Source organism: Urtica dioica, chromosome 3 (assembly GCF_054948205.1).
Source record: "Urtica dioica subsp. dioica isolate 48M chromosome 3, U.dioica_male_clone48M_v1_H2, whole genome shotgun sequence".
Taxonomy (NCBI): Eukaryota; Viridiplantae; Streptophyta; class Magnoliopsida; order Rosales; family Urticaceae; genus Urtica; species Urtica dioica.
In genome coordinates this window covers 45,738,149-45,807,860 of record NC_142758.1, presented here as the reverse complement: position 1 = coordinate 45,807,860, position 69,712 = coordinate 45,738,149, and the positions used below count along the sequence as shown (strand labels likewise).

At 36.5% G+C, this 69,712-nt stretch overlaps 8 protein-coding genes and 1 non-coding gene across 12 annotated transcripts; 4 read left to right on the top strand and 5 right to left on the bottom strand.

The window, feature by feature from the left end:
• Positions 1–9,181: 9,181 nt before the first annotated feature.
• On the top strand, positions 9,182–12,417 carry LOC149403123 (protein PTST homolog 2, chloroplastic-like). 2 transcript variants are annotated; one of them, XM_089610042.1, is made up of 8 exons: positions 9,182–9,875; positions 9,994–10,156; positions 10,642–10,813; positions 10,909–11,105; positions 11,275–11,390; positions 11,557–11,704; positions 11,963–12,031; positions 12,117–12,417. In XM_089610042.1, the coding sequence occupies exons 1-8, from the start codon at positions 9,307–9,309 to the stop codon at positions 12,210–12,212; spliced, it is 1,530 nt and encodes a 509-aa protein (XP_089466168.1). In that variant the 5' UTR covers positions 9,182–9,306; the 3' UTR covers positions 12,213–12,417. The 2 variants fall into 2 exon arrangements, with proteins under 2 accessions (XP_089466168.1, XP_089466167.1); XM_089610041.1 differs by having other exon boundaries at positions 9,185–9,875; positions 11,245–11,390; positions 12,117–12,415.
• Positions 12,418–12,798: 381 nt separating this feature from the next.
• Positions 12,799–13,907, bottom strand: LOC149403122 (outer envelope pore protein 24B, chloroplastic-like). The gene is made up of 3 exons (XM_089609749.1): positions 13,604–13,907; positions 13,167–13,529; positions 12,799–13,056 (listed from the first exon to the last, which is right to left on the bottom strand). Exons 1-3 carry the CDS (start codon positions 13,817–13,819, stop codon positions 12,976–12,978), a joined length of 660 nt encoding a protein of 219 aa, XP_089465875.1. The 5' UTR covers positions 13,820–13,907; the 3' UTR covers positions 12,799–12,975.
• A 2,535-nt stretch (positions 13,908–16,442) lies between these two features.
• Positions 16,443–18,944, bottom strand: LOC149403121 (Regulator of chromosome condensation (RCC1) family protein). Of its 2 annotated transcripts, XM_089609935.1 has the most exons (9): positions 18,653–18,944; positions 18,428–18,583; positions 18,189–18,347; positions 17,768–17,935; positions 17,527–17,661; positions 17,365–17,451; positions 17,051–17,146; positions 16,875–16,960; positions 16,443–16,757 (listed from the first exon to the last, which is right to left on the bottom strand). In XM_089609935.1, the coding sequence occupies exons 1-9, from the start codon at positions 18,825–18,827 to the stop codon at positions 16,749–16,751; spliced, it is 1,071 nt and encodes a 356-aa protein (XP_089466061.1). In that variant the 5' UTR covers positions 18,828–18,944; the 3' UTR covers positions 16,443–16,748. The 2 variants fall into 2 exon arrangements, with proteins under 2 accessions (XP_089466061.1, XP_089466060.1); XM_089609934.1 differs by having other exon boundaries at positions 16,443–16,960.
• Positions 18,945–26,743: 7,799 nt separating this feature from the next.
• On the top strand, positions 26,744–27,957 carry LOC149403120 (uncharacterized). Its single transcript, XM_089608637.1, has 2 exons — positions 26,744–27,289; positions 27,451–27,957. The coding sequence occupies exons 1-2, from the start codon at positions 26,744–26,746 to the stop codon at positions 27,955–27,957; spliced, it is 1,053 nt and encodes a 350-aa protein (XP_089464763.1).
• A 1,300-nt stretch (positions 27,958–29,257) lies between these two features.
• LOC149403119 (uncharacterized) lies at positions 29,258–30,105 on the top strand. The gene is made up of 3 exons (XM_089608635.1): positions 29,258–29,427; positions 29,481–29,618; positions 29,682–30,105. Exons 1-3 carry the CDS (start codon positions 29,258–29,260, stop codon positions 30,103–30,105), a joined length of 732 nt encoding a protein of 243 aa, XP_089464761.1.
• Positions 30,106–30,375: 270 nt separating this feature from the next.
• On the bottom strand, positions 30,376–31,309 carry LOC149403118 (homeobox leucine zipper protein). 2 transcript variants are annotated; one of them, XM_089609936.1, is made up of 2 exons: positions 30,917–31,309; positions 30,376–30,828 (listed from the first exon to the last, which is right to left on the bottom strand). In XM_089609936.1, exons 1-2 carry the CDS (start codon positions 31,250–31,252, stop codon positions 30,643–30,645), a joined length of 522 nt encoding a protein of 173 aa, XP_089466062.1. In that variant the 5' UTR covers positions 31,253–31,309; the 3' UTR covers positions 30,376–30,642. The 2 variants fall into 2 exon arrangements, with proteins under 2 accessions (XP_089466062.1, XP_089466063.1); XM_089609937.1 differs by having other exon boundaries at positions 30,376–30,822.
• A 6,395-nt stretch (positions 31,310–37,704) lies between these two features.
• LOC149403117 (small multi-drug export protein) lies at positions 37,705–39,879 on the top strand. The gene is made up of 2 exons (XM_089609648.1): positions 37,705–38,338; positions 39,307–39,879. The coding sequence occupies exons 1-2, from the start codon at positions 37,812–37,814 to the stop codon at positions 39,719–39,721; spliced, it is 942 nt and encodes a 313-aa protein (XP_089465774.1). The 5' UTR covers positions 37,705–37,811; the 3' UTR covers positions 39,722–39,879.
• A 278-nt stretch (positions 39,880–40,157) lies between these two features.
• TRNAA-AGC (transfer RNA alanine (anticodon AGC)) lies at positions 40,158–40,230 on the bottom strand. Its single transcript has one exon. It is a non-coding gene; the product is annotated as a tRNA-Ala (tRNA).
• A 554-nt stretch (positions 40,231–40,784) lies between these two features.
• On the bottom strand, positions 40,785–47,747 carry LOC149403115 (Major facilitator superfamily protein). The gene is made up of 6 exons (XM_089609631.1): positions 47,585–47,747; positions 47,237–47,348; positions 46,790–47,007; positions 42,818–43,231; positions 41,788–42,403; positions 40,785–41,338 (listed from the first exon to the last, which is right to left on the bottom strand). Exons 1-6 carry the CDS (start codon positions 47,585–47,587, stop codon positions 40,971–40,973), a joined length of 1,731 nt encoding a protein of 576 aa, XP_089465757.1. The 5' UTR covers positions 47,588–47,747; the 3' UTR covers positions 40,785–40,970.
• Positions 47,748–69,712: the final 21,965 nt, after the last annotated feature.

The window sequence follows — 69,712 nt, the reverse complement described above, 5'->3', positions numbered from 1 at the left end:
ATTTATACTTCAGTGTTGATGTTCTTTGTGGAGCGCAAGAGAGAATCATAAACACAACTCTCGATTCGGGTTATTATGAAAAATTGCAGCGACAAAGTAGACGTAGCTCTCATCTTGAGAGTGTACCACTATAAAACTGTGTGTTATTATGTTAATTTAATTTTTTTATTAGGCTTGGCTAGAGGTTTAAAACCTAATAAAATATACAAAAGAAACAAACAAAATCACAATTTAGGAATCAGCCTTAGTCAAACAAAAGTTGTCAAAACTTGAAAAAGGCATGGAAAAAGTGCACCACCAAAAGAGCACCTCGCTTGCACACTTTGATGAGGCCAGGTACAGAGAAGGCCTCCCTAGGAACATGCACACTTCAACTACCGGAGCCACCTTTTCTAGCAATACATGATCCTCTGGTCAAGCTCAAAACTCAACCTCATATACTTGACTCATCCGTTGGCATTGGTGCCCACAAGAAGAGTAGTAGTCATAACGTATATGCATTTGATGTAATAAAGTCTCACGAAGACTCTTCCTTGTAACTGTTGAATAATTAATAAAGAGTTGAAACTTTTATTCATTCTTTGTTTGAAGCTTTATGATAAACCTTAGTCTTTAGTCCACAAACCTAACAAAAAATGAAGAGTCAAATATAGATTTGCATGAACAAATTCTTCATAGTTTGCTTAAAACAATATATTCACAATCTAAGGATCAAAGGGCTATTGATCTCAGTATGATTATTAGGAGAACCTATGATGTCTGGTTATAAGATATAGAGAGTTGGAGACTCTATAGTTCTTCCTAGGTACCTTCTGAAGCTACTGAATTGACCAGTGCACTTTTAGAGACAATGTAAGAACAAATCATTTAACCTCTTATGTCTCAAAGTCACAATGTAAGACCTATTGATGAAGTACTAAGTTATGAAGATGTCATGAACAACTTTGTGAAGATCTCATAGATATGGAATTCATGAACAAGATTGCTGAAATGCGATGTATATCACCTCATGCTTTGTTCCTTGGAATGTGAATAAATGAACTGGACAATGTCCAAATTGAGTCATGACTCTTTTGGATTAATCAATGTGACTTGTTAGCTCCTCGTCAATACATTGTTTCTAACTTATTCACAAGTGACAAATGAGTTGAGGAAATAACAACTAGAAGGGTAAAATGGTAATTTTACAAATCTCATCTAGTTGATGATGTTCATGAAAAGTAAACATAGATAATATTCAATGGATCCACTCATCACAATTAAGTAGAATTTTGAGTAGAAAATATATTCATTTGAACCAAGAGATTTTCAGTGTCAAGTCTTTAGTGGAGTCAGTTGACATTAAGCTAGAACTTGGAAAAAGTTTGTGAACATTTGTGTCAAAGCATGCTAGCTCAAGCTTTGTTCATTTGGATCCATGAGGTCGCTACCACAAGTCATTAGAGTATGATTTGTTAAACTAGTAGCTAAGTCAAAACAAGTTCAAGTGTTGAACTAGACGAATTTTACGAAAATTTTATAAAGGGTAATTTTGTCCATAAGGATAATAAGATGGTATAAATGTCAAAATAAGATTTTGGACATTGTCATATGATGACAATGTAAATTGATCCACACGGCCAACAATAGTATTTGGGCTTTGAGGATTGAATTTCATTTTATGGAATTTTATGTGAAATTCTACATGGGCTTTTCTTGTATTGTCATGAACAAATAAAGAAACATCTAGAAGCATGTTCTAGAAGCAAATTTCGTGCACACCATCAAGAGAAAGAGAGAATTTATTTTGTGCATTGATGTATGAAGATATTTGCCAAAAGGAAAAAGATGAAACAAATTTATAGCATGAAGCTATAAGGTTGGACGGCCAAGACTAAGAAAAAAGGGAAACTAGTTTCCAACCTTGGTATTATGATAGGAATGTGAGATTAAGATTGTGCTCATGAATATGTGATATTCAATAGAAAAGAGAAAACTACATCTTCAAGACAATCCCTCCTCCTATAAATACCACACCTCATTCACAATGTTGAATACACAAGTTTTTGAGATTGAGAGTTTCTCTCTCTATAACTTGGCTGCCCATCCCTCTCCCTCTCTCTCTCTTCTTGCTCTTTTGTTCTGGCACCTAGGTCCTCATTAGACCTAGCTTTTGTATTAGCTATTTGGCTCTAAGACTAGTTCGTGAGTCATTGTGTTTAATAGTGCTCACACACTAAATCATTTCTAAACTCGAAGACTCTAGTGGTAGAAACTATCGTGGTTACTCAGATTCAAGAAGACGAAGAAGACAAGCTAAGTGGGGAGACGAGCGATTCAACCTTTCCAAAAGCTTATCAACGCTCAAGCTTCTAACGAGGTTGGTACCGAGTGAAAACTCATTATAGTTTTTAAATTTTAAATTATATGCTCATGCACTTTGTCTAAATAGTAAAATCGTTTTACATGTTTTTAAAGAGTACTAGACGAGCCCACTGTCAACCACGATTGCGAGTATCACCAGCATCCTCCTCTGCCTCTTTTCAACCACTATTGTCGTCGCCTCTCCTCTAGATAACTCAACTCTCTTATCCTCTCCAAGACCGGAGATGGTCTACATAAAATTAGTTTTTGCTAGTCTCTTACGAGCAAACTTGGTCTACATTTTAGAACTACTTTAAAAATGTGCTTTCGTTTAATTTCTTTATTTGCATAATCAGTTATAGTATATACTAAATACTATTAAAACACATTACTAGCTCTTTGATAGTTTTTCCAATGACTTAAATCAACAAATAAAGCTATTTAAGAATGTATAGATTAAATTGGATTCAATAAAAATATATGTTTTTATTTACTTATGTATTTTTTTAAATGGATTTACATATGTAGTTATGTTATAATTTGGTAGGATACTTATAACTCTTTTTTTTTTTTTTTGGTTAAGAGTTTTTTTAGCAGAAAAAGAATTTGGTGCAACGATTGGGAGAATCAAAATTCAATTTTATAGAATTAGTAGTGATTGTCTGATTGAAGTTGAACCATTCTCTATTTCAGATGGGACCCACGGAATCTTGCCAATCATCCCCCGAACCACGGTCACGTGCGCCTCAAATCACCTGGAAGCTTTCCCGTTACGGAACGGCTTGTCGTTTACAACGAAAAAAGATAAAAGAAGTAGAGCACAATCAATAACGCTTATCCGATTTGTTAAATAATATTTTTGTCTGCTATGGACTGGCCGTCTTCAACGTGAGAAGACCAACGACAAAACAAATCTTATCCAAGCATCCAAACACTTCCCTCAGCTTGAAGCCTTGAAGCCTTGAACCAGTAACCCAATACTTAAATGACAACAATACCCCTTCTTCCTCTCCGGATTAACTATTATTGATCATAGCCCATAAGCTGAAATGTTCTTTCAAATTGACATGTAACTATTACATGTCTGGTTGGAATAGTAATTATGTTAGGGGACAAGTCTTCTTACCACTGTCTTGAAATTATATCATATGATTCATGTTAGAAGTTATTAATTGTAATTTAATTGATGAAAACGAAGTAATATTTTCAAATTATATATATATATATATATATATATATATATATATATATAATAAGAACAAGTTTACCCGCCCAAATATATCTGAGTCCTAATTTATGTATATATATATATATATATATATATATATATATTATATCTTCAAAATATGCGAGTTCTATTTAATTTTCCAATGAAAAATGACACAAATATACCACGTGTTTTATTAAAATATTGAGTTTAATTTTGATTTTCAAAAATATCGAGTTTATATAATCTGTTTAACTAAAATTATGAAATTATACATTGAAATAGATAACAGCGTCATGAATCTTCTGGTTATTGACTTTTCATTGATGTTAGACTATAATATTTATATGTATATACCATTTATCTTTATTCATTCGCGCCATATATGTAATTTATTTAAAAACGAAAAAAACAAACAACAATCCCTGAATTGTGGAGAACACATAAAGAGACAATGGGTAAAAAACGACAGTTGATAGTTATCAAAACTATATATTCGAACAGAGAATTCAGAATTCAGAGTTGCAATTCGAATATGAAATGAAGTCATCTCTTAAGAATTTGGAAGCTAGGTTACTAGTTTGGACTTGATTAGGTTTTTCTTATATAAGAGTTAATTTCAATAAGAGAGAAATTTGTAACACTGCTATCCATTTCATGGTATAATTTCATCGTTTTAGTTGAACATATGGTATAAACTCGACATTTTTGAAAATTAAAAGTTAAAACTCGATATTTTTTAAAATAAAAAGTTAAACTCGACATTTCACTAAAACACATGTACAAAAGTTGACAAAAAACTAGTTAAACCGATAACCAAACCGTAACCGAAATTCGGTGCCACATCAGCAAACCGAAAATTCGGTTCGGTTAACTGTATCCGGTTTGAGAATTCGGTTCAGTTATCGGTTCTGGATATTTGGTAAATTCGGTTATCGGTTAATAACCGATTTTTTTAAATATTATTTAATTTTAAATAATAGTTAAAAACTTTTAGTTTAGTGGTCAGGCTGTGATATATAAATTATAACCTAAATATTTTCCTAACATACTTCATTTCACGAGAAGGGAAGGGAAGTGGGAAAATATTTACCTAAAATTTTTGTCTTCTCCGATTTCCCTCCATCGCTTCATGATTTCTTCACTGAGATTGGCTCTGATTTCATCTTATCTGATTCTCACCGCCCAAGCCGTCAAGCTCGCCCATCTCTCCTGATTTTCTCTTGACCTAATTTTTCTCGCCCAGCCCAGGTACCTCTATCTCTCTTCAATTCAACGCCATTCACTCATCAATGTAATTAGAGATTTGTTAGTGTTACCCAATCCTCCTCTAATTTCGCCTCTCACTCTCGTTTTCTTTATTCATACCCAAAAGTTTCAGCTTTAATTTGTTTTGGTTTATTCGTACAATCCCTATCAAATAAATTACAGCTTGGATAGATTCTATGCTCGCACACCAACATATTAAACAATACAGATTCTCATGTTCAAAATTACTATAAAATTCAACAAATTACCTAGTAACACATGAATGAGTGTATATACTACATCCCAAGAGTTGCATTCCTCTGCTAGATGTCCAAACAAAAGATATTCAAATAAATCATAATGCATTACGAAATCCCCCAAAAGGACACACAGACGATCAAATCAGTTCATAGTTCATACCATCCGAAACCCATGTAAGCGATGCTTGTGCAGAAGCCAACTTTTCAAGAAATTCGGGGCACTCAGCACATAGATCGATTGGAGCTACCGCACAGAGAGAGATGGAGAAAGAGAGTCAGATGGGTTTGGATTTACGTTTTTTTGGGTTTTTAGTTCAATTCAATAGACACGACATGAATGAAGAAACTTATAATTGATAGGTTGGAAATGAAAAAGTTAAGTGATTTGAAAGAAGCTATGACATGTCGTGTTTTAATTGGTTAAAAATATAATGAACAGTCTATGAATAATGATTTTGTGATTGAGATTTATTTTATATATATATATATATATATATATATATATATATATATATATATATATATGATTTGAAGTTTGAACTCTGTAGAACTTTGAAAAGCTCTCATGTTTTTTGGTAGAACATTTTTTTAATAAAGCTTATCTTTATGTCATCCATGTGCTTTCTGGTTTAGTACATAAGCTATCCCAATACCAATGTTATCTTATTTCCACCGTATTTTCTTGTCTACCAACAGTTAAAACCTGTTGCTCGCTAGACTTTGAGGGAGGAGTAGGAACGCAAGGATATCTTATACATAAACATATATATAAGCTCTCATCTATAATATGATGGCCGATAATGATAATTGTTTATTTTTTTAATCGATGACGGATAATGATGAAACAAGAATAACCGGGGAAGAAGCGGAGAGTGAGGCAAGTACTTTTGCTAATAGACATAAAAGAAAAAATGCCTCGCAAATTTTGGATCATTTCACCAAGGTCGATGAGAGTCAATCGAAGTGTAACCATTGTGGAAAGGTGTTTGCTTGCAATTCAAAGAGAAATATGACATCTTCAGCTCGAAGCCACATGTACTCGTGTTCCCAAAACCCACACTTTCAGAGAGAAAAAGGGCAAAGAACTTTGGCTTTGCTCAAGAAAAGTGGTGAAGAAGATAATGAGTTAAAGGTTGTGTCATGGTCAAAGGAGGGATTCAAACGTGCGTTAGCCATCTATATACTATTAGATGAGCTTCCATTTAGACATGTCGAAGGTGAAGGTTTTCAACAATATTCGACGTATTTGAATCCAAAGTTTCAAGCTCCGTCAAGGGTCACTGTTGCGCGAGATATTTACAAGCTTTTTTTTTGAGGAAATAGTGAAGTTGAATGAGGAGTTGCGTCAACAACGAATTGCCATAACAACGGACACATGGACGTCAATTCAAAACATGAACTATATGTGCGTAACGGCTCACTGGATCAGCAAAGAATGGGTGTTGAAGAAGAGGATCATTTCGTTTTCTCAAATCTCTAGCCACAAAGGAGAATCCATCGCTAATGTATTGCTCGCTTGCTTCAACGATTGGGGGTTATCAAAGATACTCTCAATTACGATGGATAATGCTTCCTCGAATGACATAGCCATAGATAAGTTAAAGAAGAAGGTTAAAGATAGGCCGAAGTTCCTACTTTTAAATGGGGAGTGGTTGCACATAAGATGTGCGTGTCACATACTCAACTTGGTGGTCACAGATGGCTTGAAAGAGTTGGCACCTTCTATTGCCTCTATCCGAGCTGCCGTTTTATACGTAAGATATTCTCCGAAAAAGTTAGCCAAGTTCAAAGAAGTGGCGGAAAACGAACAAATCATATCATCGGCTCTTCTATCTTTAGATGTCCCTACACGATGGAACTCGACTTATTTGATGAGGCTGCTGTGAAGTATCAAAAAGCATTCAATGCTTTGGAGGACGATCTTCATTATCAGAATTATTTTGAAGATTCAATCGACGGCGCACCAAATGAGAGTGATTGGGAAAATGTAAAGGTGTTCGAGGGTTTTTTGCGAAGCTTTTATGAGCCAACTCTACATTTTAGTGGGTCATTGTATCTCACCTCCAACCGTTACTTGATTGATATTGTTCAAGCGAAAGAATACTTGAGCAAGCTTTCCAAATCTGATGATCGTGTAGTGTGTGGCATGGCACAAAATATGAAAGCAAAATATGACAAATATTGGGGGAGGCCTGAAAAGATGAATCGTTTGTTGTTTGTTGCAGTTATTCTAGACCCGAGGTAAAATCTTATATACACTATTCAAGTTATTTTCTTATAAATGTTGCTGGATTTTAACTATAGTTTGCTCTATCACACACTTACAGGTATAAGCTCGATTACATTGAGCATATTTCACAATATCTATTCTCGGATGAAAAAGAAAAAAAATTCAATATCAATAGTGAAGATGGCCGATGACGTTTTCCGTCAAATGTACGAAGCCTATGTCATTGAGGAAAGTCCTTCAACAACACCAAAGTTTCCAATGTTGAAGACAGCTACAACAAGTACTTCTTCTATCCGTTTATCCACAACCAAATCTCATGATGCATTTGTGAAGAAAAATACAACCAACGTGGTGGGCGAGAAAGAAACGAAGTTGATAAGTACTTAATTGAAGATTGTGAAGAGTTATTGGGAGGAGATGTAGATAATTACTTTGATTTGTTGGGATGGTGGAAGATCAATTCAATCAAGTATCCCATTTTATCGCGCATGGCTAGAGATGTTCTTGCTGCCCCGGTGTCAACAGTCGCGTCTGAATCGACATTCTCCGCAAGTGGTCGTATTTTAGACCCTTTTCGAAGCTCGTTATGGTGGAAGCTTTGATTTGCACCAAAAGTTGGTTGAGTTCTTACAAAGATCCCGTGGTCTTGCGGGTATACATGGACGAAGTGAAGGCTTTCAAATATTCAAAACAAGTTATTACCGGTAAGTTTTTATTTTATTATTAATCACTTTATTATATGCATAATCTTGTTTATTCTAACTTTTATTATTTTGATCAAGAATTTAAAGGTATTTCTTAGTCTTTGACTTACTTGCTATGTTGATCATGACTATGTTGGATAAAAGTGCAAATTGTAGACGTGATCATGACCCATTTGAAAGTGAAAATTAATCATGACTCTATTGGATAAAAGATGGACTTGAATCATGCTAATTTTTTTTTTTGCTCAAGGTAATTATGCTATATGACTATGTTGGATACTTGTTCAGTTATTTGTATGTACTAATTGGAAATTATGATTCTGTTGGATACTATATGCAGGTGTTTGTTTGCAATTGGAAGTTTTGGAAGATGAAGTAGATAGAATTGTCAATTTAAAATAGAGGAACCATGAATGATGTCTTTTCAAGTGATGCATATGACATTTAATATGCTTTTTTTATATTGTTGGAGTTTTTACTTTTTTACTTTATTTTTGGATGACTTTAAAATCTTTAAAATTGGATTTTTGGATGAGTAGAACTCAGACTTAATTGATTTTGAACATATTCAAAACTAAAAACCAGGTAGAAAAGAGAATTAAGAACTGGTTAACCAGTTTTGAAATTGATTAGCCGAATTTTTCGGTTAACCAGTTCTAAATCTGGTTATCGATTTTAGAAAACTGGTTAACCGAATATTTGGTTAACCGATTTTCGGTTTTGGACCAATTCAGTTCGGTCATTGGTCCAAATTTTTAAAAACCAAAAATTCGGTTTTGGTTTTCAATTTGGTCCAAAACCGAACCAATTTCACCCCTACGCGCGCGTGTGTGAGTGTGTGTATGTGTATATATATATATATATATATATATATATATATATATATATTATTTTCCCTTTTCTTTTCCGATTAATGGTAGGAAGTAATTTGGTTGTTGCTTTGGTGGTTTTCTTTATAATATTAACAATAATAGCTCTCTCTCTCTCTCTCTCTCTCTCTCTCTCTATTATTTTCCCTTTTCTTTTCCGATTAATGGTAAGAAGTAATTTGGTTGTTGCTTTGGTGGTTTTCTTTATAATATTAACAATAATGCGCGCTCTCTCTCTCTCTCTCTCTCTCTATTATTTTCCCTTTTCTTTTCCGATTAATGGTAAGAAGTAATTTGGTTGTTGCTTTGGTGGTTTTCTTTTCTTTATAATATTAACAATAATAGCGCTCTCTCTCTCTCTCTCTCTCTCTCTCTCTCTCTCTGAGGTTACACCTCAATTCATTCGCAGACTCCACCAAGTGTTCGAAGAAATGCCTGAGCCATCATGCTCAGCTCGTTACCAGCTCTGAGCTCTCATCCACATCCTTGGTTTGTTCTCTCTGCCGCGGCGAGGCCTCGGGGAAGGAGAAATGACCGGTGGTTTGTGCCACCGGGTTTAGCAGGCGCGAGGGACAAGAACAAGACCCAATCTTCTCGGCTAGGGTTTCATGGCATTAATTACTGTACCAACGGAAACAAGAAGAGTTGGTCCGGATTCGCTCGTCGTTGCAGAGATTGGGACGGGGAAGAGTCCGATTTCGCTTTGGAGGCGGAGATTCTCGTGTTCATGAGCTGTTCGGAGAAGCCAGAGGCGTTTCCCACCAGGAAAGAGCTTATCAATGGCGGTCGAACGGATTTGGTCGACGCGATTCTGAGGAAGCGCGGTTGGATGTCGTTTGGCTGGGCTTCGGACGACGAAAACGACGACGAAGAAGAAGAAATCACAGTCCGTGGATCTCATGAAGCCAATAGTTGGAGTTCATGGGAAGATGACTATCGGAGCTCGTCCATGGCTTCGCTTTGTCCGTACGATTCCGATTACTCTCGCTCGCCCTCGTCGTCTGGTAGACCATTGTGAGGTTTCAATTTTCACTCGTTATTGTTGTTTTTCTTTTTTCTTTTTTCTTTTTTTTTTTCATAAAAAAATGTTAGGCTATATTGACTAATGCATAATCTATTTGCTTTTGCACAGAGAAAATGAAACCAATGAGTCTGGGATCGAAGGCATATTGAGCCGTTTGGACAAGGAAAGAAATCTCAGTTTCGGGTTCGAGTTGTGCAATGTTGCTGACAATGCTCTCGCTTTCAGTGACGAACAGAACAAAGATTCGCGTTCTAAATCTTCGATTAATAGGGTAAGATGGATTGTGCATGATTGCTTAATCATAAAGCTCGTGTCTTTATAGTGGCTAGTCTCTTTACAAACCATAAAAGATCTCCGTTTCTCCCTAAAACAAATGGAAAGATGCGAAATTCAAAGAATCTATGAGCTTTTCTTTGATATTGCTATTACATATTTAGGGATGTTCAATTTAGCTGGTTAGTGTCTATATTGCTGACAGATGTTTATGAGTGAAAGGTAAAACCGAACCAAAACTTAAAAGCTCATATATATTTTCTCAGTTATTAAGTTTTGAGTTTCATTCATCGCTATATTTTCTCAGTTATTATGTTTTGAGCTTCATTCATCGCACGTGTATAGGCTAAATTGGCGAAGAATGGTATCAGCTTACAAGTCATAAACTATCAATTGTACCATTTCCATAAGCACCTAAATTTCGTTCTCCTAATCCTTAGGTGTAGAGAATCCTAACATGTTGTGATTTTCCTTGTAAAAAAGACAGTTGCTGGACTTTTTAAAAGCAGCGAGCCTTCTTCTTCGTCGAGCCCCAAAAAAGCCATTTTCGATTATTCGACTCGAAGGCTTAATCAGAACCACTCTCTCTCCGAATCAGGCTCGTGGAGATCTTGGAGCACTCAGAGGGCAGGGGTTTCAAATATCGATTCCAAATGTGAGAGTCTATTTTTACTTGTTTCTCGAGAGCCCCATATAGTAAATATGTCACGCGGCTAGTGAGAATAAGTCACCCGTCTTTATCCTTGATAGGTTTCAGGATAAATGGAATAAAAAATGCAGAGGCTAGTGACGAGCCTTCTGGCAAAGGAGACGACATGGATTTGAAGAAACTCGACGAGATTACTCATAACCAAATACGAAGTCGTCTACAGAACTTGGAGTTGGAGCTCTCAACTGTGCTTCACTCTGTGAGGTCTAACAATGCCGATGAAATTATGTTGCAAAAGGTAAAGGCTCATTTTTTTTTTTAATTTAATTTACTGATTTTAGCTTCAGTCAGATGATAATCTATCCAAGTGCTATTTTTTAATTATTTAGTATTCATGAAATTGATATGGTTTACCATTCATTCCCTGTGAATCTTAGAATCATGAGAGCACTTCCAATGAAATACAGAATCTTACAGACGCTTGGGAGTTACAGCAGAACGAGATTATGAATGCCCGGGACAAATTGCGGTCCACGCGTGCAAAGATAGCTGTTTTCGAAGGAAAGAGGGCTTTGGCACTAATGTATGCTTCAATTTTTATTTATTTATGTATGCTTAATTTTATCTTTAACTATTTATTCCCACAATCCCCGCCGACTAGGATCGTGACACTGTCCTGTTAATTTTGCATGATATCTCCTGAACTCCTAGTTGGCTATTTTTAAACTATTTACCCACGGTTTTTACAGTGAGGCAAAGAAGATTGTGGAGCAGAAACAGAGGAGGGTCGATGATGCTCGTAGAGCTCTACGTCTTCTTCGCTCCACGTCCATAGTGTGGCCTAACTCAGCCTCCGAAGTGCTTTTATCAGGATCTTTCGATGGTTGGGCAAGCAAGGTATAGAAGTAACCTTACCAAACCTCTAAAGCACGTTGATCGTAACAATCGCGACAGTGTTAGAGATTTAAGCATTGTTTGCAAAACCAATTTCGTTTCATTAAGAAATATTCGGGAATAAAGTTAGTTTAATTAGTCTGCTGGTGAAATCATATAAATGCCAATTCAAATATTATATGTTCTGTTAGATATTGTAATAAGAGCATAGCCTATTTTTTTTACTGCGGAAAAACTTATTTTTCCGAAATCTCGTAACAGAGAAAGATGGAGAAGTCGAGGAGGGGAATCTTCTCTTTGGGGCTACAGTTATATCCGGGAAAATATGAGGTGGGCGGGTTAGAAAACTATTTACCCTATTTGGTTGCCATTTTCGAATTGCACAACTAATCTTCTACGAAAACGGTTCATGCAGATCAAATTCATCGTCGATGGTGAGTGGAGGATCGATCCGTTACGCCCGACTGTAAAAAACAATGGTTTCGAGAACAATCTTCTCATTGTCACATAAGCGATTCTCAATCAACGAACCGTGCATACTAGTATGATTTTGTCAATGTAATAGACCCATAGAGTAGAATTGAACATTTTTGTGTTTGGTAGTTAACTCAAAAAGTTTTTGTTTTCTGTTTTCTAATTTTTGTAGTTGTACTGAAAAACTGTTTTGTAGTTGTTTTCAAAAAGCTGTTTGGTACAGTTTTCATTTTTGTTTTTGAGAAAGTGAAAAAACTGAAAAAAGTGTTTGGTATATTTTTCATTTTTGTTTTTGAAAGAATGAAAAGAGAAGAAGAGGAGAAAGATGAGAGAAGTGAAGAAATTTTTTTTCAAAAACACATTTTATTTATTTTCAGTTTTCTTTACTTTTTTCCAAAACAACTTCAAAATTTTTTGAAATTTTTTTCCAAAAACTTAAACCAAACATGTTTTCAATTTTTGTTTTCAATTTTTTCAACTCAAAAACTAAAAATTGTTTTTGAGAGGAATACCAAACATGGATTCTTTAATGCGTAAGGATCAATTTTTTTTCGTCTTCTTCTTCGACGGGTTTCATTTTAAGCCAGTTTAGGATATGATCAATCATCAACTACAGAGAGCTGAGCAAAACTGGAAAGTATTTACTTTTTAGCAATGTCACAAGTTCATAACTATGCAACCAAACATCTAAGCAAAACTACTTGCCCCCAAAGAAGTATTTCTTCCATAGCTCTTCACATTTCATAAGCACATAACCCCGAAATATAAACTACTTAATTCTGATAAAGAAAAAAAGATTATCACATTGCGAAGTTCCATGTACTCTCTGCCATCAACTTCGGCACCTTCAACCCCTCTCCCAAATTCATCGTCGCCGATACCTATTCAAAACACGCAGACGAAAACGAGCATAATCAGATTCAAACGTCTCTTTGAGGCATTTCGTCGAACACTTAGGAGACGTAAAAAAAAAAACAAAAAATCAAATCACCTTAAACTGTCCGTCTCTGTTCATGCCTTGCCATATCATGTCGAGTCCGAGGACCTTGTCCGTGGTCCGGTAGTAAGCCCTGGCTACGTCACCGTCGAGGTTCATCCGCGACACCGAGACATCCCACGCGTTGGCTGCCACGTCATAGCAGGGCTCGAACGTGGTGGCTCCGGCGAGGACGAAGGAGTACTTGAGTTTGCAGTCGCCGGAGCCGAAAGCGTAGCTTGCCCAGAGCTTGTTGGCCGGGTTCAGAGCCAGCCCTGCGTCCACGGAAATCATGTTGGACCGCCGCGAGTGAGAGTACGTCAGGCTCAGAGGCTTCTCCATCACGCTCACCTTGTTCATGAACTGAAACCTAACGTCCTGTGTTTAGAGAGAGAAAAATAGAGTAAGAGAAAAGAGCATAAACCCTTAGAGAGGGTTTTGGAGGGATATACTTTGTTGGGGAGGTCGTAGTCGACGACGAAGCAGGCGGGCTTATCGAGGGAGAGGGAGAGAGAGAGGTCGGAGAGGCACGTCGGACCGGCGAGGACAACCGGAGAAGTGGTGGCGGCGCGGATTCTGACGTCGCCGGCGTTGAAGGCTACGGACCCGACGAAGCCGTCCTTCACGGCGTCGCTGGAGCCTCCGGTGAATGATACAACGGCGTTCATTTCCACGTTGAGAAGAGAGCTCTGTTTTTCAGGGGTATCACTTCTCTCTGTGCAAAGTATGGGACGACGCGTAATCGTGGCAATGAAACAAATGAATATATACTATCCCACTCTCAGATTCAACAATGTCGTATTTCTCACAAATATTTGTCGTTTTTGTTGTTGTTGTTGTGTGTAAGCCGGTATGAATTTGAATCTAACAAGCCATATTTTACGTTCTCAATTCTATCAAGGTATCTTTTGAAAAGAAAAGTCGTATTATCGCTGCCTTATGCTACGATAATTGAGAAACGACTATAGCTTCTACAATCAGGCCACTAATGAAGATCCGACAACAACATACATTAAGAAACCGTCACGGTGGGAAAGGGCGAGTATGGGAAGATGGAAATTAAACGTTGATGTGGCATTTCGAGGGTGTTGCAATAGACGAGACGATGGAAGGTTTGAGGCTGCAACGGCTTTCTCTCAGCGATTTGTTGCAACGACGTCCGAGGCGTAACTAGTAGTTGTCCGAGAAGGAGTTCGATTCCCGAAGAAATACCATGCATTTTACCGTAGGAGTAATCATTCTAGTTCTTGTGTAAGATTGGAGTTGTTGGAATGTGTAATGTAGATAGAATGGAAAACAATGGTTGCCACAAGTAGCAACCATTTCATTACTTTTGACCAAAATAAATCAAATTATAGTTTTGGACACTTCTAGTAGTATGTCCAATGTGCAATGTCCATCTTACCCTTTAAATTTATTTTCTTCACTTTTTGTTTCTCTATGTTCTCTTTCTTCTTTTTTCCCCCTTTTAAATCATTTTCTCTTTAAGATGTTTCGTATGAAAATTATTCTTTTTTATACTTGTATTGGATGATTTTTTTTTTTTTTTTTTTTTTTTTTTTTTTTTTTTTTTTTTTTTTTTCAGTTCATATAAATCGTATGTCTACAATTTTATGTTATTGTAGACATGTATTACAATTTTTAAAAAGCTGAAGATATACATGTCTATAAATATTTGTAATTGTAGACATGTATATTTACAAATCAAAGATTAAAATACTATTATAAAATTAAAAAAAAAATTATAATTGTAGACATGTATGTCTACAATTTTGATGATTATAGACATGTACATCTACAATATTCTATAATTGTAGACATATACCTACAGTTTCTTTTATTGGGCGTGTTTGACACAGCTTTTTTAACCCTGTTTTTGCTGTTAGCAAAACCAAACTGCAATCTTACTGTTTGGTAAAACAGTTTTTAAAAAAAATTTCAAAAACGATTTTAAAAATTGTACATGAGTCACAAAAGCTAAGAATCTTAACAGCTTTTAGAAAAAGCGTTTTTGTATCTGATATAAAATTACTTTAATATCCTCACGTGATTATCCATAGCACTGTTAAATATTTATTTTATGTCTATTTTAGTCTTTTTAGTATAATATATTTATTTTACCAAACGCTAAATCAGTTTTTGTTATCAGCAACAACTGTTTTATAAACAGTTTACCAAACATTTTGTCAGTTTTTGAAAAAAACAGTTTTTTTCAAAAACTGAATCTAAAAGCACTTTTTTTAAAAACAAAGCTATACCAAACGATGCCATTGTATATGTATACAATATCTTTAATTGTAGACATGTCTATACATATATGCAATTATATACCTAGACTAGATGCAAACAACTCTGATTGCAATGATAAATGAACTCTGATTAAGCATAAGCATAAGATTTACTTATCATATGCATAACGTGTGAGTAATTTCTCATTTACATCATCAAACTCTACAAAACCATGACAGCAAAAGCAACAAAATTAGCGCATAAGGATTCCAGGGTTCAGAGTTCTTCGAAGCGGCGTCGACGTGCCGGCAAGGAGACCGAGGAACTCCGCCAATCAAATCTGAGCCGTTGGCGGCGGTGAGCTCCGTCAGCGGAGGAGGAGGGTAATGGTGCTTCTCCCAGAAGCATCCGAAGGAGTCGATGACCACCACAGTGAGAGTCTTGGCAGCGAACCTCTTCTCTGACCATTGTCGGCGACAAATTTTGGTGAAGTGGAGAGATTTAGGTTTAGTTTTTTTTTTCACAGAAGACTTGGGTTCAGTTGGAGAGAGGGTCGAGGGATTTGGGAAGAAAATTAATCGTGGGAGAAAACAAGTAAAGGATAAAAAGCTATGAAAATTTTAAATAAAAGGCCAAATCATAATTGCACATTGGGCACTACTAATAGTGTCCAAAACTATATTTTGGTCAAAAGTATTGAAATTACTATTACTTATTACCAATTAGCACTAAACTCTTTTGGAGACAATTTACCTATTCCTATAAATATGAAAAAGCTTATCACTAAATCTTGACAAACTCGTAACTAAAAAGTCCTAGTATAATAAATTTTTCATTTTTATCCAACAAATTACTCCTAGTTTCGTCCATCTCCCGATATAGAATCTGACTGCAAAACAGATCTACCGACATTCCCATTCAAGCTCAGAACTTGGGAGTTTACTAGTCGCATTTGTAATTCCGTAGCTCATTCCATACTTGATGCGATTAAAGCCTCCGCTATAAGAAACACTTTTGTTCTCTAAACCACTAGCTTGTATCTCTGATACTACTGAAACCGAGTATTTTAACTGTTTCTCATTATAAAAAAATATACGAATATTTTTTCAAATTTATTACTTTCTTTAAAGACAATACAAGCACACAAGGTTTTGTCAACTTTTTTTCTTCTTCTACTTTCTTTTGCTTTTCTGATTCACAAACTTGCTTGAAGAGAAAATCAAGAACCCGAGTCATAGCACTAGCGTGGTCGCCTGAAGTGGGAGAAGAAACCAATCTTCTGTCCACATGCGTTGGAAATCACCAGACGATGTCGTAAATCGCTAACCAAGGATCATACTATACTTGTGCTCGTCCTTTTTACTGTTGTTACAGATTCTAAACGAATGCTTAACAAGGATCAATCTTTGGAGTTCTTGTGACAATAGTGAATCCACTACCACAATAAACCTTTGTATCGGAACATTGGCTTCGAAGTTCATGGCCAAGGCTTACCTCCCGAGGCTGTATTTGATCGAGTGTGTTTCCTAAACCAAGCTGACCATGCTCGCCCCAACCCCATGTCATAATCGCTCCATCCTCTGTTGTAAGTTATAATATTTATAATTATTTTATCTATATATATATATGTATATATTTGAATCATAATGGCGAACGATGGAATATCATGCCTGTCACGAGAGCAGAGTGTTCAGCTCCGGCTGCGATATCCACAACTTTTCTCCCTTCTAAACCCAGGACTTCTCGCAACACACCTTTCTCCGAACCTATTAAATGAGTTTTGTTAAGCGGATAAGTTCTTGAAGCTTGTAATTGTAGTGAATCCTATTCAGATTAGTCTTTTGTTTGATGAAGGCTTTCAAGTCGAATCAGGGTGTGTGTTCTTTATTTTTATAATTTTTTTTTCGATTCTGTTGATATCTCAAAGCGCCGTGGAGTCTGTGATTGACATTTTTCCCATCGTAATCGAATTTCTAGGGTTTACCTGGCGAGTGTTTGGACAAGCTCAGTTTCTCGGGATCGCTAAGGACTCCGTGGTGGATTCCTCCAAGCACGAAAGCTTCTCCGTCGCCTAATTCACACACAAAAAGTATATCAGAGTCCATAACATTGATCGGAGAGTTGGCTAAGCAACACAAAGCCAAACCGGTCAACATGAGAGCATGATTCCATCCGAGAGTAGCTTTGGTGAATCTATTCGATGATGAAAGTAAACGTATTGGGCAACGAGTGTCCGAAATTCCCGGAAACCCTCTTCCCCAAGTGTAGAATTCCCCGTCAGCTAAATAGATAGAACAAAAAAAAAATACATGTAAATTGATTTCGAGTTCTATGAAGATGAGAGACTCAACGAAGCCGAAAGGTTGACCGAGCTAAGACTCACTCACAAGATAATGCGGCACTATGATCCCCGTTCGCAGAGACTCCAACGACTTTGATGCCTTCGAATCCGCCAACAGAGCGAGGAAGGTTTACCGAACTAATCTTTTCCCGAGAGATACCAAGTTGACCGCGTTTTCCCGACCCAAATGCATAAACTTGATCGCTCGGTTGACCTGTCTCAGATTGATAAAATAGAAAAACGTGATATTAGCCAGAAAAGCTCTGAACTTTGCCTTCCAAAACAATTCTTTTACAATCTTTTTTCATGATTCTGTTTATTAATCTCTACTAATCCTTGTTATTTATAAGCTGACTTAACTTGAAAGCATTCTTCTTTATTTAAAACCCAAACTATCTCCTATTATTATTATAACATCTTCAATATCTCAATTCCTAACCCATTTATAACTACGAGCAATTAATCACCTTTCAAGAGGACGAGCGAGTGTCGCAAACCGCAGGCGATCTGCTGGACTTGTTCGCCGGAAAAGTAAGAGAGTTTGACCGGAGAGAAATGCGATACGTGATCTCCGTGCCCTAGTTGACCAAACGAACCGTCCCCGCAGGTAAACACAGACCCATCAGCTACCGAAAAAAAAAAAAAAAAAAATCGTCTGTCATTAGTCTTCAAAGAAATCAAAGGAAAAAAAAAATTAAAAAATTACCAGAGACAAAGCCAGAGTGGTTCCAGCCAGCAGAGAGCTGAGATATGGAGAAGGATTCAAGATGGGTTACGAGCTTCGGAGTTGGGGTTTTACTCACTGGCTCGCCGTGGCCGAGCTGACCCGACCCGCCTCGTCCCCAACTCAGTACCTTCCCTCCTTCAAAGCCAAAAAAGCTTTAAAATTGACATTCTTCTATAAATGGAGAGAGAGAGAGAGAGGTGGTACCGGAAGTGAGGGCGAGAACGTGAGCGCCGCCGCAGGCGAGGGAGGAGATGGGTCCCACGGCGGCGGAGAGGCGGAGGAGATGAGGAAAGTGGGAGTCTTGGAGGGAGTCTGAGCCGAGTTGACCGTCTGTTCCTGCTCCCCAACTCCATATCTCTTCTTCTTCCTTCACTTCCATCTACGAATACACAGATTTTCAGTTTTCTTGGCACTGAAATTGGAGTGGTTAATCTTTTGTTGCCAAAAGAAAGGAACGTGTGTAAATTTGAGCAGAGAAATTTCATTTGGTAAGACCTTAAAAAAAAAAAGAAAAAAAAAAGGAGACTAATTTAAAAATATTCAAAGTTAAATTTTTTATTTAAATTTGGACAAAAATATTCGTCCATTCTTTCCATTCTCTTTCAAATTCGAACAAAAATATCCCTCAATTCTTTCCACTTTCTTTCCTTCTCACGTCTCTTTCACTCTTCATCTCTCTTTCTCTCTCACAACAAGTCCGCCCAAATCTGCCCAACGTGCTCCGACGAAATTCGACCTAATCCGAGTGATTCCGACGAGCTCCAACAAGGTTCTTCCGATGTTCAACGTTTTCGCACTCTTCTTCCGGATTTAAGCTTCCGACACTCAAAATGATAAAAATGTAAGATTTTCATTTTGCTTGTTGTATGATAGTTTCAATAGTGATTATTATTGATTATTTGATTATTTCGATTGATTTGGGATTTTTTTTCAGAGGATTTTCGATGAATTAAGATGTTTTCCGATGAAATCCATGGATATTTTCGATGAATTCTGAAATTTTTAATGAATGGTATTTTGGATATTTGATCATCATCAATTTCTGTTAATGGCTATTCTGCAAAATTAATAAAACCTTGTCTATTTAGCAAAAGTTAAGTTTGTTATTGGCTAGTTAGCTATATAGCAAAAACCTAGAATTTTAAGTTGAGATTTAAACTCAAAAAATTAACTAAAATTTAAAATTTAACAGTTTTATTACTAAAATCCCGAGAGATAATTGTTTTCTTACTAAAATATCATTTCGTGATTGTTTTCTTATTTTGTGATCTATCTGTAACGAAACTTTAAAATATATCGCGAAATTATGAAGTATATTATAGTCTTTGCACAACTTATTTAATAATAGAATTGTCAAATTTTGAGATTTAATTGATTTTGGTACATTGATATAAATTTAGTAATATTTATATATATATATAAAAAATCCATATTAAGTTCCTAGTGAATTTGCCTGTAAGCATGATTACGCGCAATCCTCGATTACAAGCAGAGCCACCATTTTTCTCGCCAGCTCGCAGTGATCTCGAATCCGTGAGTTTAACTTCCTTATCAACGCATCTTCGTCTCCAAAGGAACCAGAAAAGCACATGTCAAATTGTTTCCAGAACCAGCCATGCTCTTATGAGAAATTCATCACAGCATTCCAAACTCGACCCCAACTCGGTATATCAAATCGAGAAGAACCGGTACAAGCTCTCGTCCAACCCGGTCCATATCAACCATAATTTGTTGGCTAAATGATTCCTAGGAAAACCTTGTCACCTTTGAGGTTTCTAAAATCTAACAGGTATTCGTTGTTGAAAAAGTTGTATGGTATGTCCATATATTTACTCTTTTCTTTTTCTAGCAAAAAAAAAGGCTCTTACTTTGGCTCTTACCTCTAAGGCCCTATTTTTTTTTTTATCGGATAATCTATGGCCCTTATTGTTCAACCTACTAAGGCTTCTACCTCTGCCAAACTAGCTCTCTTCACTGCAAGTGTTGCTTTTCTCAGATTTTATCTCAAATTCTTTATATCTAAGAGTAAAATTTTTATCGGTTTTAGCCAGAATGTATTTGTCAAGAGTGATTTCAATATACACTAATATTTACTAAGTTTAGCCTTGACACTTGTCGCGGATAAACAAAAGCTCACATCCAGTGACGGATCCAGGATTTCAATCAAGGGGGGCAAATTTGAGAAATATTTTTTAGGAGGTGCATTATTGAAAAAAAACTTACAAATTTGGGTCAAAAACATAATTATTAATAAAATTTAGAGGTAAAATTATAAAAAATATAAAAATTTGGGGTTAAAAAAATAATTTTCAAAAATTGAGGGGGGGCATTGGCCCACCCTGGCCCCCACCTAGATCTGTCACTGCTCACATCAATTATGGTTTTAGTATGGGTCGGCGGACCACAATATCGGGGGAGGATCAGCGGCGTGGAGCTCAAGTGTGGGTCAGAGAAGAAGAAAAAGAAGAAGAAAACCCAGGTGAGTTAGGTTATGACCTAATACTTAGTGGCAACTAGTCGAGGATAGATGATCTCGAATTAGATCTCTGAGTTACAGCAAAACGGGCTAAGTTGTGGCTAATTAAACAACAAGAAGTCGTTAATTAGTTATAACAATATACTTTTATGTACAAAAGCATATGTTTTTATTTTAGGGCAAGCATATGTTTGTTGTAGTTGTATGACCATATTGGTATCATATTTAACTTCTTTGTGAGAGTGAGGCATGGAGTTAAGTAAGACAATAGCTTGAATTAATAGAACTGAAAATGAAAGCTTTATATCTTTGTGAGAGAGCGAGAGAGAGAGAATAGGTACAAAGTAATTATTTGTGAATTGTTTTTTAAACGTTGGCTAAAATACAATTGACTTATTTTATTATATTTTTAGTATATTGTACTTTAAACTCTTTCATCTTATCAACTTTTCAAATTTTTACGCTAAAACATTTTTCACTAATATGTATTTGAACGTCATATCACTCACGCCAAGGACTTAGTCCGTGCCCTACAAGAGGTTAATTATGAGACAAACAACATTAACAAGTTCATTTTTTTCTATTTTAAGTATCTTTTTTTATTATTAGCATCTCAAATTTTTACACTGGAATATATTTAACAAATATGTATTCATATCGTGCTTATCGTTTAATAGACATATCGTGCCATGAAACATTAAGGAAATAAAGGAAAATACAATGAAACTAATAAAAGAAAAACAACATATCGTGCTTATCGTTTAATAGACATAAACAACACTTTATGAAATATTTGATCTGTAATACACCCCCGCAAGATGAACTTTCCCGAAAGTTCATCTTGGATTGAACTTGGATATCGGAGAAGACCTCGTTTTGAATGAAAAAATGAATTGACTTTGTGAAGAGCCGATCTTGTTTTGAGAAAAATTTATCAGAGGCATTTTGTCAAACACTTTGGGTGCGCTAAGAAGAACAGAATTGCAGAACATAGCTTTCTTGGCATCCAATCACCCGCAACCAAACACCAATCCGCCGAGATTAATATCAGTGCCTCGAGAACAATATTTCCATCAGTGTTAGCACAGCTCACACTAATTGCGAGACTGAGCGTCATAGTGAAGAGACCACGCCGTCCCGACCGCCCTAGCCTCATTCGCTGACTTCCCTCTCTTCCTCCAAGTCCACACCTTGTCAAACACCACGCCCACGAAGAAGAAGAACATGAACAGACCCACGACGTTCTGGTTCAGCGGCGGCGAAGGGTTGGAGTGAATCACGCCCAGCTGTGTTCGGAGCTTGTCCATAATCGGGTCTTCCTCAAATCTGGCGAAGTTCGAGCCTGCCGGTATCTTCGGCTCGCCCAGAATCTCTCCGGCGTGAAACTCCCTTTCCTCCGAGAGCTGACTGACGGCGAAGCGCTTGGAGCCGTGGATGGCCGGCTTCGACACCTTGACGGACAAGTTAGGGTTTTAGGAAACGTCGGAGGAAATCGACCGGGGAACCGACACCCATTTTCTCTGGCGAAAGCTTCTGTGGGAGAAGCCAGAGATTCGAAGCGATTTCCGGCGATAGGGCATGAAGTTCGCCTGGAAATCATCAGAGGATTTGACTCCGCATGGGCAGAGAGAGAAGTCAAAGATTGGGAAGAGGATTGCAAAATAATCATTTATCGCTGCTCCGGGGAATAATCAGAGGAGACAAAGTCAGTTCGGAGACCGCAGAGAGGGACGAGAAATTGCATTGGCGATGAAAGATTGGGGAAAGAAGAAATAAACGAGGAAAAAGAAATGGGTTTCTCGGTTTGGGGATGGAGAGAAACAGAGAAGATTGGAGTTGAAATTTGCATGGTTTGAGTTTGAGAAATAAGGTGAAGAAGAGGAGCGCCGGAGATGATGGGGTTTGGAGCCGAGAGCGAGATCGTCTCATGAAGAAGAAGAGGACGTTGCAGCACTTTCAAAGATCCAATCTTTGTTGCAGCTCTCATCTTGATATTGGCAACGGATTGTCGTGGCTTCGCTGGAGAGGTTGGAAATAAATCATGGCGGGGCTTGCCGGAAGACGATCTTGAAGCCTTGACACGGCGGGACTCGCCAGAGAAGGGAACATTGTTGGCCGTGGCACGGCGGGACTCGCCGGAAATAGATCTTGAAACTTTGACACGGCGGGACTTGCCGAAAATAGATCTTGTAACTTTGACACGGCGGGACTCGCCGGAGAGGATCTTGAATGTCGACACGGCGGGACTCGCCGGAAGAAGATTCTTGATGAATGACACGGCTTGAAATCACCGGTGATGAATCTTGATAAAAATCACTCCGAATGTCCGATGCGTCTCCGTCGATGAAGCTTTTCCGTCGATGAAGCGATGAAGAGAAGAACTTGAAATCGAGAAGAAGAGGCGCTCAATATTCAGAGGTAAAATGAAATTGACCTTCGTGAAATTCCACCGAGCTTGTCGTCGGAGATCTATTCCGATCGTCGAGGAATCGGGGATGACGAAGTGGATTTCTCCAACCTAGAAAATCGAATGCGGAATTTCCTCTGATACCATATTACATTTATAGGTTAGGGTAGATAGAAATTGGATTTGAGAATTGGGGAAAAACTAACTCTCATCTTGAATGATTGAGAGTGAAAATGTTTATTCCAATCTAATGAGAAAAGTACAAGTATAAGGCTTTATATAGCCATGAAACATTAAGGAAATAAAGGAAAATACAATGAAACTAATAAAAGAAAAACAACATATCGTGCTTATCGTTTAATAGACATAAACGACACTTTATGAAATATTTGATCTCTAATATCTTTTCCAATGTGGGTTAGTTTAGATTGAACAAAAAAAAAATTGGTCCTCTTGGCGTGCATCATAAAATGTTGGTATATAAAGTTTAATGGATAACCGATGTTTTAAGCCAAGATTTATTTTTATATGCATTGAAATTAATGGCTTGGTGTTTCCTTTCTAATGTGGGATAGTTTCAACTTTAAATATAGTATTTTTTTTTTTTATCTAGACACTCTACTACGATATTTTCTTCCCTTTGGTTTATATATTCACCATGTCATACATTGGTTATCAAACAGTATTATTAGAAGACCATAAAATCATGCAATGACGAAATAAAAGGAATAGAGTAAAATATTGGTCTTAATGCTAGCGGAACATAAAATGTTGGTCCTAATTTGGTATTGTTTTGAATTTTTGTAATTTTTTAATATCAGAGTATAAGTTTAGTTTTAAATATTTTTTATTCCGGAACTAACTGGAATATATTGTTCCGTTCCGGTTTGGCTATCGGTACTATTCGGAATAGCTGTTTCAGTTGGGTTTAGAATTCTGATAAAGCCGGAATGGAACTAAACTCAAATTGGAGATATGGAGAAGCTGTGAGAGGAGTCAACCGTATGGGAGTAAGTCTTGGAAGTGGATTTCAATTACTAAACAAAATTTCTTTTAAAATACAATGTCAAAAGTTTTGATGTAAATTCAAAAAAGAATATTGTTCCTTTAAAATAACATTACTAACCGTTACAAATTTTGAATTCTATTCTCTCCGAGTTTCGTTTGGTTTCTTCAGAGTTTCCTTTGTGGACTTCACCTTCTCCGTAAGGTATGGACGATTTATGTAGCAAATGGAAACACCTCAATGTGATAGAAGACGAAGTTGAGGTGGTGGCGCTGGAAGAAGATGACCTGGAAGAAGGGAAGTCTGCGGCGGAATTTATTTTTACCGGAAAACTCATGACCGACAAGCCCTACAACTTAAGGGCTTTGAAAAAAGTCATCGGGAACCTGTGGAATGTAAAGAAGGGACTGAAAGTGACCGAAATCCAGGATTCGGCCCTTAAATTCAGCTTTGGTTGTGCAATGGAGAAGAAGAAGGTTCTCGATAACGAACCATGGCTTTTTGACAAGGCTCTGCTCAGCCTATCGGATCCGGTGGTCGATGGCGTGGATGGTACGAAACCTCCCCTTTGCACGAAGTTTTGGACTCAGATTCACGGCCTCACTCATTGTGACATCGGCTAAACTCGGTGAAACTCTTGGGGGGAGGATCGGGAAAGTCATCAAGGTGGATACAGATAGACAGGGCAGAATCAGAGACAGTTTTATAAGGGCTCGTATTGTCATCGATATTTCAAAACCCCTTCGACGGGGGTTCTTTGTCCAACCAGGGGCCAAGGCAGAGAAGTTTTGGTGTGAAGTGAAGTACGAACGACTACCTCTACTGTGTTTCCATTGTGGAGTCATCGGACACCAGTGGGATGGGTGTGATATCAGTGGGGCTCCGAAAGAGAAACCACTGCAAGGGTTTGGCTATGGAAACTTCTTGGCCGGCGTGGCTCCGAATCGGCTTGCGTCGCCGGTGTTCAGGATCCCTGCGTCAGACAAATCCAGCAAGAGGAAGGGGGAGGATAAGAGTCGGGCCGCGGAGGAAGGCAGCAAGAAACAGGGTGCTCACTCGGCGTCGACCGATCCACCGGGAAATAGACATGTGACTCCTCAGATGGAGCACCCCCCCCCCCCCCCCCCCGATTCCGACGCGGCTGGCCCTCAATCCGAGTCCGATGCGGCTAAGACTCCAGCAGCGAATCAATCTCTTGGAAAAGAACCCTTTCTCGCTCATCCACCTGGGCCCACGCCTCGGGAACAGAGAGCCTCTCTTTCACCCGATCCTGGAAGAGAAACGTAGAGGGGACCTATCGACGGGGTTGGACAAGTAGGCTCCAAGGAGGCCTCGAGTTCCGACAACTCGGGAATCCCCAAAGTCGTCAGCGGTGGTTTCCAAGAAGGGAGTGACGAGAACAAGATGAGGAAGAAAACGACCGCTTTGGGGAAACGACAAATAGGTGCGAAAATTAAAGAAAAGATGAGGGACCTCACTACTAAGCCTGTTGGACCGGACCAAAAAATTAAGTATTCTTGGGCTGAAGAATTGGGCCTAAAAGCACCTAACCGTGGGCCTGTGTTGGTGAACCCGAACCAGCCAAACAGCCAAGGAATTGGGGTGGTGACGAGGATCCCCAGACCTAATGCTGATTTGTTGCCTCAACCTTCTGAGTCATACCCAGCGAGCGGGACTACTAGACTCGCCACCCCTGGAGCGTCGGCGAACGCCCTCCATGGCACGGCGGAGAGGGGTGAACTGACGGCTGAGAAGACACCACGGGACGCGGTCGAGACGAAGCGTCAAACCTTCGTGGAGGAAGAAAATGCGAGTGGATTCACTTTCACTGCTTCAGAGAGAGAGTTGGGGCCGGTCCAAAATAACGTCTCATCGGGGCCTCGTGTTAACAGCCGGTCCACGCCTCAGAATGAAGAACGAAGGGGAGAATCGACGATGGTTTGCGTCATAGCTGAGTCTCGGGGTTCTTGGAAGAAAAAGGGCCCGACACCTCTCGGCTATACCTTGCTCGGGGGAGAAAACCTTGTCGGATATAGGCTCGAGTGAGGGTCTGAGGATCGCGGAGGAAGGTAATACCGCTAAGATGGCCAGGAGACGTGGGGGGCAGCTCTTGGACGCGGAGGAGGGTCTACATGCCGAAGTTCTCGGGTCGTCTGAGAAAAGGGCTCATGTTTCTTCCTTGAGGCTGCCACAGGAGCTAAGTTGCCAAGCCTCGAACACGTCTCTCGTTTCAGCCGTTTCTGCATCTTCGGATTTGGCTGCGAACTCATCGATGATTGAAGCGGCGCCCCGCAGTGACGAGGGCCGCCGGGAGCAATGATTACCCTTTGTTGAAACGTCCAGGGGTTGGGAAACCCCGGGACGAGGCGGGCTCTTCAGTCGCACTCTCAAAAGTATAAGCCCGATATGATTTTTCTTTCGGAAACTAAACTTAAGAGTAGTTCGGCTGAACGAGTTCGCATTTTGTTGGGTTTTGAGAACTGTTTCGCGGTTGATCGGGTGGGGCTCAGTGGGGGACTAATGCTCATGTGGAGAGATACGATCCGTTTCTCGCTGGGATCTTTCTCTCAATTCCATATTGAGGGAGGAGTTCGGGATGAGGAAGAGCGGATGTGGAGGTTCTTGGGTATCTACGGCGACCCGGTGGCGGCTAATCGGAAGTGGTCGTGGGATCTTGTCCGAAGGGTCTTGGCCACTCACCCCGGGCCTTGGATTATCGGAGGAGACCTAAACGAAGTACTCGAGAACAAGGAGCTCAGCGACGGAAGGACTCGGGACCCTCATCTCCTTGAGTCCTTCCGTCACCTTTTGGAAGATTGCGAGCTGGAAGATCTGGGCTTTGAGGGGGCGGAGTTTACGTGGCGCCGAAGCTCTTCCACGGATAGTGTTGAGGAAAGAATTGATAGGTGCTTGGCCAATCCGGAGTGGACGACGATTTTTCCGTTGGCGAAGGTTTTTCACCTTAAGTATTGGAGTTCGGATCATCGGCCGCTCCTCCTTGCGTCCGATGGTGCGAAAGAGAGACCCAATCCGAGCAAGCCTAGGAGATTCTTTTTCGAAGAAGCTTGGTGTGAGGAGGAATGTGACTCTCCTCTTTTCTTGATTCGCTTAAGAGATGTCGGAGAGGTCTTGCTCGGTGGAACTCGGGTAAGAAGGCGGAGCTCAAGTCGAAGATTGAGAGGCAAAAAATCATCGTTGAGCGGGCCGGGGACAGAAGGGCTGAAGGGAGTCGGGGAGACCTCGGATGCGAGCAAAGAATCCTCGATGGGCTCATCGAGAAGGATGAGATTTATTGGCGGCAAAGAAGTAGGATGGCGTGGATGAAGAGCGGGGATAAGAACTCGAAACTTTTCCACCGTAAGGCGACTACACGGAAGAGAAGGAACACTATCCGGGGGCTTTTTGATGACGTTGGGGTGTGGAGGGAGGGAGACCCGGAGTGCGATAAGGTGATCTCGAGGTATTTTGAGGGTATCTTTCGCTCTTCTAGGCCCGGGTTGGATACCATTGACACGGCCCTTGCCGGTGTTGAGCCGAAAGTCACCTTGGCTATGAACGAAATCCTTCTTTGTCCCTTCGACGACAATGAGGTGAAGGCTGCCCTCTTTGCAATGAGGTGAATCTTTTTTTGTGCCGAAGGTCTCTCTCGCCTTCTCATGGAAAAGGAAAGAAGGGGTCTCATCAATGGGGTTAGATTCGGAAGAGGGAACCTTCGGGTCTCGCATTTGCTTTTCGCCGACGATAGTCTCATCTTCTTTCAAGCTAGCGTCGAGGAGAGTGAAGAGGTGAACCGGTGCCTCTCGACTTATGTCGTGGCCTCGGGTCAAGCCATCAACTTGGCGAAATCCGATGTGTGCTTTGGTAACTCCGTTCCGGAGGTTACTAAAGCGTTGGTGGCCGATAGTCTCGGAGTCTCGATCACCCCGCACCACAAGAAGTACCTCGGGCTGCCCACCTTCTCGGGCCGAAGGAAGTGTGAGTTGTTCGCGTTCATTCGGGAGCGGATTTGGGAAAAGCTTCAATCTTGGAGGGGGATTTGGTTTTCTCATTCCGGTCGCGAGGTCCTCGTCAAGACGGTCCTTCAAGCAATCCCCGGGTACGTGGCTAGTTGTTTCCGTCTTCCAAAGACGCTCATTAAAGACATTCACAAGATCATAGCAAAATTTTGTTGGGGGAGTAAAGAGAACGAGAAGAAGATCCATTGGTACAAGTGGGAAGATTTGACGGCTCACAAAGAGGATGGAGGGTTGGGATTCCGGGACTTGGAACGGTTCAATCAAGCCCTCGTCGCTAAACACGTTTGGAGGCTTGTGCGTAATGAGGGCAGCCTTGTCGAGAGAGTCTTCCGCGCGAGCTACTACCCCGACGGGAACATCCTTGACGCCGATTGTAAGACGAATGGGTCCTCTATTTGGCGGAGCTTGATGTGGGGTAAAGATCTTATCGTGAGGGGTTCGAGATGGAGAATCGGAGATGGGGAATCGGTGCACGTAATGGGAGATCGTTGGATTCCCCGGACCCATAACACCGCGCTACCCGATGGGTATCTTATACCGGAGGATATGCGTGTGGCGGAACTCAAGCATAATGGCGGTGAATGGAATGAAGCCTTGGTCCGAGCCATGTTTGAAGACGAAGACGCGAAGGATATCCTCGCCATCCCGGTGAGTGAAGATGGGATTCCCGACAAACTTCGATGGCATTTCTCCCTCGACGGCGAGTACTCGGTCAAGAGTGGCTATCGCGTCGCCATGACTTCCCTTGCCCGTGCCTCTCCGTCCTCCCCGTGTGTTACCGCGAGATGGTGGAAAACCCTTTGGAAGCTCTCACTCCCACCCAAAATCAAGCTCTTTGCTTTGTAGGTGTGCAAAGGGTGGATTCCGACTTTGGCGAACCTTTTTCGGAAGAAGATTACCGATAATGACCGCTGCTCGAGGTGCTTCGGAGGACCGGAAACGGTCACGCATAGCCTATGGGGCTGCCGAAGGGTCCGTAAAGTTTGGGAGGTCACTTGTTTCTTTGACTTTGTCAAGGATATCCGGGGAGAAGACGCCACTTCGATCTTTATCGGAATCATGGAGAATTTCGAGGTTAGTAACTTGGAATTATTTGTGGTTTTGGTTTGGGAGTTGTGGAATCATAGGAACAACGCGGTGGCCGGTCATGCCGAGTGGAATGCGAAGGATATGGTGGAATGGGCTGGAAATTTCCTCGAGGACTTTCGGGTTGCCAATGTGACCCGTCCATCTTGGCCCTCGCCTCGCTCGCAAACGACCGAACGGTGGTAGCCCCCTCAGCCCCGAACGGTGAATATTTGTGTTGATGCGGTCCTTAACTCGGCTAGGGGAAGTTTCGGCACGGGGTGTATCCTTCGCGACCACCGCGGATGGGTCATTGCCTCGGAGATTTTGGTGAGAAATTTCGGGTTTTTCCCTTCCCTTGTGGAGGCCTACGCGGTGCTTGGAGGGCTGCGGTTGGCGTCGGAGCTCGGCTTTTCCCGGATTACGGTGCACTCCGATTGCCTTGAAGTGGTTCTAGCAATTAAAAGAGATTCTACACCGGCTACGGAGTTCGACACGATTTTGGAAGACATTAAGGTTAGAAGGTTGGCGTTCTCTAATTTTGATATCTCTTTCATACCCCGCTCTTGTAACGTTGCGGCACATAACATGGCTAAATATGCTCTCGGAATGAACTCGGATTCGCGGTGGATGGGGATTGTCCCTCCATGCGCAATGCGAGAGGTTATTAGTGACTTTGTGCCTTGATGTAACCACGGTTTTCCTCCGCCACCTAAGTGAGGGTTTTAATGATATTCTCCCGTGGTACCGACCACGTTTTAAAAAAAAATAATAATAACATTACTAACCAAAATTTCTTTTTCTGATTAAAAAAAAAAACCAAATTTCTTTTAAAAGTCAAAACATTCAAAAAAAGAAAATAGTTCCTTTGGGTTTTTTATGAACCAGAGGAGAAAGGACTCGTGAAGTAATTTAGATCTAAAAACGTAGAAGGCTCAATCAATCACACTCTTGCTCTAATGGAAACCAAAATAGGAAATTTAAAGGCAAACAGTGGCAATTTATAGTCAGAAATCACTCAAAAAAAAAAAAAACTCTGATTTACCAATTTAACACTACAAATTAACTATACAACATCCAGTTTTTAAAAAAATTAAAAATTACACCCAGGGAGAGAGAGAGAGAGAGAGAGAGAGAGAGAGAGAGAGAGAGAGAGAGAGGGAGAGAGAGAGAGGGATAACAAAAAAGAAAAACAAATAATCATTCATCAAAATCAATTATAATTTATAAAATGTCGTCATAAGCAACGATCTCTCGAGGATCCGACGAAGAAAGCTTGTTGGCCCTCCCATGGCGGCTCAGAGGCACCTCCGCCCTCAAAAGCTTCGACGACGGCGACGGCGACGGCGAGCCCTTCTTCACCCCTTCTCTCCACTTCGCCAACGGATCAGTAGCCCATAATACCTGTACCTGAAATTATCAGTAACAACCCTAATTCTCCTCAGAACCACGAACCCCCAATAAAGGAGCGAGCTTCAGTGATAATAACCCTAATTACCTTGTGAGACTGAACGGTGAGTCCAAAGGAAGGATCGAGAGAGGCGGCGAGGGCGGCCTCGGCGGAGTCTCTGGTCCGGAATGCGACGATTCCGACGCCGTCGCGGTCGATGCGGATTCGGGAGATAGATCCGTAGATTTCGAAGCGGGACTTTAGGTCGAGCACTGAGCTTTCCGGCGAGAGCCCCATCACTACCAGCGCCGGCGGAGGAGCCGCCTTCGCCGTCGGTCTGTCCATCACTTCTTCCTCCTCCGCCGTCGCCGCCGCCTGGAAAGGACGGCGTCGCTTTGGGTTTTGGTGATTGTTGCTGTAGGGTTTGTCTCGCTTTCGACCCATTGGCTTCCACTTTCTTGTGAGAACGCAAGCAGAAAAAAAAAAAATTAGAAATAGGGGACGATTGTGAAAGTAGAAGTATAAGAAGTGTACTTTTATAATTTATAAAAAAAAAATAAAAAATAAAAAAAAGTGTACGGTCAATTGAGGAGAAATTAACGAACATAAACGACCAATACCTGTTTTGCTCTAAACTCTAAATAGAAACGATAAATTTTACTAGTTCTAGTTTTAGATCACCAATATACTTAATTGGATTAAAGAAAAAACAAATTAGCGTTTTAAGGCAAACTCGACTAAAGCTAAACTATTTTAAAATAAAATCAATTTTAAATAATATGCATTTTAAATTAGCATTAGTTAGTTTGGAAACTAACAAATCATAAATAAATGACGTAGTCACTTAAAAAATATAGATTTTACATGTTTTTTTGATATTTTTTGAAAGTGTTGTTAGAGATCAAAGCGGATAACAAAACTTTGCCGGCGATCGTAAAAAAACGTTGCACAATATCCTAAATTTCATGAGATAGATGCTTATAAAGAAATGAGGCAGATTAAAGGAAACGAGATGTTTAGGAATGTTTAATGGTATAATCGTCTAAAGTTAGGTAAACAACTCCATTTGTGTGTCATTTCGATATCCTAAATTTTTATTTTATGCAATTCAGTTTTAACTCTAACTAAAGATCCACTCTGAGCATTTGGACATCCAAATTGTTCAACTTCATATAAAAGTTTCCCAACTTTTTATGGAATGGAAGATTTCATTCCAATTTTTTGTGGATTCCAAAATTTATATTTCAGGATAAGTTTGACTGGAATATGGAATTTCATATTTCCATATATTTTTGTAAACAATTATTCCCTTATATTAAAGGATTTTTTGAAAAGATTTTGTAGTTTAGGATAAATTTGAAAACTGTTGATGTTAGACTTCGTCCTAGAAATAAATAGATAGGGATTCGGCCCACTGTAAAGAAGTTGGGCCCAAACCCACGAATTTGTAGTAACAAGCCCAGGAAAAGCGTCAGCCCCAAGGAAGATGCAATTCAGTTTTAACTCTAACTAAAGATCCACTCTGAGCATTTGGACATCCAAATTGTTCAACTTCATATAAAGGTTTCCCAACTTTTTATGGAATGGAAGATTTCATTCCAATTTTTTGTGGATTCCAAAATTTATATTTCAGGATAAGTTTGACTGGAATATGGAATTTCATATTTCCATATATTTTTGTAAACAATTATTCCCTTATATTAAAGGATTTTTTGAAAAGATTTTGTAGTTTAGGATAAATTTGAAAACTGTTGATGTTAGACTTCGTCCTAGAAATAACTAGATAGGGATTCGGCCCACTGTAAAGAAGTTGGGCCCAAACCCACGAATTTGTAGTAACAAGCCCAGGAAAAGCGTCAGCCCCAAGGAAGATGCAATTCAGTTTTAACTCTAACTAAAGATCCACTCTGAGCATTTGGACATCCAAATTGTTCAACTTCATATAAAGGTTTCCCAACTTTTTATGGAATGGAAGATTTCATTCCAATTTTTTGTGGATTCCAAAATTTATATTTCAGGATAAGTTTGACTGGAATATGGAATTTCATATTTCCATATATTTTTGTAAACAATTATTCCCTTATATTAAAGGATTTTTTGAAAAGATTTTGTAGTTTAGGATAAATTTGAAAACTGTTGATGTTAGACTTCGTCCTAGAAATAAATAGATAGGGATTCGGCCCACTGTAAAGAAGTTGGGCCCAAACCCACGAATTTGTAGTAACAAGCCCAGGAAAAGCGTCAGCCCCAAGGAAGATGCAATTCAGTTTTAACTCTAACTAAAGATCCACTCTGAGCATTTGGACATCCAAATTGTTCAACTTCATATAAAGGTTTCCCAACTTTTTATGGAATGGAAGATTTCATTCCAATTTTTTGTGGATTCCAAAATTTATATTTCAGGATAAGTTTGACTGGAATATGGAATTTCATATTTCCATATATTTTTGTAAACAATTATTCCCTTATATTAAAGGATTTTTTGAAAAGATTTTGTAGTTTAGGATAAATTTGAAAACTGTTGATGTTAGACTTCGTCCTAGAAATAACTAGATAGGGATTCGGCCCACTGTAAAGAAGTTGGGCCCAAACCCACGAATTTGTAGTAACAAGCCCAGGAAAAGCGTCAGCCCCAAGGAAGATGCAATTCAGTTTTAACTCTAACTAAAGATCCACTCTGAGCATTTGGACATCCAAATTGTTCAACTTCATATAAAGGTTTCCCAACTTTTTATGGAATGGAAGATTTCATTCCAATTTTTTGTGGATTCCAAAATTTATATTTCAGGATAAGTTTGACTGGAATATGGAATTTCATATTTCCATATATTTTTGTAAACAATTATTCCCTTATATTAAAGGATTTTTTGAAAAGATTTTGTAGTTTAGGATAAATTTGAAAACTGTTGATGTTAGACTTCGTCCTAGAAATAAATAGATAGGGATTCGGCCCACTGTAAAGAAGTTGGGCCCAAACCCACGAATTTGTAGTAACAAGCCCAGGAAAAGCGTCAGCCCCAAGGAAGATGCAATTCAGTTTTAACTCTAACTAAAGATCCACTCTGAGCATTTGGACATCCAAATTGTTCAACTTCATATAAAGGTTTCCCAACTTTTTATGGAATGGAAGATTTCATTCCAATTTTTTGTGGATTCCAAAATTTATATTTCAGGATAAGTTTGACTGGAATATGGAATTTCATATTTCCATATATTTTTGTAAACAATTATTCCCTTATATTAAAGGATTTTTTGAAAAGATTTTGTAGTTTAGGATAAATTTGAAAACTGTTGATGTTAGACTTCGTCCTAGAAATAACTAGATAGGGATTCGGCCCACTGTAAAGAAGTTGGGCCCAAACCCACGAATTTGTAGTAACAAGCCCAGGAAAAGCGTCAGCCCCAAGGAAGATGCAATTCAGTTTTAACTCTAACTAAAGATCCACTCTGAGCATTTGGACATCCAAATTGTTCAACTTCATATAAAGGTTTCCCAACTTTTTATGGAATGGAAGATTTCATTCCAATTTTTTGTGGATTCCAAAATTTATATTTCAGGATAAGTTTGACTGGAATATGGAATTTCATATTTCCATATATTTTTGTAAACAATTATTCCCTTATATTAAAGGATTTTTTGAAAAGATTTTGTAGTTTAGGATAAATTTGAAAACTGTTGATGTTAGACTTCGTCCTAGAAATAAATAGATAGGGATTCGGCCCACTGTAAAGAAGTTGGGCCCAAACCCACGAATTTGTAGTAACAAGCCCAGGAAAAGCGTCAGCCCCAAGGAAGATGCAATTCAGTTTTAACTCTAACTAAAGATCCACTCTGAGCATTTGGACATCCAAATTGTTCAACTTCATATAAAGGTTTCCCAACTTTTTATGGAATGGAAGATTTCATTCCAATTTTTTGTGGATTCCAAAATTTATATTTCAGGATAAGTTTGACTGGAATATGGAATTTCATATTTCCATATATTTTTGTAAACAATTATTCCCTTATATTAAAGGATTTTTTGAAAAGATTTTGTAGTTTAGGATAAATTTGAAAACTGTTGATGTTAGACTTCGTCCTAGAAATAACTAGATAGGGATTCGGCCCACTGTAAAGAAGTTGGGCCCAAACCCACGAATTTGTAGTAACAAGCCCAGGAAAAGCGTCAGCCCCAAGGAAGATTCAAATATCAGTTCGAGATAACTGATCCTCGAAGACTCGCAAATATAGGGCCAGCCAGCTTGGACAATCCGCAAACCACCCCCCCCCCCCCCCCCCCCCCCCCCCAACAGGTGTCTCGGAACGCAATAGTGAACTTCAACTAACACACGACGTGTCACTAGTCAACCCGGAGCTCGCAACCTCAATTCTAGTACTATATATATATATATATATATATATATATATATATATATATATAAGATAATTAAGCCTACGTGGGACACGTTACGACTTTTGATTTCTCCCCCCTCACATTTTTTGTTATCTCTTGATTATAACAATTGTATTACTCTCAGCGATATAATATACAGTCCCGAGCTCGCTATTGCATTGAATCCCTTTTTAATTGTTATTTTGCAACATATAAAATCCTTCAAGTTTTTTCCATTTGGTCTTGCAACAGAGATTTGAGGCCCAGTTCTAAATCTAAATCGACCCATTTATTTGCTAAAATTGTCGTGACTGCTTTGGTGTGATTTCTCGCATCAACAAAGACAATGACAAAAATTAAAAACTTAAACGAAAAATAATAATTATAAGCATCAAATGAGAAATAATATGAATAACATCACAACTTTGATTAATAAAAAAATAAAATAAAAAAAATTTAAATGAGAAATACAAAGTTCAAATGAAAATTAAAAAAGACAATGTTTCAAATGAAAAATACAAAAGACAAAGTTTTAAATCAAAATTACAATCACCCAAATGAAAATGACAAGGGACCAAGTTTCAAATTGACATCGACATTTGAGAGAGAAATCGATATTTGAGAGAGAATGAGAGAGGTGTTCTAGGTGTATTTATAAGAGAAAATTATTTGGGTTTTTTTTTTTTTTTGTATCTTTCAAACCCCCAACGGTAAAAAAAATTGTGTCAATTGAATCTCAAACAGTAATAAACCAATGACCCATAATTTTTTTTTAAAAAAAAGCATTTATTATTCTAAAAAGCTGGACATCTAAATTAATATGGGATCCAACCAACTTTTTCAATTTAATATAGTGTCCGTCCATCTTTTCCATATTAATTATTTTGGAATCTAGACTGTCCAAATTCCAAGAAAAAAATTTGGACACTGTCCGTCCATGTTTTACTTTCCATATGCTCATGATTGCTAAAGATTAAGGTTCTATTTCGAACCCGAAAATATTAGGGAAAGAAAAATAGAATCCTTTCTATTATCTTTATGTTGTTTGGATGAAGAGAAAATTAAAGGGAAATGAAAATAAGTGGAAAATACTATAAGAAATGTATAGCTAATAAGAAAATTCGATTTTCCTTGAAAATTTTGGAGAAAAATGATATTCATCAATATTTTTATATATGGGGACCGTGTGTTAGTTTTCTTGCTATTTTTTCGTCCTTATTTTCCATAATTTTGATTTTTCCGCTTACTTTCCGCCTATATTATATTTTCACTCGCAAATTTTTTGAATTTCATACGAAACCTAAGAAATTGTTGCAAATGATTGACAATTTGTTCAATTTTATGGAAATTGAAATATCCAAGAAATTTGATAAGATAAATCTTTCACATATTTTCGAGTTTGAAACAAAGTCTAAGTCTAAGATATATATATATATATATATATATATATATATATATATATAGAGAGAGAGAGAGAGAGAGAGAGAGAGAGAGAGAGAGAGAGAGAGAACAATCATAGTTAAAACATCTTCAAAGTCAGGGGCTGAAACCACAAATTATAGTCCCCACATCAATTATATTCAAAGTCACGTCTAAACACTCTAGCTGCAATGACGCGAGCTATCATCAAGTTACTAGAACATGGAACATATTGAATGTTAAGCTCAAAACTTGGTTCATGCACGTCTAGGATGTCATCCGTAAGCACATCAACATTGTCAAAGTTGGAGCTTGGCAGAGAACGTCGACCATCAATTGCCAATCTGTTTCCACGATGAGTTTAATGAGATTTAGCTGCTTTGCCATGAGAAAACCATGTTTGATATCTAGAGTCTCGTCGTGCATATCCGAAAATCAACACCTCCACTCTGCGCCGAAGAACCCGAGCACTGCGTCGTTTACGAACACATCTCCTAAACACCCCCCTTTGTGTTGTTTATGACACATCCCCTAAGAAGTTGTTCCAAACGATTGACATGTGGTTCGATTTTATGTAAATTTTGGTTGGGGAACTAAATAGAAAAAAATGAAAATTTTGATACATAAAAATTATAGCGGAAAAATCATTTGTCGATGTAAAGTGTACAGCTCATTTTACTACAAACATTTAAATATAGCTAAAAAAAATTAAGTAGACATAAGGGTAAATATGTACTTCAACACCAAGTTGAATAGACATTTTATCATATCCAAAATCAGGTAAATTGAAATTCTATCGATCTAATTGACACAAACAAGAAATCATTTTCTATTTATTCGAAATGCTCGTAAATTAAATTCTATTTCGCGGACACAAAATAATTTACCTTTCGGTAAACTCCAACATAAATTTCATTGGCTGTTTCCACAATATTATGATAAAACTAAAAGCAAGCATTTTTATTTCGGAATTGATTTTTGTCCAGACTCGTGAACCGTGACGATCCACTCACGCGTTGACACGTGGCAACGAACTGCCACGTGTCAACGCGTGAGTGGATCGTCACGGTTCGCGAGTCTGGACAAATAGCATTGCTCTTTTTATTTAGTTTGTCTAAACGAAAACAACTCCGATGAAACTTGCAAGGTCCTACTATCACTAAACCCTCTCTAGTCCAAAACCTCCCTCCAAAAAGTGAAAATCCTTACCGATGGCTGTTTCATTATCAATAACACACCCATTGTCCACAAAACTCTTCCTCACCAAACCCCACATCAAACTCAACTTCCAAAGAAGAACCCACTTCCCAAAACCCCCACCCAAATCTCCCCTCACCACACCCACAACAAAGCTCCAAGCTTTCCCAAGACTTTGTTGTTGTTGTTGTTCTTCTTCTTCTTCGGTTTCCTCTTCCGATGACGCGGGGTCGGAGGAAGAGATCGCGGCGGCGATGGGAAGAGAAAGGCCGATCAAATTCGCTCTGTGGGTTGTGGTGTGGGCGTCTCTTTCCCTGGCCTGGTTCGCCGCGACCAAGGACGCCAACGCGGCGGCGGAATCCATAAAGGCGTCGGGATTGGGGCTGAGAGTCGCCAATGGGCTTCGCCGGTCGGGCTGGGCCGACGAGGCCGTTGTCTTCGCTCTCGCCACGCTTCCGCTTCTCGAGCTTCGCGGAGCAATCCCGGTCGGTTATTGGATGGGTCTCAATCCACTGGCCTTGACCCTCTTGGCCGTTCTTGGGTATGTATAATTATCTTTATCCCATTTTTGGTGTTTGATGACATGTGATTATAGGATCATAGCTGTTGTATAGGGCTTTGTTAGACAATTTAGAGTTTCAATTTTAGGATTGATCATGTGCTTTTTTTGAGTCCATCCCGAATGGACTTTGCCGGCGCAGCGAATTTGAGATTGGCATATTTGTAGGTATTGGGATAATGGCAAGGGTGATTCTTGAGACCTTAATCTTAGTTCGATTCTTTTGAGATGCAACAATTGGGATCATTTGGGGGTAGTCTCTCCCGGTCGATGATGATGCCAAGTTTTATAGATTATAACCCGGGCACCAAAGTTATAAAAAAATAAAAATGAAAAAGTTTTTTTCGATTTCAAAAGATTCACTGAGGTAAAAGATTGGACCGATCATTGTTTCGAGCTTTGTTAGACCATTTTGGATGCCAAGTTTTAGGAGTGATCCTGTGCTGTTTGAGTTGGTGTGTGGATCTTATTTGCATTGTTTGATATGTTTTTTTTTGGGTGGATTAAGTTTTATAGTTTTGGTGACCCGAATGGTTGGTGCCACAAATTTGAGATCGACATTATTGTAGGTATTCGGAAAAAAAAAATATTATAACGTCACTTTTTTTGTTTGCCGTTTTGTACTCGCTCAAATTATAACCATTTTCTCGACATAGCAAATTCCTCTCATTTGCCCGTAAATTATTTTGTATTTTATTTGCTTTTACGTCGTCGATTTCTAACATTGTAGTCTGTGATTTTCATCGTTAGTTTTTTTATTTTGAAAGGATAAACATTGTCCCAACAACCGGCTCGAACTTGTGACCTCACCATCTTCTGTTGAGTTGATTTTCCCGTGTCGTTTTAGGCCGGTTATAATGTAGTTCTGTCTAGATTTTATTGATGCTTCTTTGATCTAAAACCGACTAACAAACAAATGTCTACCCAAAAAAAAAAATAATAATTTGTAGGAATATGGTTCCGGTTCCTTTCATCATACTCTACTTGAAGAGTTTCGCCTCTTTCCTAGCCGGGAAGAGCAAGACCGCGTCTCGATTGCTCGACGTGATGTTTGAGAATGCCAAGGCCAAGGCGGGCCCGGTGGAGGAGTTTCAGTGGCTCGGGCTCATGCTCTTCGTGGCCGTGCCGTTCCCCGGGACCGGAGCGTGGACCGGAGCCATCATAGCCTCAATCCTCGACATGCCATTCTGGTCGGGTTTCACGGCCAACTTCATCGGAGTCATCTTGGCCGGCCTTCTCGTGAACTTGCTCGTCAATCTCGGACTCAACTACGCCGTTCTTGTCGGAGTTCTTCTTTTCTTTGTCTCCACTTTCATGTGGACCGTCCTTCGGAACATTAAGAAGTCCTTTGATTCTAAAGAGTAAAATTTGATTTAAGCTTGACTTTTTTTTTTTTTTTTTTTTTTAACTAGATTTGTGTAATTTACGTGCAATCATTCGATGAATTTTTATTTCTTGTTTGAGGAGCATCTGAGCTTTGGGTTTGAAAAACTCTATTTTTAGAGAGGGAGAGAGTACAAAAAAAAAAAAGAGGTGAAATTAATCTGTCAAATAAAATATTGTGTTGCAACTCATTTTGTCAATTTTGTTTTACTAAAAATGAAAATTACTAAGACATCATAAAATAAAATAAAAGGGGTAATGTTTTATAAGAATAAACATTATTATAGAATGTTAAACTGAAATTTGAAAAACAGAACAGTGGTGTGTGAATAACTCTTACTAAACGACGTGTCAATATCAGTGGGAAAAAAAGAAAAGCAAAACGACAAAAAAAATGTTGAAAATTGAAATGAAAAAGTGGAGATGCGGGGTATCGATCCCCGTGCCTCTCGCATGCTAAGCGAGCGCTCTACCATCTGAGCTACATCCCCTTAATGATTTTGGATAGCCTTACTCTAACTTTACATACAACGAAGACCTATTTTATGATCATTATCCTTCCCCAATTTACAATTTTTGTTCACAAAAAAGTTATAATTGTTAGAGTTTTTATTATTATTAATTTTTTTTTTTATCACCGTTCCCTCAGAGTTTATGGATTGGCGAAAACATTTCCCTCCAAACCATATGGCTACTTTAAACCTCCTTAGTTAGACATATTATGTGTGACATGTATATAAATTAGATTATATCTTAATATTTAAATAATTAAACTATAATATTAATTGAAGATAAACATTCGACTAATTAATATAGTTTCTTCTAAATTAAAAATACACTCGTCATTTTCTTTCTCACTTATTTCTTTGAATTGAAAACCGCATACATTGTGGTGTTATAACAATTAGAGCCAAGGAGAAAAAAAAACTCGATACTACACTTATATAGTACTCCTTAAACTAATCAACCTACAAGGGGAGAAAAAAAAATTAGTATTCTATATATCGCAACCCCAGATCTCCCATGTTAGTAATAAGCTGTGGTATAAATATAAACACGGCCAAAATTTTCCAATTAAATTTTGTGTCGTACTTTAATCTAATAAGCGCACATGAGAACATATTTCACCTCTTGGTAAAGAACCATAACCATCTTTCATTTTCCTTCTTCTTTCTCATTGTTTCTTATTATTGGTCCTTTCTTTCTTGTATATGTTGTCCTAGTCCTAGTCTCAGGTGTTGGGCTTAGCCGATCTGTACTTGTACCTATTGGCCCAGAAAAGGTAATGCAAGAAGTTGAGCGTGCTGAGAACGCACATGAGCCAGTAAAACCTGTCGAGTCTGTACTCGTTTATATCTGCGCCGGAGAGCCACGGCCTCCTCTTCGTCACGCCGTTCACGATCGAAACGATCGCCGTGCTCAGGTAATACCCCATCGCCAGCGAGGCCCAGGACAACGACGTGGCGAGCGATCTCATCTTCGCCGGAGCCTCCGTGAAGAAAAACTCGAGCAGCCCCGCGAGCGTGAACAGGTCCGCCGAGCCCAGGAAGAGGTACTGCAGCGCGATCCACAGGAACGTGATCGGCAACGGTTCGTCATCTGGATCATGAAGGTGAACAAAATGATTAATCGGTTAAACCTCTTTACTATTTTAGAAGATTAATGATTAACTAATTAACCCTTTAATTTCAATTTTTTTTTAGTGATGGTTGGTTAACTACAGTTAGCCATGCAATCGGAAACTCTTAGTGATAGGTGAGCAAAATGATTAATCAGTTAAACCGCTAGACTATTTTAGACGATTAATGATTAACCGTGGTTTTCAAAGAACGGTTAACTAATTAACTTTTTAGTTTCAATTTTTTTTCTTGTTGATGGTTGGTTAACTACAATTAGCCATGAAATAACCGGTTAACTACAGTTAGCCATGTAATCGGAAACGGTTCGTGATTTGGAGGTAAAGGTGAGCGGAATGATTAACCGTGGTTTTTTTTAGAACGGTAAATTGTGGTGGTTGTAGAGTAATTTTAATCGGTTAAAAGGCCCACCTTTATGTGAAAGGTGATGATTGGCTACGACGCGGCGGCGCTTGGTCTCGACGAGGGCGGCGACGGCCATGGCGATGACGGAGAGGAGGAGGCCGACGCCGATTCGTTGGAGGTGAGTGACGCCGGACTCGGATTTGGTGGCGCGTCGGAAGAAGGGGACGACGAGGTGGTCGTAGATCGGGGCGATGGCGATGATGAAGACGACCGGGAATATCGGGAGCGAGGCGGGCGGGACGGCGAGGTGGCCGAGGCGGGTGTCCATCGTGGCGGCCTGGTGGACCGAGAAAGTCGACAGCTGGGCCAGGCAACAGTTGAGCATCACCGTGCAGAGGAACACCGGGAGCGTCCGCACCACGGCTTTCACGTCCTCCACTTCCTCCGCGGTGCACGCCAGCGAGGCTCGAGCCGGGGATGATGTGGCGGCTCGGTTGAGGAACCCTAGGCCACGCGTCGTCGTTTCCGCGGTGGGCTTTGTCGTTTCCGTCGGTGTTATTGTGGCGGCGGCGGCGGCGCCGGCGGTTGAGGAGTGGCAGCTTGGGGTTCCCATGCTTGCCACGGCATTGCTTGGGCTTTTCGGTATGCATTTGTTGTTGTTCGCTACCGATGCCACTAATACCTGCTTCCGCGCAAAAAGACAAATTTTTTACAGAGTACTCATTTACTTAATTTATAAAAACTATAATTCATAAATTTTAACCACGGTTTTACTCCGCCATTTAAGTGAGGGATTTTAATATATTTTTCCCATGGTTCCGCCCACGGTTCTTTCAAAAAAAAAAAAAATACACAAGTTGAGAGTTAATTTATAAAAACTACAATTATAAATTTTAGTATACAAGTTGAGAGTTGAACTTGTGAACTAAGTTAGTCATTCATATTTTGATAGTTTTACATGTTGATCACTTGAGAGTTGAATTTTGAATTTGAATGCATTGCATATATAATTGGGCATTTATAATTTGTGTGACTAAGCAAGGCAATAACTATTTATCAATAAGAAAAAAGAAAAAAAAAAAGTTGAGTATATTACCTTGAAAATGGTGGTGAGAGGACTTCCGGTGGGGATTTTGTTGCGATAGAGAGAAGAACCCGCAAGGAAGACAGGGATGGACAAGAGTATAGTGAGAGTGGAGATCCCGAATCCCCACTCCCAGCCTTTGTTGTCCTCGATCCAAACCACGAGCGTCACCGCGATGAGGGCCCCGCAAGCCAAGCAGAAGACAAAGTAGTTGAAGAATGTGGACCTCTGCTTGCGGCCCCGCGGCGTGGCCTCGTCAAACTGCTCGGCCCCGTGGGCCGGGAGCGAGCCCTTTATGCCCCCCACTCCTAAGGCCACCAAATACAGGCCCCCGAAAACCATCGCCGCCATCCCTCCGTGTACCGCTTGGCCCGGCGGGGGCTTCAGCGACGGCGAGCGAGCTTGAATTGTCAATATGATTAGACCCTGTTGACACACATAGTGATTTTTGTTAATTATATTTTCTAATAGCAAAATAAGTTGTTATAGGTAAAGAGACTTGAGTTATTAGGTGGGGTCCTAGGCAGGGCCGGCCCTTGCCCTTGGCAAGTTAGGCCTACGCCTAAGGCCTCAAAATTTTAAACAATGATATAGGCTAAAAAAAAACCCATTTTCATAATATTGAAGACTCATAATTTGATCAATATTAACCTATTTTTATATAATGTATTTTTTAAGAGGCCTAATTCTTAAATTTTGTCTAAGACCTCAAATTATATTGGGCCGGCCCTGGTCCTAGGGTGGGCACATATGCCTCCTTAGCTAAGGGTTTAAGTTTTCTCGCAAAATATAACTAGTTACGTTGTCTAATTTTTTTTTTTTTTTTACACCATCAATAAGAATTTTGTCACTTGTATAAAGAATTTATTACTGTAAAAAAATTGACACATGTATATTGACGTATCGTACTTGCACTTGTTTATAAATGTTAGCTATTTCATTAATTTTAAACAACGTTTAAATATTTCGTAAATCTTTATTTGTAGATTTATTTTTTTCTCAAAATTTTAAAATTATGTATTTTATCTTATATATATATATATATACGTGTCCAAAGTGTATGATTTTAACTATAAATCATAGCAAACAAGAGACAAATGTATGATTGCACATGGACTATACACTAATAAAGTGATGTAGCTTTTAAGATAAGGACGCTAGATTGTTAAGATATATAAGGGACCATTTATTCATTCATTCCTCTATGTACGACCAACGAAACTTCAAAGAAGTAACTAGTCAATCACACCAATCGATTGGATTAGTGCATGGCTATTAACAAATTGAACACTACGTGAGTCAAGGGAAATAGATTAACTGCACTAAAAATCTACGAAAATTGGTGGGTCCCAGAACCACGCATTAGACCTCGTTTGAGTTACTGGACTGTATTGCACCAGATTGCGACTCGATGTGTCACATTGCCATTATGATATGTCACTATGTATATATGTATATATGTACATATATATGATGCATATAAGTTTTTTTTTTATTTGATGATAATGCAGGAAAATAAAAATAGATCACATTGACGTACAAGCTAAAATTTCATTGGCTAATTTTATTTTTCTCTCTCTTTCTCGCTATAATTGTTTCGTCATTGGTTTATGATCAGAATAATGACCACACACGTGGTTCATGTACTGAATGCAAGAACGACAAAATAGGAAATAGTTTTGTTATTATATATAGATATATAGATATATATATATATATATATATATATATATATATTTTAAGGATAGTTATTATATATATTAAGGACCTATGAATAAGTAAGTATAAAGTATAACTATAAACCAAGTAGTAGCTTTAGTAAACTGAAACTTCAGTTTCTAATTATTCAGTTGATGATGTGATGCTTGTAGACATTTTCTTAGATTAGATTACTATTTCAACTTTGTAGCTTTGAAAAAAAAGAAGTAAAAAAAAAATCTACATGTAGCGTAAAAATAATTTTAAAAGTAACATATGAATATCAGAAGTTCATTACTAATTGGTAACAAACAAAATTAAGTATAAAACCGTTTTGCGTTAATTTATTATATATTTAAAAAAAATCCGACTGAGCTTACACAAAGCTAAAAGATACTGAAAATAAACGTACAAATAACCAGGGCATTGTTAGGTCTGACAGTGAAAGGATCAAATCGTGGAGACATTCTATTGGTTAATCGTTAACTCTGAGGTTTTGTCACACAAAACAAAGTAGGGACACAAATAGTTTCACAAGCTAAAATAGACCACTACATTATAAAGAAAAAGGTAAAAAAAAAAGAAGCTGAAATTGACCACTCGAAGTTTCTGTTTAGTATATTAATGGGTCCTAAAGAAAACACCACTCTACGTTTGCATGAGTAAATATATATTGCCCGCCGATATATAATATATATATATATATATTACAAATAACCCAAAGTTCAAGGCATGTGTTTGTAACATGATTTGGCATTATATGATTAAATAATTTTTGGCTGCTTCTTGTTTGGTTAAAGAAACCTGTAGCTATGGTCTTGATTCTTTACCTGTGGTGTGAAAGGTGATTTTTATTTTATTTTATTTTATTGGAGTGACGGTGAATTGTAGGTTGTCTAGATTCACATGATTTTGCAGTGATTTCAATGTGTGCGATAAGTTTGGCTAAAGAAAGTAACGCATACCTTAAATAAATAAATAAAATAGTAATTGATGCGTCAAGATGGAATCAAAGTGAGGATTTGATACGAAAAGTAAATCATGCAAAAGTGACAAATAATCTGCTGGAATGTAACATTTTTCTCTTGAAGAAAAAGAAAGAAATAAATGTATATGAATTGAAGACAAGGGTGAGAGTCAGTGTTATTGTTGTTATTATTATTTGTTGCGAAAAACTAGTTAGGGTTTACTGTATTGTTTCAGACTGCTTGGTGTTTTTTTTTTCAAGTACAAAAATTAGCTGCTTGTGCTAAAATAATTTTCCAGAAAAATAAAAGTAATTGAAATTGAACTAATTTTATATTAAAAAAAATCAAAACAAACAAAAAAAATGGCTGATAATTAAAAACCAGAGCAAGCCGTTTGGTTCTAACTTCTAAATAATAAAGGAAACAAAATATGTCCGGTTCGGTATCAGCTTTGAATAAATCAACTGTCAGTTTGATTTAAGTTCAACCGTAAAACATTTATGCTGACTAAAATACAACTTTGTTTCTCGTGATAAATAAGAGACATAATCATGATAAAATCATGGGTGTTAAAGTAAGTGTAATATAGTATAATGACAGATTCAAGCCAGTCAAACAGATCACGCTTCTTTATTTTTTTCTTACACACATCCACAAAAACAAATATATATATGTATATATATATATATATATATTATATATATATATCAAATTTGCAATCCTTTTCTTCAGTTTGTTTATCGACCAAATAGATTTGGAATTGGATAGGCTTTAATTTGTAACTGAATTTTATTTTTCTATTACGATGTTATTAAGATTTTCTATCACGATGGTAACTGAAAGAAAACACAAATTAAATTATCTTTGAATGGTTCTTATCAAATTATTAACTAGGCCGTTGACCCCGGGATTAATGCAACAGACACAGCTTTTATTTCGCTTAAAAACACGATCCAGTTACAAGCCACGTGTACCATATAGATTCTTTTGCAAACATCAAGAAGAAGAAAAAAATAGAATTAAAAAATCACTAATATAACGCATACGCACACACTCATAGTGACACATTAAAATACTATTATAAAAACCAATCACACACACAATTCACGGCCTATTTTATTTTATTTTTTTTGGAGGAGTTTGTAAGCAAGAAGTACATGACGTTTTATTATTTTAATTATATAAGGAATTATAATTAATTAATGTGATATATAAAATTAGATGTAATTTTATGCTGATGTATACGAAATTACTAGAGATTATTAGTCCTGTTGAGTAAAAAAAAAATAATGGTAAAAGAGAAAAGAATAAAACTTACCAGGAACTCAATAATTGCACTTATCAAGTAGATGTGATAAGCGGTGAAAAAGGCATCGGATAAGAAACCTCCGAGAAGGGCAAGAAGAAAAGCTGTTCCCATGAAATTTGTGACATTGTTTGCAGATTTTGACGGAGATAAATGCATATATTCAGACAAGTACATCACCAAGTTGCTCGCATTTGCCAGATATGCCAAGTTCTCCATTATTTCCACCACTATAAATTTTATAATAATTAAAAAAAAAAAGATTAATCAAATTACAAAATTTTATTCTACACCACTGAACTACAAATGAATTGAACAAGCGAAACCCACTTTGGTATTGGGGGTGTATAATTTTGAAGATTTGTATTGGAGATTTGATTTGATTCAATAGAAAAGGGGGGGAAAAAAAGAATATAAAAGATTTTTTTTTTTTTGGGAAGTTAAATAATTTGTACGGACCTAAGACAAAGGAGGCTGCGATCATGCCACCGTGGCGGCCCTTGAGAGCCGGTTTGTTTCTCCAATTCACATACCCTTCCCATGCAGTGACTTGGTTTTCTTGATCTACTTCCTACAAAATCAAACATATAATTATAACCATAAATGGGATGAATAAACGAGTTATATCTATCATAAATAAAGATCTGTGTCGTGAAGAGGAAAAGCACTATGGAGCTTTCTTTTCAACAGTTGGGAATCAGGAAAAGGAAATATATGAACGGAAAAGAAAGGTTGTGAAGGAGAGGGAAGAAAAATTAAACTAAATTAAAAATTAGAGCTCTTTGGCTAAGAATTAGAGGAACCCACCATGCTTGTTCTTTCTCTTATCTATCTCTCCTTTTTCTTCAAGTTGAAGCTTTTGCTAATTGGTTTAGATCCCTTGTTGAGGAGGGAGAGATGAAAACTTTGTCTAAAGAGAGGAGGGTGTGAAGTGGTTGTGGTGGGAGATTTAAAGAGTGGTGAGAGAGGGAGAGAGGAGAGAGAGAGAGATAATGGTCTAGGCCTTTGGAAAATGACTTTGATCATTTTTCTTTTTATTAAATTAAGAAGAAAAAAAAAATCTTTCCAAAGTAACTACACAAGATCCCTTACAATATTATACTAATAATGACTTTGTATATACATTGTTTGATTATGCATTCAAATACATCCAATTAGCTGTGACATGCACACATAATGATAAGAAAAGGTCTAAGTAATTATCTTACCAACTGCTATTTATTAGCAAATATAAATTATTTTAATACATTGTTCTTGTTATTGTTTGATAGACTTGTTTCATATTATCCTAAACTTAGGCTGAGAAATTATTCTTAGTTAATAATTAATATATGAAAATATATTGGACGGTAATATTCGCTTTAAAAACACCTATAATATATATATATATATATATATATATATATATATATATATATGTATATGTATATATATGTATATGTATATGGCAATTAGTACTATAAATACATTTAATTTAAGGGCAGTGTAGCAAAATAGCCAAAATGAAACTATGCATTTTGTTTTTAGCCTACGTTTCAAAATTTTTAGGGAAATGGCCAACAGATTTATGTGGCAATAATTAAGGACTGATTTGTCCTTATTTATTAACAAATTCGTAATTTTATCTCTCCTGTTTTTTTCCTACACTTTTTTAACATAAAAATTTCAAAAAACCATATCTATCTCACATGAACTCGAAATTGAGTGATTCCAAATCCTACGGATTCGTGACGTCGAGATCTTCAAAAATAGATCCATTGTGTTTGATAAAAAATCATGTTTAATACCATAGATGTAGGAAAATCACGTTACTACCTTAAATATGGAAATAACTGTAAATTTTTGAAATTATCAAAAAATTAAATGGAAACGTAACTATGATGCATTAAACATAATTTTTCATCAAACACAATGGGTCTATTTTTGAAGATCTCGATGCCACAAATTTGTAGGATCTGAAATCACTCAATTTCGAGTTCGTATAAGAAAGATACGAATTTTTGAAGTTTTGATGCAAAAAAAATTATTTGAAAAAAATAGGAGAGAGAAATTGACGAATTTGTTAATAACTAAGGGCAAATCATACCTTAATTATTGCCACATAAGCCATTTAGCTATATCCCTAAAAATTGTCAAATATAGGCTAGATCCAAAATAACATGTTTAAAGTGGCCTAGTTAGTTACAAAACTCTACATTTAATTATAGCTTATCATTACCCCGTGGTAGTTAGTTTGGTCTAATGGTAATTTCACAGATGCTTCGATTGAGAAATCCTGAGTTCGAACCCCTTGGATTGCAAAAATGCATGTCCTCTTGTGTAATCTTGATCAATAGTATACCACGTGCGATTACACTCTAATATATCATGTAATCATTGTCAATTGTATCACTTTCTTTTAAAAAAAAATTATAGCTTATCTCATTCATCAATATTATATTTTGATGATCACCACAATATTTACATGCAATTAGAACTATAGGATATGTGTATGTGTATGTGTATATATATATATATATATATATATATATATATATATATATATATATATATATATATATAATTGAAATCGTTCCATACATGAATCAATGAGTGAAAAATCTTCAATCAAAGTTCTAAATAACAGCAATTAACAGAAATTAACAGGATTGAAATCGTTAACACCAGATCGTCAACAACAATTAACAAGAATTAACAGAAATTAACAGGATTGAAATCGTTCCATACATGAATCAATGAGTGAAAAATCTTCAATCAAAGCTCTAAATAACAGCAATTAACAGCAATTAACAGGATTGAAATCGTTAACACCAGATCGTCAACAACAATTAACAAGAATTAACAGAAATTAACATGATTGAAAACAAGATCTTTAATTCCTGTACATATATCAAACATAAAAACAGATAACAAAAACCTATAAATCGTTCAATACCTGATTCAAACACATGGGTGGACGACGGCGCGGCACCGGTGGCGCCGACGGCCACGTCGGGGGCAGGGGGAATGCGCTCTCCGGAGATCAAGATAAGTCTTCCCTTCTCATCGAGGTGGTGGGCTCGGACGATGCTCCTCCGGGCGACTGGGCCTCACCCGGCGTGGCCGGCGGCGCAGCCGACCAGGCTCTGCAGGCAGCCGAGCCCGCCCAGGGCGTTGGCGCGCGGGATCGCCGAGGAGGGAGCCCCCAACCAGGATAGGCCCAGCGCTGGGACGACTGGGACGCCGGCAAGCGAGGCCGGTGCTGCGCAAGAGACGGGGCGCGCGAGACCGAGCGTTTGGCTGGGCGTGAGGGAAAAGTCTCTTCAAATCTGAACGTGTATATTTAAACGTGGAAATTCTGTTAAACAAGCATTAAAAGTGGATCATTGATTGACTTTTTCATTTTGATTCTTTCAGTTTATATACAACACACGTTCAAAAAATAATAAGGGCATTTTAGGTAGAAAAAATAAGTCTGAAATGCCAGCTCACCCATATTGGCTATTCTGCAAAAGTTTCTCAAAGATCGGCTATTTTGCAATCTAAACGTTTGGAGTCTAATTTTTGATATATATATATATATATATATATATATATATATATATATATATAGAGAGAGAGAGAGAGAGAGAGAGAGAGAGAGAGAGAGAGAGAGAGAGAGAGAGTATCATTAAATGCTCCCATACTCCACCGAAAAGAAGAAAATGAAAAATTAAATTGAACATGTAACAAAATAACAAAAAGAAAAACGGAAAATGATATAGTAAAATAAATATAGTACTCTTATTATGTCAGTCAATATGTATATATTTATGATACCCTTACGTTTGACCACGAAAAGCTTTTATTGAATGCATAGACGATGCCTTACCTTCCTAATTATGGCATATCGTGGCTTTAACAATATGCCATTATTGTCACTATGTCCATATACATAAACACGTATAAATATATACACCTAAAGGCTAAAACACCTTATGTGCACACTAGGCCATACCATACATATACTATAGAGATTTGTAAGTATTATATTTAAATGATCATTTAATTAATAAAAATTAGATATTATAATATTATCTTCTCAAATTACTGTTTTTTATTCGGAGTCGTCTCTTTTTTCCATAAATTTAAAATCACAGTATTTGAATTCTAACAATTTTTGTTGCTAATATCTTTTATGTGATGTTTGGTTGAATTTGTCTAGGTTTTGTGACACAATTCTCTTAATTTCTATACACCTCTATGTTTTTTAATTGTTAATCTGTGTATTTTTTTCATTATTCATTATTCGCTCGAATAACATCTGTTAGAGTTTACACCAAGAATCAAAGTGCTTTTTATGGATTTAGAGATGGATTTTTTTTTTTTTTTAAATTGTTTGGGTAGTTGTTGTTTGGATATTATGGAAGTGTGAAATATTGTTACTATAAATCGGTTATGTGCTTAGTAAATAAATAGTTAAACTAAAGTTTTAAATTTGACTAAAATAAAATACTAGTAGAGAACTTATTCTTCAAAATCTTTACTAATACACGCGTAAGAAGATTGTCCATTGAAAAGACCTTGACTCGTCAGCCCGGGAAGTCATTTTGATGGATGACGAAGATAAATAATTATACATTTTATATAAGCGCATACATTATATTTAATCAAGTAAAGAATGACACAATGGGAGAATCCAAGTTGCACAAAGACAGTGGAGCTTTTCGCTGGATTTGATATATGCAAAGAAAGCATTGTAATGTGCATATAATTATAACAATTATTAATTAACAATGAAGATTAGAAGAAAAAAAAAGGAAATCGGTACTAAAGGAATGGTATTAAGTAGCTAGGATTAAAAGTTGAGTCAAATTATGGCTTTTTAAGAACATACCCACCATCCTAATCCTACTCCTACCCTCTTCCACTCATTCATATAATTCACACCCCTATAGTGGTACGACCACGGATTTCCTCTCTCTAAAAAGGTAAGCCTAAGAACATATGAAAATATTCAAAGCTTCTCATAAATACATAAAAATAAAACATTATATTTCTACTAATAGGCTGAGAGGGTATTGGAATATGTTGGTTAAATGAATATTGCATGCTAATTGTTGAACTCTAATTGGTTTTCGGTTGGTGATTTACTGGTTGGGGATGACATTGTGTGTGATTATTATACATATATTATTTAGTTGAATTTGGTTTTTGAATGGTCAAGTGTAAAAGGGTTTGAGGATCAAACTATTAATTGATGATTACCTTATCAACCAATTAATAGTAATGTTATCACATAAATCACGTAAATATTACACATGGTATATATTCTGAACATAGTTTGCGGATCAGACTACACATGTTTATCTTATCAACGAAATATTTGGAAACAAAATATTTTAGGGTAATCTTATCAATATATATATATATATATATATATATATATATATATATATATATAATATTTGGAAACAAAATATTTTAGGGTAATGTTATCAATATATATATATATATATATATATATATATATATATATATATATATATATCACGTTTTATACATTGACTTTGGGTTGTGGATGAAAATGAAACTAGATATTTGTGTTATCAAACCATGATGTTTGTGTTTGTGTGTTTTTTTTTTTTTTTTGGAGATTGAGCTATGACGACTCCACTATAATGTCAAGGGTTTAATTTATTAACCAAAAAAAATAGTAAATTGTCTAATAATTAGTCTATCTATGATTTAAGTAATGAAGAGCTTTACTTATGTTGGCACAAATCTTAGCATTGCTTATTAAGCATGTTTTTTAGATTATTTTTTAAAAAAGGTTAACCATTTTGAACTGTTTGGTAATACAAATTTAATAAAAATTATAGAAGTGCTTATGAAAAATTCGAAAACTTATAAAAATTGAAATTCGTAGCTTTTGAGAAACAATTTGTTATGCTAAATATGTTTATGCTACTAGCAAAAGCTAATTTCAAAACATTTTACCAAACAGTTATCTACTTTTTAAAACAATAGCTTTTTTTTTCAGCAAAATTTAAAATAATTTTTTTAAAAAGCACAACAATACCAAATAGACCCATTACTAGAAAACTTAAAATAGAATACTTGTAACGTTAAATGTTGTTAATTAGTTTAAGAGATCTTGTTGTACATAATATACATCCTTTTTTTTTTGGCATCGAAACAATGGTGGAAACGGAGGCAATGAACATTAAAGCGCCATTCAAGGAAAAGAAGAAGAAAAAAACGAAAAGATTTTAAATTTGCAGTGCCATCACCTCATCTATGATATCGAGACACTAATTTTTGGACTAGATCAATAGAGCACTTTCGGTAGAAGTATTCTTTTCTCCTCCCTAATTTAGTTGCGTTCGTCGTCAACAAGAGATTTTTGACTATTCATGGTTATTGTCTAGAATTTAGAGCCGCCATCATCCTCACCACAGTGAGCCCTTTTCCATCCTTCAAATGACCGTTGGTCGATCCTATCTCCAATGGAGAATTTATTTTTCGTTCTCTTGTCGTTGTGAGTAGTTTAAATAATATAGATTGTATATGTTTTTTGTATGACTGAATTTTTGATCGGTGTGGTTTTAAGTTTATACCTTCAATATGAATTGCTTATCATAGATTTTTTTTTTCTATAGGTGTCCATGCGTGGATCATAGAGAAATTTTCAAAAAATTCAATGCGTAGCAATTGAAGACATAAATTTGTCCAAAAGACCACTAACTCACAATTCTTGTTGTAACTAAAATTGTGTTTAGTATATTTTGTTCATCTTATTTTATGTGAGTTTTAAATTTTACTTTGAGCATTCAGTGTAATTTAAATCATCAAGTTTTTATTTCAACCGTGGCTCAAATCCAAGATCACTTGAGGTACTCATTTTGTGATTATTAATAGAAATAGTGATATGCGCATGCATTTATTCATATAAAATGATGCGCAGAAATTGATATCTTAATGTATAGATTATCACTATATTTTTTTCCCCCATGTGTTGCGAGTTTCCAGTTTTGAGTGAGGTCTTCGCCAGTTGCATGTACATTTAATTTCCCTTAAAAAAAGTGTGTTGACGTTTATATTGAATTTATTTAATAAAAATAAGTCATAATTTCACAAGAAATGCACGTAGAGCTTATCTACACCCTCGTGTATTTGGCTTTCAAGAATTCTTTAGGCAATACATACTCCAACCGCTAGTATTTATTACTTGTGGAAGAGTTTCAAAAGATCCAAATAAAAGATCAAATAAATAAAAAAACCAATTTGGTTTTCTCAAGGAAGAGAAAATTAAATGTTGCTGATGAATGAGGATTTCTCTTAAAGTCAAATTTGCTATGACGCTACACAGCGACTTTTAACGTCATTGTTTTTTGAACTAAATTGGAATTTCCATCAATACGCGAGTAAAACGCCCATTGGGATAAGAGAAAAAAATCTCAATACAAGACACCACAAATCTAAATTAAAGTAAATCTAACACTAACTACCGATAATAACTCATTTTGTGCTTGTTTCCGACAACGGGAAGACTTAAAGCCACAAAAAATTCAAGCATGCATAAGCCTCTTTCAAGGTATCCATAATGGTTGATGAAAAGATCCATTCAACCGCGGTTTGATGATCATTAAGAAGATGAATCTTCTGCTTGTATAGAAAAAAAAAAACTAACGTAAACCCAACGTGGGATGGTGGACGATAGCTGATCCATCTCCAATCCAAATAAAATCATCCAACACGAGATGACAAAACAAAGTATACAAAAAAAAAAAACTCCATAACAAAGGAAATTACAAAGATTAAATCAAGACCAATGAACCATTATCGATACCAAGAGGCGCAAAGAAAAAGCGTCTTCCCGTTGACACTCGCCAATGGCGCCTGAGACCACCACCGTAACCGACTAGATCCACTTGAAGCCCAAAATCCGAGATGAGAGGCGGAGGAGAGGCTGCAATGTTGTGAAGTGTCCCTTCGACTAGAAAATCGACGAGGCTTCACATGTGGGAAGAGGAGGAGAAACCGCCAGAGAAAGGCCTTGAAATGGATTAAAACCCACAATGAGAGGGGTTTTATTTGAATATGAAAATAAGTAGAAATTAAATACATCAATAGATAGGGCTCCCCCCAGGTCGGAGCACACCTCAGAGACGGCGTCCGAGTCCTGGAAGGGTAGCGGCGACAACTGCTGATAGAAAAACCTAGTGTGTTTTTTTTTTTTTTTTTTTTTTTTCCGGGGAGTTCTCTCTGTTAAGAGGGAGAGAGAGGTGAAAGAAGCGATAACCCTTTTAACATCATTGTTGCCGTAGCCGAGTGCCCGAGTGTAAATCAAGATTTTTAATTCCAGAAAATAATTCTCTTATCACACCTAAATAAATTTATATCACACCTCCCTTAAGAATTGACATCTCGGGGTAAATAACCCAAACCATGAACAAGCATCTGCTCGTTTATAGCCAATGACGTTTGTTGGGTGGTTTATTCTATGGACCCATTGAAGGTCTCGGGGGTTGACGACTTCTTGACTCTGTTTAATAGAGATTCTGACATGTTGAAGTTAGTCACAGTCTTACGAAGCTATGTCTGGATGTCTTGAATTTTGATTATTCAGTGGAGAAATTTAACAAAATAGTAATTATGCTTACGCTCAAGGTAGTGAAACGGTGATAGTGAGAGACTTCCGACCCATCAGTTTATATTATGCGGTTTGCAAGGTTATTTTGAGGCGTTTGATGAATCATTTGAAGTGCACAATGAATCCAGCAATATCCGAGAGCCAAACCACTTTTGTCGATGGCTGCCAAATCTTCGATAATGTGGTAGTAGGCTTCAAGAGTATTCATACTATGAGGGGACGGAGATTTGAAAACGAAAAGTGTACGACTCTAACGCTTGATATGGCAAAGCATATGGTAGAGTTGAGTGATCTTTTCTTCAGATGGTTATTTTAAAATTGTGATGTGCATAGTAGTGGGTTGAGAAGATTATGGGGAGCGTAACTTTTGGGGTGTTATAGTTCTCATGTCTCCCAAATTTTCTTTGCATATGATAGGCTTAGTTTTTTAAGGCTTCCACAAAAGTGAGGGGCTAGCAAGAGATTATATGAGGATCTATACACGTACTTTGGATCAAGCTATTTTTTTTCCAAGTCCAATGTTTGTTTTGGGAAGGTTGTGGTGGCGGCAATATAAACCAAAGTCACATGATGCCATATCTGAAACCAAATTTCTCTACAAATACATTTGCTTGCCAGATTTTTTGGTGCAGTGGAAAATGAACCTGTTCTCCTTAATTAGTTCGCGAGCAAGTGTGGAATAATGTCAAGGGTTTGAGTGGTTCTATGGTGTCACAATAAATGTGGTACTTATCAAGGTCATGCTAACCATATCCCCTTGGATGTGGGGAGCTGCTTATGCCTTCCATTCGCCCTTGTCGAAGATATTTATCACATCATCGTCGGGTATTTCTAAGGGGAATAGAGAGAGAGAGAGAGAGAGAGAGAGAGAGAGCTTCAAATCAGGGAGTTTTTTTATTTTATTTTATGTTCGAACTTATAAAATGAGGAGAAGAGGATAAAATAAAGACGGAGTTTTATAAGGATCTGACCTAACTTTTAGAACCAATATTGTTTCCACAAATATATTGGCAATTAAAACCGCTTAAAATTTTTAATGACATTTTTTAAATTACTTAACGTGATTAAGATGGTTGTTCAACTAGTGGGTGAAACAACTTGTTGAACAACTGATTGTTTTTAGCAAAATTAATTCAAACAACAATCAAACAAGCAATCAACGAGAAAGCGATAAAGGACGCAAGAGATTTGGTAACCCTGTTATGTGATAAATCACATATTTAGGAGGACTGAACGTCCGATGGTGAAAAGCGATCCACTATCTCAATAGTCAAAGGTACACGCACTTATAAATTATGCATGTACAAATAAAGATACAGCAGTTGCAAGCACCAAGAACTAGTTGTCGATGAAGATCTCCAAGGCAGAGAGGCTAGTTCAAGGTTTAAGGCGGCGTAAATTTACCTAATAGTGATTATCCTAATTTGACTCAAGAGGAGCTTTATTAGGTTAACACCAAATCTCTTGCGAATCTGTTATTCTCGAAAACCAAATATCCGAGAATATCTTACCATAAAATTCATAATTGGAAGCAGGATATATCCAGTTATATTCTCGCGAGAGAAAAGCGACTTTGAGTAACTCGAGTCTTGAACAATTTTTTGCATTTTGTCTTGAACAACTTTAACAAAATTATTTTACCAAACTAAATCATGCCACAAAGGATCCAACAGTTTTGATCCGACTTTGAAAGGTGACATTAGAAGTGTCTAGTCGTTTCTAATGTCATTGTAATAATAAAAAAGGAAAAATTTCTATTGCTCAAAATTTTCGTGAACTTTTTACCCAAATTTCTCTTGTTAATAAATTGTAGAATTTAAAACACTCATAATTTTACAAACAAATTAGAACCGAATTTAAAACGATAACAACTCTAGTAGCTCTTTTAAAATTAAGAAAACCAAATTTTGAAGCAAATTAGAAGCAACTAGTCGCTCTAAAGTTTCTATACCTTTAGAAGCGACTAGTGGCTTCGAAATGATTTTTTTTTTTAAATAAAATCAAAGCTTATATTTAAGAAATTTGATAATCAATTTTGAAGCGACATGTCACATCTAAAAGAAATATGTCGATTCAAATTATAAACAGTTTGTCGTATCTAAATGCTTTCCACTTCTAAAAGTCCATTTTGTAACGGTGAAACAAGAATTAACAAAAAACTTTGGATCATCGGTGCTTCCTCCACCACAAGTAGTGGATTCGTCTCCCCGTCTATATATCCTGCTTGAGCGGTTGAGTTTCGTCGTAGTTATCGCTTTTAAGCTGTTGTGAATCTTGAAATCACTCGGATAGGTCGTACATTGGGGACCATCTCGAATACGGTAAATTTTTTAAATAAGGCGTTTCAGTTTAACACGGTTGTTGAGTAAAACTGGGAATTGGTTCAACTGGTTGATTAGTTACAAGAAAATCTGACTCTACCGAATGCCTCAATAATTTTATTTTATCTTTTTTACTTTGCGTAGATGTTTACTTGAGAGGATGTCTGCCTAAACCAAAAGTTGTAAAAAGCTATAACTATTACGAAGTAAAAACTATAGTGATAGGTATAACATTTGCGTAGATCTTTTTTTTTTCTTTTCAAAAGAAACTAAATAGATTAGTGCTCATAAATCTTATCATAAGTGATAGGTACAACATATTCATATTACATTTCAATGGGAAACTCTATTGATAAAAAGAACACATTTCTCTAGTCACCACCACGTCCATAAAAAAAACTATCTAAATGGATTTTTTCGCATTAATAAGCGCCAATTGCTTCACGGGAATTAAGATAAAAAGTTTTATTAGTGTATTTATTTTTATTCTTCCATTATATGGCTCATGGATTTATCCTTATTTACACAAATATCTTGGCAATTCCCACGAGCTAATACATAGTCCAATAAGCATATATTGAGTTGGAATGCAGATAGGATTCCCAATATAAGGAGATAAAGGATTTGGTTGTGAATACAAAAAAGTAAATGAACTATAGATAAAGCTGTATGAAATGAATAGCCATTTTTATCCCCTTTTCAAAGTCTTAATTGAATATGTGAATCCTGTACAAACTAATGTATGTAAACAAATAAAGTAAGTCTCGAAGCAAGTTGATGTAATTAAGTAAGGTTACTTATGGAGTTTTATAAATAGTTTTCTAGACTTTTATTTATATTATGTATATAAAACTTAACGAAGAAGTTAAATAAATTTTTTTTTTGGGTGATGAGACGGAGAAGAGAATTACTTATTTCTATGCAATAGCGGATCTAGGAATTAAAATCAGGAAAAAAAATTGAAAAACAAATACAGAAAGGGGGTAGATTTAAAAATATCATATAATTATTTGCACAAAAATATAAAAAAATTGATAAAAAAAAATTTAGAGTATAAACTGGTGGAATGTTAGAAAAACGAAGCAAGAGATTCATTGCTTAAAAAAAAAAACAAAAAAATCGAGATGATTCATTCTATATTATAAAATTGTGCGATTAATCTAATCGTTTTAAGAACTCAAAGGCTCTGATGTGCATATCTTAACGACGACAAAACTGTAGAATCATATTTTGCCCAGTGATCATGAAATTAAACCAATAAGTTGGATAACGTGTGGTGAGTATTAAAGGACATGTAATAATGCTAGGCAACTATATATACATGTGTGCTCCATCGTTTGTTCTCACACAAGCTGTGCTATATGAATTTATTTTTATCTTAATTTACAGGAATAAGAATCTGCATGTTTTGCGTTTCGTGGTTCTTGAGAGCCATGACTATACGAATACGAGTACTTGCAATTATGTCTCAAAATTCAATAAAGCTTTAAGAAAGAACATGCTAAAAAAGGAACACAAACTTTAATGGGGTCCGAGTATATTTGATTATTGGCCACATATATTTAGATACGACATGTTATTCCATCAACAAATGGGCGATATTCCTTTTCCTTTTTCCCTTTTTTTTTTCTGATCAACATCCACTGTACTAATCCTGATTTTTGTCCAATCTTAGGATGTTTCTTTTGTGTTCTATGCCCTACACTTACTATATCCCCTACTTTGGCATCTTTTGATTTATTTCATCAAGTAGCTAGCTAGCGTTAAGTATCATATGGATCCATCTTAAAATTATTTCAATCAACTTAATTACTAATTCATTATCTAATACTTGTTAGTTTTAATTTTTAGTTTTCATTTTATAGAATTCTTAACATACATCATCACAACGAATGTAAGGCTTGTCGGATAATTTCGCTTTAATCATTGGACTATTTATTTGATCGGAGAACCATTTTTTATTGACGTTCCTCCGTGAACTTGATTTTACATAAATTTAGGCCCTCTAGAAATTTTGCTTCACATTCAACAAGAAGTTGTGTGTTTCAAGATTATAGCTATTATTGAATGTGCCTTTTAACAATAGCACCTTATTTCATAAAATATAGTACTATAAAATTATTTACCAGTTTGAACTGTGCAATTGTTGAATAAATAAAAAACAAGAACGAAACTATTTTAGTGTTAAAAATGTCATAAAGAAAAAAAAAAGTGCCAAAATAAAATTTAAGGATCAAAGTGCAACAACTACCAAAAAAAGTCTTCAATTGTTTTATGATATATTTTTTTTTTACGATGATCTTTATTCTGAGAAAATATGAATGTGCAACATTCATTACATAGGTTAGGGTCAGGTTTTCTTTAGTAAAAGGAATAGACGTAATCGTTTAATTATAGTCCTTTTTAATTTTATATTTTTGTAAAATAATTTAAAGTTCCATATGATATCTCATTCAAACATACTAATTCACGACTTTGCTAAACGATGTATTCAATCTAATTAATACTTTTTTTTTTTCTAACGAATTTATATTGGGTATAGGTTTTCACCTAAACAAAAATATAAGTTACTATATCAAATAGTTCGAATGACCTCAACTAATATTTTAGTTTAATTATTTAAATATTAAAAAATAACATAATACTTATGTCTCATGTTAAAATATGACACATATATGCCTCCCTTAATTTAGATTATTTTCTTAATTATTAAGGACTTATCTACTATAGCACACAGATATGCAATTTCACAATAAAGTGAAATTTTACTGTATGGTAGCAAATTATGAGTTAGATTTAAAAAAAAAAAAAAAAAAAAAAACCCCTTACAAAGTCAAACCTCAAAATCTAGTTATATTATAATATTCATGTATGCAAGCGATAAACACATATATTAAATACTATATAAAGTCTGATTAAGCTAGTTTATAAAAAAAAAAAAAAAAAAAAAAAAAAAAAAAAAAAAAAAGTCTAAGTTAGAATAAAATATTATAAATATAGTGAAAAAAAAACATATTTTTAAACACAATCTATATATTTTTAAACAGTCTCGCGTATTAAGTAAGTTGATTCTATTTGCCTCATTCAAATTTCAAATGATTCTTTTTCACCTGTACGAGTGTATATTATTGCGTTCAATTTGTCAAATGGTCCTCTTTCTTCAGACGATACTAAAGCCTACACCGGGAATTCACATGGAACGGCGAGTAGCTCTTGCAACACGTCCGCTTGAAACTGATATATATATATGTCACATATATATATATATATATATATATATATATATATATTTGTGTGTCTATGTATACATGGCTATAGATTCATGGTCTATATAGATCATATTCATGGATATTAACAAAAATACGGGAAAACTTTGTTTGGTTCTATCATTCTATGAGTCTCTTCTTTTATGAAAACTTAATTACTAATTAAAAACTTCATTTGAAAATTATATTTTGATCCGGACATTTTCAGGGTGCTCATAATAACCAACGAATAGCAAGTGTTTTTTCTTGTGCGGATCCGATTTTAATGAGAGCTTGATGAGTCGGTCCACCTACACTTTTTGCTTGTACTGCTATATCGAGAATTACTCCACATAGTATTTGGCGTAAACAAATGTCAAATACTAATAGTGTTGACTACAAGTTCACAAATGAGACCATAGTGAACATAATATTCCTCCTTCGGTTTCATTCATGTGATTATATCGTACGATAGAATAAATGAATAGTGAAAGAAAAAGAAGGGAGAGTTTGGTCAATCAAAATGTATTTGTGATTTTATAACATACAAGTAATTAAAGAATACATATAGCTCAGCAAAGGAAGAGCAAAAAAAAAAATAATAATAAAAAAAAATAAAAGAAAAGTGTCAATTGAGTTGTAACACAAAGCAGTTTTGGAGAGGAAAAATGAGAGAGAGAATTTGATTTTTGGTGTGTTTAGAATGAGATCTCAAGGCCACATTTTATACCCCAAGCCCTGAGTAGTTACATCATTAGAACCATGAAACTGTCTAGCCATCATGGCATTTAATTGCATTAACGCCCATTACTAAGTCATGTGGACATTCGGATTTATTCATGTGCTAAACTGCTGCATTAGTATAAAAATTTTAAGAGGTGACTCTGGCAATAAAAAGTAAAAAAAAAATACCATAAACAAGCCCAACCCCAAGTCCGACACGAAACGAACGAACTAACGGCGGCGGCGCGCACGTGTGGTGGACTTGGGCTTGCCTGCATCCCAGACTCTCTACAAAACTAGGCCACCGTTGGAAACACAAACTCTTAAGCACAAATTAGCTATGTTAGCTCACTAATTTGCCCATTTTTATTCCATGTGTTACTTTTGCATATTTCACGTCCTTCACACAATTAATGTGTTTCTTTAAACATAATTTGAGTATCAATTTCTCATTCCTTATAGCTCCAATTTTGGCTAGCTAATAATCAAAATTATACCCCTTCCTAGAAAGAATAAGAACAAGTTTATGTTGTTACGCGTGTTGTTAGCTTATTTTTTACTGCAAGTTTGATCGGCAAGATGTCTGACAGCATGCTCCAGGATATACTGAGGCATCTTGACCACTGTGAGCAGAACTGTATTTTTGACCAGTTTCTTGTTTCGTCAGAATGATTCCCAAAAGAGTTTCTATACTGGTTCTTTTCGCGTGTATTAGTAAGGAAACCTTATTTAGACTTCTAGAGGTGTTGACTACTATAAAAGCCAATGGCTCCACCCTTAGTAGTCTTGACGCATTCATTCACACTTTTAAGGTTCTTAGACGTGCACGATCGGCGGACCGAAAAACTAATTGTTTGATGTATGTTGTTTAATTCTCTAGACACATTCCAGACATATTGAGTGTTAGAGAGTTGTGTGGGTTATGTGATTTCGTGATTGAAGTTTTTCACGTGCGTTGACATTGAAGAATACCAAACACTGGGAGAATGTTTAAGAGTGGAATTGAGGGGATCTCAGATTCAGGGGGAGCCAGATTTAGAATTGACGGATAGTAATAGGAGAATTAATGGCCTTGAAGCGGGGATCGTTCATATAAATTCATTGTTGTATTATTGACTACTTTTCATATAGTGAATTTTATTTTTACCGGGCACACTGCCCTCCAGAGTAGGTGATGTTGCACCGAGCTAAGTTACCATTCTTTGCGTCATTTACTTTTATGCACTGTGTTTTATATCTATGAATCTATTGCATCGGAACAGATTGTTGCATACATTGGCTCTACATTGTGTGCGACATCTTGCCTCTGACTAAACAAAATTTCAAGTTGAAATTATTTAATTATGTTGAGTGGACCTCACTCAAATAATTGCCAAAAATCACGTTCATATCATAATAAGTACTTTTTATTGTTCAATTTTCTTACTTTATTCCAACATTTTTCCTTGAGATCAAAAGAAGCAATTGTACAGTCGTAGAGTAGGAGGAGTGGTAAGCTGATACTCGTGGCGGCTGTGGCATGGTCCATGAGCGGCAGCACTCCAGTGCGGTGAGAGACGGTGCTAGAATTGAGAATTCATGATTGATTTGTCACCAAATCTTAAATTTTGTGATTGATTTTATTAAAAATATTATAATCGTTACAACTCATTTAGTGATAGATGTATTAAATTTTGTTTAATTGTTGATTTTTGGTAAAGTGTCAACAGATTAATATTATTCATGTCAATATATATCTCAACCAGATCGGGAGAGATTCTCGATAATATAAAGGAAAAAAAAGTCATTTGGCAGTCGTTAATATTTTTTCCCTACGTACCCTGAGGTTGAGATTGTTATCTATGTGCATTCCGAAACCTTCTCTTCATATTTTTAAGAGATAATGGCGGCATTAATACCTAATGTTTTCGCGTGGATACAATTTGGCACCTAATCTTTTTTTTTACGGGAAAAATACCTATTGTATCATTTCAGTATCACTGTTACAGTTTCGCTGTTTAATACTAACAGTTTTCCACGTGGCCTTCATCTGTAGGTGAGTACATTAATTCATTTCAGTTAAATGATATTACTTATTATTTATTATTTACTCTGATATCGGAATAAGAATAAAAACAAGAGAAACACATATTCGTTCGATAGAAAATTCCCAAATCAAAAGCCCTAGTTCTGGTTTTCGTCTTCTTCACAATCCCCTCAATACTGACGCCAGGTTCGACGAAAGCTCGTCTTCATCCTTCGATAGCCGTTGTACGAAGTGCCATCGAGTATTGTCGGGCACACGCTCGCCATCGATGAGTAAGAGATCGCCTTCTCAGGCAAGGTTTCAAGATTTCTGCAAATGTGGCGTGCCATTGGTTGAGCGCACTTCATGGACCGATATGAATCCGGGTAGGAGATTCATTAATTGTTACAAGAAAAAGATCGGTTCCCGTATGATTTTTCATTTAATTTTGTAGTTTAAAATTTTTAGTCTGAGTATTTCTTCTATTTTGTCGGTCAGTCCGAAGGAGGTTGCGAATGCTTTCAGTGGATTGATCCTAAAATTTGCGTCCGATCAAAAGAAGTCATCCCTGGACTCCTTAGGAGGATTAACAAGCTCGCATTTGAGAATCGAAGGATGACAGATGATGATGAAGAGAATCAGTGGAAAATAATGAAGATATGTGGAAACTGGAGTACTGTGTTTTATGTTTTCATGTTTGTTATCATGGCTTTAGTTTTTATTGTAATATTGGTGTAGTGTATGTATGTGTTTTGGCTGGTCATGAGGCTTGTCATCTAGATATTGATCATATTTATGAAGGCTGGTTTTTTTTTTTTTTGTTCTATTATATTGGTCTTGAAATTATTATGGAAACTAACATCAAACCGCAAAGTTGAAAGTGACAATTTCATTACAAATAGAGAAAATTGTTCAACACAAACTACAGTTTGAAACACCACCACAAAATATATATTGAAATAATTATGATACTTAAAACACCACCACAAAATAATTCTGATACTTAAAACAGAGTTGCAAAATAATTATGATACTTAAAACAGCATCCACAATCAGTTTGAAGGTTGAAGTGCCAGACTTGAACAATGTCCTTTCTCTTAAGCAGTTTGTTTCTGCCTCATTTCTTTCCTCTTGATTGTCTCCGGATAAGGATTTGCCTTCACTCGTCTTCCTCTCTTCTTTGTTGGTTTCACCTACAACACAAAATAACATGTTATCATAAATTATCTAAATTGAATGCCTTGTCTAAATTGCAAAACTCGAGATGAATGTACATGAACAGTAGTTCCATCAGGACAAGTAACAATAGAATGCCCTGTCTGTCTGCACTTACTGCAGTGATTTCTTTGGCCTTTTCTAGATTTCTTTGGCCGTCCAGGTAGTGCAATTTCTGGTGGTGGAACAATTGGATGTAGCCCAGGTTCTGGCCAATTATCAGGACTGGTTATGGGCTCTATTATAGCACTGTATGCAGCAGAATAGGCCTGCTTCTTGTACCAGTCATCAACATAATCCATGACATCCAATCCAGTGGACCATATACAGGCTAATGCATGAGGACAAGAATTCCAGATAATTCAAAACTCCTACATGCCCTAGCCCGTAAGTCACTACAAAAGTCTCAGTTCCAAGAAATGTTACCTGAAACTTAGCGTTGCCAGCAAATGTAGATTGGAAATACCTTGCTACTTGCTTTTGCTTCTCTATTATTGCCAACACTCTTTTTCCTATTGGATGCAACTACTTGTCAGCTTCGTTCCTTTTTGAAGCAAACCTACACATTAGCCAGAATATCAGCTTCTCCAACAGAGTGATTATTGGCTTGTCTCTTGCAGGCATTATTGCAGAGTTGAAACTTTCACAAAGATTATTCAAGAGCATATCACATTTGACATGCGTTCTGAAATGTGATTTACTCCATGCCTTTGGATCTTTGTTGAGAAGCCATTGATAAGCTTTGTCCTCTTCTTCTTTCAGCTCATCTATTCTCTTAGTAAACTCAGCAGGTATAGTAGCTCGAGCACAACACCACATCATCTGTTTCAACAACAATCCACCATGGTCCTTTTTGAAGTTTGCGTGTAGATGTCTTACACAGAATCTGAATTCTACTCCAGGGAAAACCTCAGCCAAAGCATTCTCCAACCCCTTTTGCCTGTCACTAATCATAATGAATCCAGTTGTGTTATGAATCTGCAAATCCTCACGTAGCAGCTCCATAAACCATGTCCAGCTAGCAGTGTTTTCCTTCTCAACAACAACAAATGCCACTAGATACTGTGAGTTATTTGCATAATGCCCACAGCGGCCAACAACATCCATTTGCAGTATCCTTTGAGGAAGCAACCATCAAACCCAAGCAGTGGCCTACATCCCTTGTTAAACTCATCCTTACAAGCCTTCGAGCATATATAGACCCTCTCAAAGACTCTTTGATCATGCACAAGATTGATCTTAAGCAGAGCCGTAGTACCTAGCATTCAAGCATATTCAAATATTAATCATGCCCAATAATAAAACCTATATTGATCATGATAATTTAGAATATACTTGCCAGGATTTGTTATTGTGAGTTGTCTACAATAATCATCTAGAATTGCATATTGATCTCTAACAGAGCCTTCCAGTGCGTTTCTAGCTCTCTTCTTAGCTCTATAGAACATTGTCTTGGTCACATTGCTGAACTTTGAAGCACATGCCATTTCCTTGAAGGCTTGGTAATGTAAGTTAGGGTTAAGCCTAAACTGTTCGAGGAAATGTTTGGCTAACCAAGTACTTGTAACATGCTTGTTGTTAAACACAATCCCACAATCATGGATATTTATCAGTGTGTTTATCCTAACAGTTTTCGTGTCTGAATTCATAAGCCTACCATAAAGAACCCACTTGCAACCTTTCCCTTTACATTTTGCTCGTAATCGACTCCCTTCATTGAAAATGTACTGAAATTCTTTATCATTCTTAATGAACTCTTCTCTAAGAATATGTCTCAGATAACCCATCGTTGAAAATTGCATACCTAGTTTGAATTTGAAATCCGCAAGATTTGACTGTGGATTATACTCTCGCTTGCTCTTCTTCGTCGACTGCTCATCATCATCGCTAGACAAACTATCGAGGTCGCTCTCAGACACGAATCCATCAGAGTCGTCGTCCTCGTTGTTGTCGACGTCGTTACAGACGGCGTTCACATCCGACCACCACTTCTGAGGATGAATCGTTTGCTCAGCTTCAAGGTCTTCATACTCGTTGTACTCTTCTTCTTCAAACACGGAATCTTCTTCGCCACCACCCTCGTGCTCTTCATCGATTCGTTCTTCACCCATCTTCTTCGATTTTTTTTTTGTTTGAGCACTCTTTTTATGTCACATTCGATTTGAAAATATAAGTTGTTTCTCATTTTAATTGTTTTTATTTCTTATTTCATTATCAGTTGTTTTTATTTCTTATTTCAATATAAGTAATATCATTTAACTTAAATGAATTAATGTACTCACCTGCAGATGAAGGCCACGTGGAAAACTGTTAGTATTAAACAACGAAACTGTAACGGTGATACTGAAATGATACTATAGGTATTTTTCCCGTAAAAAAAAAAAATTAGGTGTCAAATTGTATCCACGCGAAAACATTAGGTATTAATGTCGTTATTATCTCTCTTTTTAATGAGATATTAAAATCAGACAGATCAGTCAAAAAGTTTCGCTTTGAACGAAACGGTCAACCCTCGAAACCTGAGTTAAACCAAGATGATGATGTGAAATTGAAAAATTAATATAATTAGGCTACAACAATGTGTGGGCACATAATAGTAGTTAAAACTTGAAAGAAATGTGAGGGTATTGGAAGACAGATAAACCTTGCCTAGCTTCCACGAAAACTATATTTTCATTCTGTTATCTTTTTCTGACATCGGATAAGATTGATTAACTATATTATTTCTCCATAATAATAGAGGGACTAGTACACTTGTCCTCGTTACAAATTTGCACGGTATTTTAGTTTAAAATAAGGCTATTGTCACTGCTAGACAAAGACCAATAATTAAAATATCGGTATCCATCGATATCCTATACTCATGTTTTGATTTTATTAATATACCGATTATTGATATACTAATATATTGATAAATATTTTATAATAATTTTAATACCGATTATCGATTATACCGATGATATATCGATTATTGTCTGATATATCGATAAAAATCTTATAACAAACCAATATTATGTATATATATATATATATCATATAATGATATATATATATATATATATAAATTATATTTTAAATATATATAACATATCTATATATTTATATCTATAAATATACTTAATGAATGAATATATACAATTTATTTGAATTTTGAACCACTTGATTTTAACTTGAAGCAAGAGAATGCAAAAATTAAAAAAAAAAAAAAATATATATATATATATATATATATATATATATATATTTGATGTTATTTAGCTAATAAATAAAGTTCACCTTATTGCGAAACTAAAAAATTGAAAAAAAAATCACTCCATATAAACTTACTTGATTTTATGAATTTTCAGAAGCAATAGTTGGTCTTCGTCGGCCCAAGAATTCAAATTTAAATTTTGGACCTGTTTAGGGTAATAATAAGGGAAAATAACACATTTATACCCTGTGTTTTAGTGAAATGTCGAGTTTAACCCTCGGTTTTCAAAAATGTCGAGTTCATACCATCTGTTTAACTAAAATGACGAAATTATACCCTGAAATGAATAACAGCGTCATAAATCTCCCTTTCATTGATATTAACTCTTATATAAGAAAAACCAAATCAAATCTAAATCAGTACCCTAACTTCCAAATTCTCAATTTTGAAATAAAAATAGCCTTAAATTGAAATTAAATAATAAAACTCATACCTCTTAAGAAATGACTTCATTCCGTGTTTGAATTGTAGCTCTAAATCCTGGATTCTCTGTTCGAATATGCGATTTTGATGACTATCAACTATCGATGTTTACCCATTTGCCTCTTTCTGTGTTCTTCACGATTAAGAGATTGTTGTTTATTTTTTAGTTTTTAAATAAATTACATATATGACGCGAATGAATAAAGATAATTAGTGTTTATATATAAATATTATAGTCAACGTCAATGAAAAGTCAATAAAAAGAATATTCGTGACACTGTTGTGTATTTCAGGTTATAATTTTGTCATTTTAGTTAAACAGATGGTATAATTTCGTCATTTTAGTAAAACAGATGGTATGAACTCGACATTTTTGAAAACCGAGGGTTAAACTCGACATTTCACTAAAACACAGGGTATAAATGTGTTATTTTCCCTAATAATAATCGTATTTGACTAATAATGTTTCTATTTTGACTATTATAGTAATTTTTTTTCATAAAAATCGGTATTTGAGGAATAATATATATATATATATATATATATATATATATATATATATATATATATATATATATAAATAACAAGCCCATTTTGTCTCGTCAATCTTACACAACTATAAATAACAAGCTAAGGAATATAAAATCTTTTAGCCAATACGAAAGGCCTATCTTATACATTAATTAAATGGTATTTCTTTATTTATCAGTTGACCAAGTTCGTATTTCTCTATTCATTGGTTGACAAAACAAAAGAGAAATTTCATTTTGTAGACCTAAAAACTATCAAAATATCAAAACTACACCCATTAATTTAATAATATCCGAAATTGGACTTTTGGACACTTTTCGGACAAAAATGCCCTTGCAAGTCCATATATGTATAAAAAGTAGGGATGGCAATTTCGTGTTCGTGTCGTAATCGTGTCGTGTTAATCGTGTTTGCATAAATAATTGTTAGAACCAAATCCGACCATTTAATAATCGTGTTTGAAGTTTAGATCCAAATCCGACCGTTTATTTTTTTACTGATCCATAACCATTTAAATTAAACCATTTAATAGTCGTGTTAAATGGGTTATTTAATCGTGTTTTAATCGTGTCCTTGATATTCTGAAAGAATTCATATACTAAGTT

Excerpts from the sequence above, each read along its gene's own strand:
- LOC149403123 (XM_089610041.1), top strand. The coding sequence starts at position 9,307 with ATGCTCAGCTCGTTACCAGCTCTGAGCTCTCATCCACATCCTTGGTTT. Across the intron at positions 10,814-10,908 it reads TTCAAATATCGATTCCAAAT|GTTTCAGGATAAATGGAATA; the intron begins GTGAGAGTCTAT and ends TATCCTTGATAG. Across the intron at positions 11,106-11,244 it reads ATGAAATTATGTTGCAAAAG|AATCATGAGAGCACTTCCAA; the intron begins GTAAAGGCTCAT and ends TGTGAATCTTAG.
- LOC149403122 (XM_089609749.1), bottom strand. The coding sequence starts at position 13,819 with ATGAACGCCGTTGTATCATTCACCGGAGGCTCCAGCGACGCCGTGAAG. Across the intron at positions 13,530-13,603 it reads ACTACGACCTCCCCAACAAA|GACGTTAGGTTTCAGTTCAT; the intron begins GTATATCCCTCC and ends CTCTAAACACAG. Across the intron at positions 13,057-13,166 it reads ACAGAGACGGACAGTTTAAG|GTATCGGCGACGATGAATTT; the intron begins GTGATTTGATTT and ends TGTTTTGAATAG.
- LOC149403121 (XM_089609934.1), bottom strand. The coding sequence starts at position 18,827 with ATGGAAGTGAAGGAAGAAGAAGAGATATGGAGTTGGGGAGCAGGAACA. Across the intron at positions 18,584-18,652 it reads CGTTCTCGCCCTCACTTCCG|GAGGGAAGGTACTGAGTTGG; the intron begins GTACCACCTCTC and ends TTGGCTTTGAAG. Across the intron at positions 17,662-17,767 it reads TCATAGTGCCGCATTATCTT|CTGACGGGGAATTCTACACT; the intron begins GTGAGTGAGTCT and ends CTATCTATTTAG.
- LOC149403120 (XM_089608637.1), top strand. The coding sequence starts at position 26,744 with ATGATTTTTCTTTCGGAAACTAAACTTAAGAGTAGTTCGGCTGAACGA. Across the intron at positions 27,290-27,450 it reads CGATTTTTCCGTTGGCGAAG|AGATGTCGGAGAGGTCTTGC; the intron begins GTTTTTCACCTT and ends GATTCGCTTAAG.
- LOC149403119 (XM_089608635.1), top strand. The coding sequence starts at position 29,258 with ATGACCGCTGCTCGAGGTGCTTCGGAGGACCGGAAACGGTCACGCATA. Across the intron at positions 29,428-29,480 it reads GAATCATGGAGAATTTCGAG|GAACAACGCGGTGGCCGGTC; the intron begins GTTAGTAACTTG and ends GTGGAATCATAG. Across the intron at positions 29,619-29,681 it reads CGCTCGCAAACGACCGAACG|GGGAAGTTTCGGCACGGGGT; the intron begins GTGGTAGCCCCC and ends TAACTCGGCTAG.
- LOC149403118 (XM_089609936.1), bottom strand. The coding sequence starts at position 31,252 with ATGGGTCGAAAGCGAGACAAACCCTACAGCAACAATCACCAAAACCCA. Across the intron at positions 30,829-30,916 it reads TCACCGTTCAGTCTCACAAG|GTACAGGTATTATGGGCTAC; the intron begins GTAATTAGGGTT and ends TGATAATTTCAG.
- LOC149403117 (XM_089609648.1), top strand. The coding sequence starts at position 37,812 with ATGGCTGTTTCATTATCAATAACACACCCATTGTCCACAAAACTCTTC. Across the intron at positions 38,339-39,306 it reads ACCCTCTTGGCCGTTCTTGG|GAATATGGTTCCGGTTCCTT; the intron begins GTATGTATAATT and ends AATAATTTGTAG.
- LOC149403115 (XM_089609631.1), bottom strand. Across the intron at positions 47,008-47,236 it reads CGCAGCCTCCTTTGTCTTAG|TGGTGGAAATAATGGAGAAC; the intron begins GTCCGTACAAAT and ends TAAAATTTATAG. Across the intron at positions 41,339-41,787 it reads TCATCACCTTTCACATAAAG|ATGACGAACCGTTGCCGATC; the intron begins GTGGGCCTTTTA and ends TTCATGATCCAG.